General features: G+C 41.6%; 2 protein-coding genes and 1 long non-coding RNA gene across 5 annotated transcripts; 2 read left to right on the forward strand and 1 right to left on the reverse strand.

The window, feature by feature from the left end:
* The first annotated feature begins 19,939 nt into the window (after window positions 1-19,939).
* Window positions 19,940-52,315, forward strand: BBOX1 (gamma-butyrobetaine hydroxylase 1). Of its 3 annotated transcripts, XM_054283660.1 has the most exons (10): window positions 19,940-20,500; window positions 22,304-22,400; window positions 23,766-23,843; window positions 36,018-36,311; window positions 37,977-38,091; window positions 45,380-45,578; window positions 48,949-49,054; window positions 49,947-50,143; window positions 50,849-51,015; window positions 52,155-52,315. In XM_054283660.1, exons 4-10 carry the CDS (start codon window positions 36,090-36,092, stop codon window positions 52,313-52,315), a joined length of 1,167 nt encoding a protein of 388 aa, XP_054139635.1. In that variant the 5' UTR covers window positions 19,940-20,500; window positions 22,304-22,400; window positions 23,766-23,843; window positions 36,018-36,089. The 3 variants fall into 3 exon arrangements, with proteins under 3 accessions (XP_054139635.1, XP_054139634.1, XP_054139636.1); XM_054283659.1 differs by lacking the exons at window positions 19,940-20,500; window positions 22,304-22,400; window positions 23,766-23,843 and having other exon boundaries at window positions 35,628-36,311; XM_054283661.1 differs by lacking the exons at window positions 19,940-20,500; window positions 22,304-22,400; window positions 23,766-23,843; window positions 52,155-52,315 and having other exon boundaries at window positions 35,628-36,311; window positions 50,854-50,946.
* On the forward strand, window positions 26,538-28,519 carry FIBIN (fin bud initiation factor homolog). The gene has a single exon (XM_054283662.1). It carries the CDS (start codon window positions 26,584-26,586, stop codon window positions 27,208-27,210), a length of 627 nt encoding a protein of 208 aa, XP_054139637.1. The 5' UTR covers window positions 26,538-26,583; the 3' UTR covers window positions 27,211-28,519.
* Window positions 40,603-52,247, reverse strand: LOC128941751 (uncharacterized). Its single transcript, XR_008483579.1, has 4 exons — window positions 52,127-52,247; window positions 46,756-46,874; window positions 46,281-46,348; window positions 40,603-44,095 (listed from the first exon to the last, which is right to left on the reverse strand). It is a non-coding gene; the product is annotated as an uncharacterized LOC128941751 (long non-coding RNA).
* Window positions 52,316-71,329: the final 19,014 nt, after the last annotated feature.

A 71,329-nucleotide genomic window follows, 5' to 3' on the forward strand; every position in this document is an offset into this window, starting at 1 on the left:
AACAGAAAAGCAAACCAGGATTTTTTGAAGACTAACTGAAAACCTCTATTACTCTCCACTTCTTCATGCTTACTCTCACATTCACATTTCTTCTTAAAATCTCTGATACTGATACTTTTATGTAGATAGTATTTGCCTCCCCACTGAAATTATTTTCCTTCTTTGCTTCAATCTGTTAAAAATTACCACCAATTACATCTCCCTTCTTGCTAGGCTCCCTACATGTGCCAACTGCTCCTTTACTAATATGTAAATTTAAACTTCTTATTTTCCTGCCAGCTTAATATGGCTGGATTCTGCCCTCAAGACCTTCTGTAATTTTCCGGTTTTTGTCATTACCTTAAATATAATATAAATACCCAAGCCAGCTCTTGACTTCCATTTTTTGGGGGCTGTAGCAGTTAGCTTTGGATGTAAGTGTTTGTTTGGCATGCAGAAGACTTTAAGATGCTGTTTTATGGCATATTAGTTCCATAGGATTGGCAAAATTTGGCATCATCACCTCCACATATCAGTGTTGTACAGAGTGGTACTGCAGTCCCTGAAAACACAGCATGCTCTATTTTTATTATTTGTAGTTTGCCATCCTTAGAGTCTTCCATGGTAGGGAAAGGACAGGCCTTTGTCTTCTTTTGAAGCCTTCACTTAAAAGCACTTTTTTCCCATGACAGCCTCAGACAGGAGGAGGAATGTTCTCTGTAAAGCCCAGCAGTTGCCCAAGAAGCTGCCACCACACAGCAGTAATGAGAGTTATTAAAGTTCAGAACATCAGAAGTGAGTGCTTCCAGTTGCAGAATATGACAGTCCTGGCTCATTGCCACCAGCCTGTGCTCAAGCTGTTTCCATTTTTGCTAACCAGCAAAAGAATAACAGGATGTTTATTCCTCTTTTTTTTAATTTTTTTTTACTTTTTTTTAGCAAGTCCTGCCTATAGGGCTGCATTGAGATTAAGTGCATCATTTTACTTTTTATTCTATAGTTTGCAGGAAAGGGATCTGGTAATAAAAGATGGGAAGGAAGAAAGGACTGAGCAGTTCAGTGTTCACATGGATTAAAGGTTTACTTTGGCAAAGCTCACAAGCACAACATGTACTTGCATCACAGGTGTTTTCCCAAAGCATCTCAGCTGCCTAGACAAGATGTCATGGCAGCAACTCGTGTGTGCTCTTTACTGCTGGAGCAGGGCAAACATTTTGCTTAACCACAGAACAGCTCATGGAAAAAAACCCAAAAAACCCCATGATGCTGTACTCTCAATTGTTCTCAATTACGTAAGTGATTCTTGGGGCCAGGGTTATTCAGATTTAGGCTGTCAGACTTCATTCTGTCACCACAGAAAATGTAATCCTATAGCTCAAGGCAGAGAGAGGAGATCCACAGTGTGCGCTGAGCTTTGAGCAAATTGCTTTTCCCTTGCAGGATGGTGGCTATGCTTCTGCCTCTCTTGTCTTTTTCAGATAGATCTGCTGGTAGCATGGCCTTCTGGGCAGGGGACTTTTTTTGGCCTGCTCTTGGAAAGGTCTGGGTCTGGCTGACCCCTGCAATAGCAATCATAAATAGAAAGATTAGTCAACAATGTGTAAAAGTGAGTACAGTGTGGTAACTGTTGTTGAGGTCTGTCATGCACAAAATCCTTGAATGCAAATTTGTATGGAAATTTGAATTATCATGGGAATACTATCTGTAATCCCTAAAATAATTATAAATGTACTGAGGTAGTGGAATGTAATGAAGTCTCTATATTTTAACTGAAACCAGCACTTTTTGATGTTTCTTGCTCTGGAACCTGGAATCAGAGTCACTCTTCTCTGCTGTTGAGTTGAGCTATTGGTAGATACCTGACACATTAATGATTTTTTTTCTGCATCTATTCCAGAAATTACACCTATCAACAGTACATGCTTCTGTGAGGAGCATGAGAGTTTTGTTTCTGCATGAGAGTTTCTTCTATGAGAGTTTTGTTTGATTAGTGTTGGTGAACTGGTTTAGTGATGCTGGTACAGTTTATCAATTATTTGCAACTTGTAATCTAATGTAATCTAAAGCAGTCCTGCATGAGTAGTGAGACAGTTATTTTCTGTGAAATTTTCACTGCTTTCCTATTTTAATTAATAGGAGTTTCCTGACAAGTGAGAGATAGTTTGGGACATAACCTTTTATGAAACAATGCAGGAAGCCACAAAAATGGCTAATAACCAAGACTGAGAGACAGAATGTTTTTGTAGGAAGTCAGTATTAATATTTTAAAGGGTTTGGAACATTTGTATGTGTTTTTGTTATGTTGTGATCCCCAAAGAGTATATTAGGCAATGAGAAATTAATTACTATCACCATCCTTACTCTTTAGGATATGTTTGTGTACAGCAAACTTACCCAAACCCTATAGAGAGCAACTTTAACCCACACAGTCATAGAAATTTGGACAGGGAGTGGTGGGAAGTTGCTTGTATTTGATGAGAGGTTCAGTTTGCCCCACGGAATTCCATTCTTGTAGAATACAAATTCTTCCAGCAGCTGTGTGTCCCATCCTGTACTAGGTCACAGAGACCTTCGTCAGAGATGTACTCAGGGATCTCTCGGCACAGGGAAGCTGGGATGAATCTAGTCAAGTAACACCAGCAGATCTTGATCATGCTCTGTGGTTGCTGTAAAAAGTAAATGAAAGTTTGACTTGTTTGCCTTTATGAACTTAGAAATTTGTATAATTAATTAGGCCTTTAAACTGCAAAGATATGTGAAATTTTACCCTGTGAAGTTGCCCTACTGCCTTCAGAAAATTATTGTCATTAGAAAAGATGATAGAAGTGCACATAGTTGTGTTATTAGAAACTTCTGCCCTTAATGAATAATGTATGGCAGCCCTGTAGTGGTGTAAAATTTCATGTTGTGACATGTTCAGTGCATTACAGATAACATATCATTTCCACGTCAAGGGAAAACAGTGATTTGATATTAGTTTCAGCCCTTTAAATTCTGACTTGCAACTTAAAGAAATGAAATTTTCTAAGAATGTAAGAATAAATGAGAGACTGGAAATTGCTTCACTTACATGTTGCAGTAATGCAGTAATGTTTTGGGGAATTACAACTTTGTGCCATAGCTCCTTTATTTGAGCAGCAATTCAACAACAGTGTTCAAAGTGGAAGGACTATGATCAGCCATCAGCTTATCTGCTGCTGAGGACTTTGGCATCTTGCCCCTGAGGTTGCTGGCCAAATGTGAGATGATTTCCCATTAGGATGAAGCTGCCTGCCAGATGGATAAGCCCCTACAAACTGAGCTCAGACTTTCTGATGTCTCCCACTTCTGCTTTCACATATCTAAGAGCTGTGGCTGGGACCTTGTCAGGGGATCCATTAATGGGAAGGGAACATAGATAGTGTAACTGGTACTCTGGGAGAAACGTGCAGTGTCTGAATGTCCACTTGGACTCCTGCACAGGATTGCAACACAGGTCATGCAGTATCTGCAAGGCCTTCTGTACTCTTGGGCACTTGATCCCAAATGAATTGCTGTCTAATCTGCAAGAGTATTGAAGCCTTGAAGTATTGTTTTGAAGCCTGGAATATTGTATTGAAGTCTTGCCTATCCTACTCAATATAAGGAACAATAACTTATTCTTAAGGAGTGTTAATACAGTGTCATGCATGCACATACACATGTATAAACATGTACATGCATATGGAATTTGGGGGATTGCTTTAGGTTTCCCAAGTGTTTGTTCATCTCAGCTTTGAAAGCAAGTAGAAGGTGAAAATAAAATCAATCTCCTTCCCTTCTAAAGAAAGTACTTTGTAATCACACACATAAAGACACCTTTTATTTTTTAAAGCTATATCCTGTTTGAAATGAGCATGAAAACCACCTGCAAAATACTAATTTTCTCTTTCCAGGAGAAGAGTTGACACTTCTGGAATTTCAGCCTGTGATCAGGCTATTATAAACCTGAGGCTTAAATTGCAAAGCCACTAGTATGCTTTGATCTGCTGTGAAGCTGTACCATCCTGATGGATGACTAGTAGCTTGCAATGAGGCTTAATATGATACAATTTTTTCTAACATCAGGTGGCATCCCCTCTACATTATTGTATGAAATACAATAGAAGTACCCCAGAGGTCTCACTTTTGGTGTCCTTCTATCTTGAGAGAAAGGAGGGGCAGATTTGAGGAGCTGGGCTGTTGAGGAAGAGTGGTTCTCCCGTCCCTTGGAAATGGCTGGAGAGGGGACAGTCTTGTCCACGAGGCCAGGACTGACATCACTTGTGTGACAGCTCTGAGGCTGTCACTGTTTTCTTACAGATGCTCCTGCCTCTTCTGGCACTGGTCTGTCCACTGAGGGACAAGAGGTTGAGACCAGGATTAAAGCCCCATCCCTTTGCTTCTGGCTGATTGGATCACTGGCAGTCTCAGTGCAATTTAACCACTTTTGGTGCTTGAGACTCAGTTTTATCTTGAGCTGCAAGTTTTCACAGTTTGTGTGCAATTAACTTGTTTGAGAACAAGAATTCCCAAGTGAAACTAATTTTAATAGAAAGTACATTTGGAGTGGGCATTGTGATTTCTGTGCATCCAGGCTCTGAGGCTGTTCCATCAGCATGAGTGATAAATCCTTTCTAAAGGCTAACAAAAATTCAAGGCTCTGTGGGCCACACACAAAAATATGATCTCACATTTTCTGAAGTAGAGTCTTTGTTCATTTTACTTCGGTGGTTGTGTCTTACAAGTTTGTAGAATAACCAAAAACTTCCTTATTTCTGGAAACTGTTTCCAAGTTTGGAGGCAGGTCAAGAAAGGAAGGAATTCCATTTTCTGTGACATCCAAAAATATCTGGAAGTCTGTGTTTATATGAATATCTGTTGTCTCTCTAAATACAATTTTTACCTTTTCTATCAAAAAACTTGTAAGTCCAGAATGGTACCTTGGCAAGACCCCAGGGAGGACTTAACAGTAAAAGAGGATCTGTGGAAAAGTGAAATTTGCTAATAGTGCAGCCCTTGTGTTTAGCTGGTGCTGCACCAAGAGGGAAGAAATCTCCTTCTGTCTCTGAGTGCAGCCCGTAGGACAAGCTGTGGGGCCACAGGGAGACTGCCTTCCTCTTGTGCCAAAGGAATATATATCATTGAAGCAAAGGAAAAGAAAGAATCCTCTTGTTTCAAACTACCTGCACTGCCCCAAAAGAGGAAGGTTTTATGGCTTGCCAAGTGGTATAAACTTTCACCTGAATAGGGAAATTGCATGGATCTCTCTAGTAAGGGAGAAGTTGCTGGAGGGTGGGTGGCTGCAGTAGAGGAAGAACTCTGTTCCTGCATGCCACACAGCAGTACAGTGGAGTTTATCACTTGAAATAATCTGTACTACAAGCTTTTGTCTTGAGATTTCAAAAAGGGTCCCTACTAATGTAACCACATTGAACTAATCTGTGTTATGTTATCTTGAGCTGTGGCTGAATCTGACCCCAGTGTGTTTTGCTTCTAAGTAGGAAAGGCTAGGAATGACTAAGTACACAAGAATTCTTGTGAGTTATATTTAAAATCAAAGATTCTGCTTCTACATAGCAACTTACATGCCTTGTTTTGCAGACATATGGCTCATCCTTCATGTGTCATATCATGAAAAACATGGCTTGTAATTCTGCTGTGAAGCAATATGTTTGTGACTATAAATAAAAATTATATAATTTCTGGTTTTTAATAAAGTAATTGTGAGCTATCAGAATATTTTCCATTTAGGGATGGCTACAGGATGATGTTTTGCATTATATACATGCATATATATGTATAACTGTATGTGGACATGTACATATATATAGGTACATAGCATTCTCAGACATCAAGATGCAGGTGGCTCTTTCTGAATCCCAAGAGCAGAATGCGTGTCTTGAAAAGCAGATTTGAGGAGGAGATGACTGGTACCTAGGCTTTGTAAGGCTGGAAAACTGCACCAGCAGTACAATAAGTTGGAAAAGAAATATCCATAAGGAACAAGTTCTTTAAACCATGGCAGAAGCTCTGTAGCCTTCTTAGTGACATGGATTTTCCACATGCCACCCTGAAGCTGAAATGAGGATGGCTAATGAAACTAATCCTGTTTTCCTGGAAAAGCCTGTTCCAGGACCACTCAATGCTGCTGATACTGGTGTCAGAAGATCATGAAATAGGAAATAGCTGTTTGAGAGCTTAATGAAGTCTCACATGCTGCAGAAGGGCTGCTTTGGAGGCTGTTACGACCCACTGGAATGGGGCATGATCTTTGTTCTAGGTCCTCCTCATGCTGAACATATTATGATATTATGTGTCAAAGAACATAATTATGATATTATTATGATATTATGTGTCAAAGAACTCTGATGCTTCTATTATATATCTGCTTTAGATTCTGCAACCAGACCACTATTTAGACACATAAGGCATTGGTTATCAACCCCTTAAGTTTTAACACTTCTTAAAAGCAGTGGCTAATACACCCTTAGTTTTTACATTACATTTTAATAAGCTCTCAAATCCCACAATTCAAAGTTGCTGGCTAAGAGGCCACACTACAGCACTTCTCAAAGGCGCTGGCGTAAGCCACAACACTGCTTTTCAAAGGTACTGGAACAAACCCAACATACTTCCACAAGCTCCTCTAGCAATAAACTTCAGGATGGAGTCTGGGGTAGGATATGATAGCTGTTCTTTCCACAGGCAAAGCAAGGAAGGATAGAAATAAAGACAGAAGAGAGAGAAAGAGAACAATGAATATCACCAGTCCTTAGATACTACATTGGTCCTGCCACATGGATGGTCCAGAGCTGGGGTAAGAGTTAAAAAGAAAGGGAAGAAAAAGAGCATAAGGGAGCCTGATCCACTTCCTTTTACAGTTACCTTGGTGTATACCTCTGATGCAAACTAGATTTTTCCTGCTGTTTTTTTGCCCGCGTGCAGACAGCCCCTTTGAGCCTTTCTCCAGGAAGCAAGTAGAGGGACAGTGGACTGAGCAGGAGTCCCAAGGGGAGGAGCAGGATGTTGATTCAGAACAGGTCTGCACCCCTCCCTGGGACCCTCTTTTGCAATCACACCTTTCCTGTCCTAACAGAACATTTGAGACAAAGCATGTTTGTGTCTGATCCTTCACGGAGGCTGAAAGGATGGTAAGACACAGTGAGCAAAAAAGGGTTAATAGGCCCTGAGCCTGTCAAAAGACAGCAGAAATCTCACAGGAAAGGTATCTGCTGTATCTCAGCATCCTGAGCCACTCAAGAAACCCCAGAGGATCTTCAGAGATTTGGCAGAAAGGGTTGATAAAATGCAGCAAGGCACATTAGGATTGGAATGCAGTGCTTGGCTCTGGAGATGGGGAAAGGAGTCACAGTAAATATATCTTCAGACACACATTGCCTCTCTCTCTCTTTGTCTAATGATTCAAGCAGTCACTACCCTGGAAGTGGAACATGATCTCAGCATCATGTAAGTTACCTTTCTCCTTTTCTTTTGGGTGAAACATCAAATAGAAAGTGGTTCTGCTGCTCGATTAACAAAAAGTGTTGCCGCCCATGAAAATGAGCTTCAATGTGAGCTACTGATTCTGGTACTGTGGGAGTTACAGGAGGATCCTAAAAAGGTAGGCACCAACAGGACCTAAATTCTGTTTCCAAGGGTCACAACTCAGAGAATTAAATGCAATATGTCCCTCTGAATGAACTACTGAAAAACATGTCAAGACCAAGCTCTAAGGCTGAATTTGATGTCCTTTTCAACCATATTTTAGATAAAATTCTTTGTGTATTTTGGTCATCAAACATTGTCTCCACACTGTCTAAGTGGGCCCAAGGTGAAATCAAGGCACACAAAATCTCAGACTAAAGCAAATCCAGTAGTAGTAGTTCTGTTACTTTTTAAAAAGTCAATCAGTTTAATACTTTTTCTCCACAATGGGCAAAATCTACAGGTGAAATGACATTAGAGTTTAGACTTGCATTATCATTCATATTTTATTTTAAAATCAATTTTTAAAGAATCTTTTAAATCTGTTTGGTTTGGGCAATACATTTAAAACTGTCTGTGCAGAATTGCCTGAAACAAATTGCCATCTGACATTCCATATATTCAGGTTCAATTAAATTGTTTCAACAGCCATCACAAGAAATCAAAAGGAAGCTAAGAAATGGAAAAGAATTCTTCTTCTAGCACTGAGAAATAGCTTGACAAATAACATTTCATTGCAAATTTAAAATACCAACAAAAGCATAAAACCAGAACAATAAAAACAAAGATGATTTTGTTATAATTTCAGTGGATAGTTTTTAACAAATTTGTGATTGATTCCTGTCAGTTTGTAGTAAGAAGTGAGCTGGTATTAGAATCATGGCTTGAGTGATCAAACAAGGACTGGAAAAATTCTTTGGCAGAGATCCATCTACACAGGAACTTGGCCTGCATGCAGAGAAAATACACTGCAGATGTATAAATTACACAGGCTGGAATAGTGCTGATCAAAACCATCCATGCTGGAGTCATGTGGGAAAGAAGGTCTAGACACCATAGATTACTTTGCTTCAACTAAAATCATGCAAACTAGAAATTAGCTAAAACCACATTTGCACAAATACATGTAGAGAAGTTTCTAACCAGCTGTGTTAACTAGATGTTCAAGCAGAACAAGAAAAGAAATTCAGCCAGTTGAATTAATTGGTAAAGCTTGCATACAATTTTAGTTATAGTTACATAGTTTTTTAAACAACCAATTAAGTAAGCTTACCAGAGAGGAAAAATCAGTCCACATTTTATTACAGAAAGTAACTTGCAACCAAAGGTTAATTGCTGCAGTCCTACATTTTCATTGCTGCAAACAAACTTTATCAAAAGAGAATCCAGATTCCTAATTATCAGCACACATGGCCAAATCAAAACAATGTAATTTATTTGATAATTTTAACCAAGGACAGGGCTTTTTTTCCTGAGGAGAAAAACTCAGAGTAGAAAAGGAGCAATGCAGGATTGTTCAATCGTTCTTGGCAAAGATAAGGAACTCTCTCTAGTGCTACTATTCTTTTGGGAAGGCATGAGAAATTGGGGGACTGCTATTGATATGGGTTTATGTAATATATAATGCTGTATTACATATAAATTCCTAATATATTATCACTTTATTTCTGAGATTTGGATTTAACTTCTCTAGCTGCATCCCTTTTGGTGATTGTGGATAGAATCTGGCCACTGCAGATAGTCAGGACACAAGTGCTTTTTGGACCTATGTGCTCAGTCCCAAGCAGAGTACAGATTCCAAAGGTCTAAAGATATTGCCAAGGAAAAAACTGCTCAGGTGATGACATGGACAAGAGAGTGAGCACTAATAAATCTTCTCAAAACTCCTGCAAGATCTTTCTGTGGTCTGGGTTCACCCAGAAAAACACTTACCTGGGCAGTCAGAAGCTGGCTTGTGTTTGAATATTGTCAGAGAACTTTTTATGGACAGTGAGGCTGAAGCAGCTTGGTCAGCTGCCAGTGTGCAACTGCTGTAGATGGGAGTTGTGCCAGCTTTAGCTGCATTACAAGATAGCTATTTAGGAAGTTTACAACTTCTCCAGGTCACATCTGTGTGCTTCCTTCTAGGTCAAGCCATCTCCGCCTACCCTCAGCATGCAGGCATGACAAAGAATACGTGTGTGACACTCAGAGATTCCTTCAGGGTCTCACCTCTTGCCACCAGTGGTGATGCTGCTTACTGCTGCTTCTCCTCTTCTCTAAGCCACCCTTGTCACTTCCTTCTTTCTCAGGCAGCACTTTTTGTGTGTCAGTTCAATTATTTTGACAGCCATTGTGTGCCGTCCCCAGCTGAGCCTCCCAAGCTATCCCTGCAAGCCCTTTCTGCTCTGGGACCTGTCACCCAGCAAGGGATTCACAGCCAACTACTCAGCTGCAGCATCTTCTGAATACATAAAACATCTTCTGTGATATCTTTGTAATCACACTCTTCACGCCTTTCAGAAGCTTTGACTGTAAAATACAGTGGAGCAGGTATTTTCTTTTTGGCCATTTTCCAGCTAAACTGCCTTCCACAAATAGAAATATAACTGTTTACTTGTCTACATGACTTTTTAATTGAGAGGTTTTACTAACCACCATAACGGATGTACCAAATAAATTTTGACCTAAAGTTTGGGAAGAGCTACAGTAATGCCTGTTTTGAGTGGACAATGAATATGCAAGGGGAAAAAAGATGGAAGTAGGTATGTATATATAAGGCATGGCATGGTCTTTCAGAAGGCATCAGAGAAACATTCCTCAGTATTTCCCTATATTTAAAAACCAAAAACCCCACCTACAACAGGATTTTTCTGAAAAGGAGTGACATCTCCCTGTACTGTTACTGGAAGTAAGAACTGGCATCAGTTAAATTAGACATTGTATATATGTGGTATAAATACCTCAGCTGTGATAATGTATGCTGAGGCTGAGGTTTTCCTGAAAAGTTGGCCAAGAAACAAAGTACACTTAAGGAATACGGATAGTGTTTTACTAGGGAAATGCCTAAAATAGTGTGAATCTTTAGTGTAGAATCCTTAAATGAAATGTTTGTTCAACTGGAAATGAAACATTCATGTGAAGGTTTTTTATAGAAGATGCTGACTGTTTTCAGTTGAAGACTGAAGCCAGTTGAGGTCTGAGAACCTAACTTACACAGTATTTTAAAGTGCTCAGTGCAAGAAATCTTAGAGTTGGTTTTATAAGTGAGTGAATTTTTAAGACTAAGTTCAGGTCTCCAAGTCAAGCAGCTGGAAAATAAAAAGGACACAACTGGCAGATACCCTTTTCTGGTTGGTTTTCCAGCCAGCTGTAACTCACCTCCCCTTCCAGTCCCCTGCTACCCCTCCTGTGTGTGCCAGTTCAGGTGGCACTATCCCACCCAGTAGTGTCACAGCATTCAGCAATTTTAACCACTACCATTCATCCCTAGTCTATAGGGATGAATGGCAGTGGTTAAAATTGCTGAATGTCTTTAGTCTATATCAGAATGTCTTTAGTCTATATCCGAATGCCTTTAGTCTATATCAGAAAATCATCAATGTACTTTAAAGTATTAAAGACATATATCAGTCTAGCTAAGTGAGTCAATAAAGACCTAGCTCCCCACTGGTTTTTCCATGTGCCCTGGGACGGCTGCTTTCCTGATGAGCAGCCACTGTGCATCTTCCTGAGTTGTTGAATTGTGCTGGTTAGTTCCTGGGCTTTTCTCTACTCATCCAAATGAATTCAGCAAACACTCGGCCTCAGTGTCCATCCCTGAGCCCTTTTGCTCATAGAAAGCAGCACTGTGTTCTGAGAATCAGCCACTGCACACAATTACTTCCACGATTTGCTCAAACCTAATTTCTGAGTTCTATCAGTCCTTGGCCTGCGGTGATTTACTGGGAGGATATTTAAGAACTCTTTTTCTTTGATGGCTCATTTCCCTCCATTTTATGTCTATTTGCTGTATGTATGTGGACATATATAGTCATTTAGCCTAAATCGTTCTCATATGTTCCTATGAGCTCATAGTGCATTTATAGAAAGTAACTATATTGCTTCTCAGGCTTTATTTTCATAGCCTTAATGCAATGTCTTCCAGTCTGTGTCATAAGACAAATATTTCTTGCTTTGTGGTGGCTTTTTTTAAAATTTGATATTATCTTGCTCAAACGTGAAATTTCTGCTAGCACACTGCAAAGTACATTAGTCCAACTAATACAATCAAACTAATACTTATTTATTTCTATCCCAAATATCTTGGTTGAAATCGAATGGACTCCTTTCAGATTCTTCCACAGCTGTAATAGAGTGATTTAGTTATCCTGTGATCAATTAATATCCAAAGATTTTTCTCCTCTTCTGCCTTTAATTTGTTAGTTCCAAACTCAAGACAGAAATTCTTGCTCTTAGTTCCAGAGCACATATTTTTGCCAAATTTTATCCTGATTCTGCTTGCAAGTTGTAAATTCCTCTTTATCCTCCTTATATTAATTATGTCTTCTTGTTTTAGGGCACCATCATATTTAGTTAGTATCCTCTGGCTCTCTGTGGCAAAATCACTTATGAAAATATTAAATTATGTTGGTTCCAAGAACAGCTCTGTAAGAACTCAATAAGTTATCTTGTTGAAGATGGGTATTTGTATTTTACTACAATAGAAGCACCTGGTGTTCCACCTTAGCAACACTTAAGCATTTCTGGAAGGAGAGGACTTATCTTGGATTATATAATGCTTGCTGATTACTTTACAAGTAAGACTTTTCCCTTAAAATCATTAATAAGTATTTTCTTACAATAACAAATTACAAAATCATAGTGCGGGGGGTTTGAGCAATTTGACTCTTTTGGAACCATAAAGCAAGATTGACATCAGTCATTAAGAAAAACATTATTTGTAGTGGAAATCTGCCATTCTTGTAAGTTAGTTTAGATCCTGCATTTTTCCAGCTCTGTTTAGTGCATGCAAGGGGCTTGTCACAATCATTAAAAATTCACTCTTGATACTTTCATTTGGTTTGAATTTCAGGATTTATGCCAGTTGAAATGTTTAACTTAGCTTAAAATATAAGGAGGAGGAATTAATGAGAATTTAATCTGCTTTCTGGACAATGAAAGTGTGTTCTTTTTCCCCTTTTCATACTGAACTAAAATGCACAGTAAAAGGAAACAGTTTTAACATGTCTTTCTTCACACAGTTTTAAGTTAGCAGTCACCCAACTTATTAGGTGTCACATAAATGAATTTTGCAATAACTGAACTACATCATCTTACAAGAGAGTGGGAGCAGATGATGCTCATCAATGATGTATATTTTGTCTTTATAGACAATTAATAAATCACAAGAAAATAAGGGGTTCTCTTTAGTTTATATCAGAAAATCATCAATGTACTTTAAAATATTAAAGACATTTGTCAGTCTAGCTAAGTGAGTCCATAAAGACCTAGCTCAAAACTAAATTATTATGCCTACCTTTGACAAAAACAGTAATATGTGAGCTACATATTTTGGCTATTTCTAAAGGATGAATTCTTCTTAGCAATCTTTTTTGTTCCAATTCACTATATTCACTATTTAAATCTTGGCTATTATTTTGTTTTCTGGGAAGTCACTATAATGTTTGCATGAACTGTGTCATGTAAATTCAAAGATCTTGTCATGTGAAAGAGGAGATTTTCTCAAACCCTTTGTGTTTGATTAGTCTGTCAGTGCCTTGGGTCAGCTGAGACCCTTGTGCACAACCAAATCTGTTAGACTTCAGTTTTGGGGGCCCTTCACTAAAAAGTCTGGGGAGTCGGAGGGCAGTTCAGGGTCACACGGAGACAGAAGGACCTCCTCCCAAGTCTCCACACCTTTAATTGGTTTGTGGTGCCTCAGGGAAGATTCAGGGTACGAGACACCCCCTCCCAGGTCTCCACAGTCAACTATGTTATCTACTGCTGGCAACTGGTAGCCGCCTTAAAGGACTCACACATGACAATTCATGGAACACTCATTATTAATATAACAGAAAACTGTTAAGGTTAAGGTTTTAAGATTGAAGGTGATAGTATCTGGCTGAAAAAAAAATGTATTCAAAGCAATATACTAACAAAATCTAATTACTAAAAAGCCTAGTCTGAGCTAAGTGAACTGCACACAGACTGCAGTTCTTACCCCACAGGTGTCCCTGTGGTGGAGGAGACATGTTCTACCTGTCAGCTGATGCCAGAACCATCAATTGAGTCTTCCCTATCTTCTGCACTTTTTAATCTTACTACTTTGATACTAATTTTTGTGCTTTGGTACACCTTGAGTTACCAGTGGTATATCACGTTCCATGCGGGCTGGTCGTGCCTTGGAGGTGGGAAACATCTGCATTGCATCTGAAGTAACTTTGGGAATGGGGATGGATGTTTGTGATCTCACCATGGCTGCTGGTTCAACAGCAAGAAATCTTCTTCCTTCCTTATTTGACAGTTGCTATGTGACTAATCAGGTACCAGGTATCACCTAGCATCCCCTTTTGAAAGAATTTTGGCAGAGCCTGAGCTTGGTGTTTCCACTTCGCTCCACCCTCTATTTAGGCCCCCTCAGCATGCACTGTGTGTGGGAAGTTGGGCCTGCTGACCACATTCCATCCTGGGAGTAGCCACAGCAATTTCTCCCTGGAATTTTAAATATTGTTATAACTGTGTCTGTAACTTTCCACCCTGCTCCATCCTCCATTTTCATCTCCCCTCAGCAATGCTGTGGGTATTTTTGTAACTTTTTTTTCTTTAATTTTACCCCTGCTCTGTAAAATGGTAACTAACAACTAACTAATGGTAACATTGCTTTGATGGTAACTAACAACCATTACTGTAACATATTTAGGATTTTCAAATAGTCATTACTGGCACCAAAAGATATCTTTGTAATCCACAACATCTTTGTATTACATTTTCTCCAACTTGTTAGATATTAGGAGGAAATTTTTTGCTGTGAGGATGGTGGCCCACTGGAACAAGTTTCCCAGAGAAGCTGTGGCTGCCACATCCCTGGAAGTGTTCAAGGCAGGTTGGATGGGGCTCTGGTCTAGTGGAAGGTGTCGTGCCCATGGCAGGGCAGTTGGAACTAGATGATCTTTATGGTCCCTTCCAAACCAAACCATTCTGTGGTTCTAAGATTTATAGTGTTCCTAATGTTATTAGAACAGTATTAATCAAAGAATGAAATGCAGTGTAGCAGTCTTATTGTAGAGATGGAAAAATACTTGATAGTTGAGTGATTTGATCTGGCTGCTGTACTTAGTTTAAGTGACACTTCAATTTTTACATTTTAAGATAAAGGACTCTTGTCTTTTAGTCTCCACTGGTTGCATTAAGAAAATTAACAAAGGAAAAGTGGCCCAATCAGAAATTGGAAATATCAGAAATTCATAAGCAAAATGTTCCAGGTATTTTATGGAATATCACAGTAGACCTAAACTAGGGATAAAAATGTTCCATTAATTCTGGGAACTAAGTAAAAACCAGTTTACCTTTGAGGGATGATCTATTAGTAAATTTAGACAGTTTCTTACTATGATTGAGGATTTCATAAAATATTAATTCCTGTGAAATTCTTCATAAAACATTTTGAGGTGTCATTCTTTGACAGCTTTATCCTGCAAAAGCAGGCATGCAGTCAGGTAGTGGAAAGGATTACACACATCAGCCACCACAGCAGCCAGGGACTATCCTTAGGGATCCAAAATTCCCTTCTGAAGGTCCCTGAGACGCCAGGTTTCAAGCTTCCAGGAAATTATGTTTTCCTCAAAGTCTACCTTGAGTGAAATCAAACTAAATTCAACTCTCTTTTTAGCCAAGTGGACACTCAGATGAGTAGTCATTCTTAAACCTGCTGCTAATGAGTTGTGTTTGTTTGCAGTGTCTGGACCTCACCTGGGAATAAGTGCCATAGCATTGGGAAACTGCTCTTATGGGGAGCCACAAATCCCTGTCTTGGGTTCAGTGAAAACATGTTGAAGATGAGGCACTCCAATGAAGCATTTCAGGTCAAATTTCTTCTCTACATTTTGTCTGATTCTGTTCCTGTGTTACATTTGTGTTTGAATTCTGAATCTAGTATAGCACAATGTTATTCTTTACTTGAATTCCACTTACATCATAGAATGGCTCGGGTTAGAAAGAACATTTATAGGTTACAGCATATGAAAACGAGACTCACAAGCTGAGAGCAAAATGAACCAGTTTATTGCAGAGTTAAGGCAGTATTTACACACAGAGTGAGAATCTTTGTTCAGTCCTTTGTACACAACTGGCTGCAGGCCTGTAATGAATCCATTGGCCTGACTGTTAGTTTCCTCAAGGTTTGCAGGCTTTGAAGAAAGAGGATGCCTTTCCTGCTCTCAGATAGCGTGTAATCTACTTTCTCTCATGCTTCCCAGGAATTTTCTGCAGTGCCAGGCTTTGCTATTTCTTTTCACTTCCCCCTTATCTTTTTAAAGGAGTAATAGTTAAGGCTAAGGTAACGATTACTTGTTTTTGTGTGCTTTTAACAGCTCTATTATTTTAAAAAGGACAAGACAGAAGATTAAAAACAATATTATTGCTAGACAACTCAGTCCAATGAAAACCCAAACTCATAAATTTATCCCAGAAAACCAATTTTTTTGATTTAGCCAAGAGAGATCGTTTTTCAGATCTGTCAACATTTTTGTTCCTGCAGAGTTTGTAAAGTTGTGAGTTGATCTTTTAATTGAGTGTGAAGTGGCTGTATATTCTGTTGTAAGGCCTTATCAAGGGCCCCTTGGAGGTGGTTTTTAACTGTCTCCTAATTGTGTTCCATGGCATTCCATGGAAGGGGAGTGACACATAAGGAATTATGGATATCTTCCCAATCACAGTGCAGGGATAGATGAGTTTTTTGGGCCTCAACTCTCTTGCCTACCCTCATAAGAGCACTTTCCAAGGCATCTAATATGGCTGTTATTTCTTTATCAATTTTCTTGTCTTTGTAACTGCTTTGTGATATTAGTTAATTTGTCCCACAGTATGAGAAGTTTGAATGGAATGAGTTAAGGCAGTGACAGCCACAGAGGCTGTGGTTAATATTATTGCAACACAAACAATAGCAAAGATTAACCAACCCAGAAATTTGCAAACTCATTTGGATTTCCTCTTGTACTAGTTGAGCCAATTGTGAGAGACCATCCTGTCCTTCCCAAGACCGAGTCAGATTTACAGGTACCCAAATTTTAAATCATCTTTTAAATAGAAGGACAGAATAGTTACACATATCTCCATAGATTATGCATGAGTTGAAAACAAAAGAATAGTTACACATATCTCCATAGATTATGCATGAGTTGAAAACAAAAGAATCAGCAGATAAAAAACCAAACCATTTCTATATTCTATCAAGAAATCATTAACTAAAGCAAAAACATACAGGTATGCAGTACAAGTCATTAGTAATTGTTCCTCTTGCAGTGTTGAAGTAGCAATTGTAGCATTCTTATCTAATTTTACTTGGTATATCCTATTGCCATAAGCAGGCAAGGACATTTTCCACAACTCTTTGCGCACACGGGACTGATTATTACCTCAATAATATTGAATTAATGATCTGGCTATCCCACCGCCATGCCAAACAATACTGTGGTTTGCCTTTTGGGATGGGGGAATGGTTGTATTGGTCCCATTGTCTTTCAAGATACCATGTGGTCCCCAATCAATTACCCTCCCATACTATAAGAACTGCTGTTGTGGCTGCTGTCCTGTGCATGATGTCCATTCCAAATGCCCTATATTGGAGATGGGTGTAAAATGACATTTGGGGAAATGAGGTGGAGGGCATCCACAGGTTAGTTGGAGGCAGACAGAATGGCTGGCGATGTAGTAGAAGTCAATTTTCTGGCATTGTCTGAGTGTGCATATATCAAATGCAATTGCACAGAAAAGTTAGCGCAAGGTAAAGGTCAAGAGGCATTTGTTTGATTCCATGTTACGCAGATAGGCGATAAATCAGTTACAAAAGTAATGTTAATACTCTATGTATCTACAATATCCTGACCCAGGGAAGGAAGCCAAGTTCCTCCTGCCCATTCTGTTCCATTGGTGCTGATGGGAGGCTCTGGATCCCACCAGGTCAGAGGCTGAAACAGAACAGCAGAGGTTAAATGATGTGGGTCCAGCAGATTGTCCCTTCTGCCATTTGATGGCAGCAGAGCAGTAGAAAGATAAAGAGGTTCATTGTTGTCATCCTTGGCTGGGTTTGATCTATCTTGCTGGAAGCCAGTACGGTCCTGAAGGTAAAGAATCACACCCACAGCCTCTTCCCCAGGCTCACAGTGGAATTGGACCTTTCCATTGATCACTGTGACATCCTTGTGTGTAACTTCTGAGCGAACTCCTTCTCAATCAGCAGTCTGACCCAGAAGCCTTTTATGTGCAGTTAAGTCATCTCTACTGGAGAGATTCAAAAAATTTAAAACATAGGTTGCTTTGTCAGGCTGCTCTTGAGGGAGCATGCCTATCAGATTCCCCCTGTTTTGTTTTTGTAGCATGTTTCTTCATGTGAAATGTGCCCTTTAGACTATTGCTTGCCCTCTTGGGGAATGGGTAATACCTGTGATGTGTTTGATACCCCAAGCATGGAAGAATTATTGTGTTTTAAGAGATGTATGGGGCCCATTGTCTGTTTTTATTTCTGTTGAAGGACACCCATTGTGCCGAAGGCATGGAGCCAATGTCAGGTGGCATCTCTTGATTTCTCACCCTTGTGTGCTGTTGCTACTATGAATCTGGAAAAGGTATCAATAGAAACATGGACATATTTAAAAGTCCCAAAGCTCAATATGTGTGTTACATCTGTTTGCCAAATGTCATTAGGTTTCAACCCTTGAATATTAGATTTGTACCTAATATTTCTGGCAAAGGAGGAGTCTGCTGACATTGTGAGCAACTATTTAGTACATCCTATGCCTGTGGCAAAGTTAAATCGAATTGTTTTGGCGGTGCTTGGGCATTTTGATGGTAAAAGTCATGAGAATGTTTTGCCTGCCCTAACTTTTGTGGTATAGTAACTGTCATTTACATAAAAGTAACTCTCTGAAAAAGATCTGTTGCTTTCTGCAAATGCTGAGGAGTGCTTAGACGTAGAATCAATGTGGTCTTGCACTTAGGGAAATTTGGCCTTTCTGCCTGGGATGGTTTTGGCTAAGGGTGTGTTCTTGCTGCCTTTTGTTTTTAAGAAACAAACGGGTTGTTATTTATTGCTGAGTGAAATGGCAAGCACTATTAATATTGTAGTGCTGACAAAGAAAGCCTTTTCCCAGTTTGCTGTTCATTTTTTCTCTTTCTGTGGAAATTCCTGTTCTTTCCATAAACAGATACAAACAGATTAAACATTTCCTGCAAAATATGACAGTGAGGACAAAGTAGCACTAGTAGAGTTATCTTGCTGATAAAAAGACATATTTTTTTGTATGTCTGCACTGTCAAAGCACAAAATTTCACTGAGACAAGAAGTTTTGTGTCAGGGTGTTTGTCTGGAGCCAATTTTGAGTTGTTCTGTATAAAGAGGAAAGATATTCAGGTGCAAACTGCTGAAGTAGAAGGTTTTTTTATTACTCCTGTCTTCTCAGCTAGACCATATGATGCCATTTTTTTGTGCTGAGAGTCGCAGCTACAAACCTCTTTTGTGTATATGAGTGGCTGTGATGCTGACATGCACTGCCCTGCCCAGGGAGCCAAAGCCCTGTAGGAGATGGGGAGTCTCTTTGGTGGCCTGGATAAGATCAAGGGATCTGCATACACCAAAATTGCTAGAATTTGTTAAGCCTAAGAATAAATCAGAGTTTGGGGATTTATATAGTTAAAGGCTCTCTGAGCCTCCTGATATTCAGCAGACTCACACTATCCTCAGCATTCCAAACACTGCATGCCAAATCTCGAGGCAAAACTGACTTTATGTCCCAGAAACAGCTGACCTTAGAAGCAAAAATGCTCTGCAATCCCTGGCTAGTGGAAGCTGCCACCACTGAGAGACAGGCTGGGAAAACTGAACATGAGCATTCCTCAGTACATTTAGAAAAATTATATGACCTCAACCTGATACTTTTTGTTCATTTGGTTTGTGCTGAATCTTTACTGAAGCTCTCTCCTTTGTAGTTGAGGATTTAAACACAGGATTATGTTGCCTAGAGGGTTTTTTCTTCCCTGATATGTAAAGTGTGACAAGTAGTCCAGTCTTTACCTCTTCCATTTATCCCTGCTTTGTATCCCAGCAGCACTGTCATAAGGAAAATGCCAGCATCTACTAGATCTGGTCAAGTATAGGTGTGAAAATAACTGCAAAAAAAAAAAAAAAAAAAAAAAGAAGAAAGGAAATACTTGTGTTACCACAACCTTGTATGTCTACAGGGAATTTTATTATGCAAGCTAAGCTTGCACAGCTGGCATAATCTCTGGGAGCATGAACAACAGTGGGATTAAAAAACCTGAACAAACTAATATTTGAGCCCAAACATCACGTTCAGAGGCTGTGAGTGACACCCAGTGGGGCTTTCTCATCCAAGGCAACCAAGCTGGAGGAGCTGTAATATTTCCTAAGCCTAAACTAGCCCCCAGACTTTAAAGCTGGCCATAGGTCTTTGCTTTTTGACCATAAATGTGGAAGCAGGCAGGTCATATTCCTGCAGCTCTGAGAAGCATCCCATACACTGTGGTTTAGAGTCAGGGCGAACAACCATGCTGGGGCTCCAGGTCGAGCTGCAGAGGCAAATTTCACCAGCATCTATTGAAGGATCTGCAAAGCCACGAGGAAATAACCTTGAATGCCAATTCCTAAGCAATGCCATTCCAAATAAAAGTCATAAATTGTAGTAGGAGGTAGAAATTCCATATAGACATTCTGCTCCAGCCTCAAGCATGGGAGAATAACACACTGTTCAGGCTGCTGAATGAGCGCTCTGTGTGCACTGAGTCATTAAAAACCTGTGGAATAGTCAACCATGGCTGCACAAAAATAAATATACAGCTGACTGTAAGTAATTCCTTCACCTGCTTTTTCTAGTAGAATTTTATAAAAATGTTTGTTAAAGGGAATGTTGTTTTTTTGTGGTTTTTTTTTTTTAACACAGAGATTTTGGTATATTTGAATTGAAACCATATGTCTGGGTTTATGCTGCTAACATACAATGTCTGACTAGTTTTAAGTTTAATACCCTGTTAAAAACAACTAAATAAAAATCTGAGTGAATGTGTTAGGATACAAAAAGGACATTTTTCAACTCCTAAAAAATAGATCTGTGAATACAAGTGAATTTTGCTATAGAAGCATGGGGTAGGGGTTATTCTTTTTATGCTACAATTGGAAAGATATGGCTGAGAGGAGATTAAACTAGTTAAATCATATGTATTTTTTTACATTTTCCATCTCATCTTACTTTTATCTGCACAGAGGATACTATTACATATATTTGAGTTTTACCTCAGGCAGGAAGGCTAATCCTCTGTGGAGACATGTTTAATAAAACTACATGCATTTGGTTATCCTAAACAGGTAGGCTCCCCCTTTAAATTCATGAGCGAAGACTTTAAAAGATTAGTGAGGAGAGGAAATTTGATGAATAACCAGTATAAACATGTCAGGATCTAGCTTTTATTCAGAAATTCATGCATGATCTTAATATATAAGATTACGTATAAATCAGAAAATACTATCCTTGCAAGGGTGGTAAAACTGGAAATTCTTTAGTGTGTTTAAATTGTTGGGGATTTGACCTGAAAAACAGACCTGGTGAAATCCAGCTTTCAGAAAATTTATGTCCTCAAGATCTTGCCTCAAATGAATACATTAGATCAAAGATCTACAAAACCTGAGAAACTGTATAAATGGATTAATCCCATTGGAGATGACATCAGCATTTCCTCACCAGACTCTTCTACACTTCTTCCAAGGCTTTTATTTAAATTCTTTACTACCTTTGCCTGAGAAGGACATGTCAGATTGTAAGCTTTCCCTACTTTGTGAGACAGGGAGAGAAGGAAAAAGAAACTTTAGGGGTTTTAAAATCTTATTTTACTCCTAACAGGTTAGATGGAAGGAGAAAGTATCTTCTATGAATAATTAGTGAACTATGTTTCTGTAACAACTGCAAAGTATGTGTTTCCACATGCAGTGTTTTCATGCTTACAGAGAACATTAAAAATAACGCAGAAAGGATTGAATCAAACCATCATGTTAAAAGCATGATATGCTGTCTCTGTAACAAGCCACATTTAGAGTAATTGGAAAATTTCTCCATGTGCTGGCCAGCAATGATGTTTTTTAAGTGTTTTCATTTCCAGTGAGGAAGTGTTATTATTTCCACTTCAGGAACCTTGCCGAAGAGATGCTAGCAATATCCCTCTTGGGGTTCAGGGTTTTTCATCAACAGGCAGAAACTCCACTACTAAAATACCAGTACATGTTTATCCTACTTCAACTCTCTTTTAACCTTTTCCCTTCTTAGGAAGCATCCAGATGCATCGCTTCACTTTATAAAAGCAAACTGAGCATAGCCTCAGTTTTCTGCTTTAAGGAAATGATATTTCCATAAAGTAAACCAGCACCCACTACAGAGAAGGGCTGTGGTAAAATCTTTCTCCGTATTTTTTTGCCGAGGCCAAGGTCATTTTGGTGTTGGCTAAAACTGAAGTAGGTTCAATATTAATTGCAAGCTCTTCTGAGACAAACAGCCTGACAGACGTTTTCCATTAGTTGTATTCACATTCAGCCTCATACCCAATCTGTCTATAGCTACTTGTGTTTTTTTAATTTGGTTTTCTGTAATGTTTATCCAAGACAGGCCAGTGCTAATGGACTCAAAGGATTCTGTGCCCAGATATAGATGTGGTTTCAGCCTGACGCTTGTGAAGGAGAAAAGGGTTATCATGACCAGGTAGCTTAAATAAGGTAACATTAAAGTTGTTTTCTCTACAAATTTGTTTTTGAGTTATCTGTTGGTCAGCTGTTCCAATTCTGAATTAAATATGCCTTTTTGAGAAATTCAAAAAATGTTTTCAAATTCAAATTTCAGTGAAACCTCAGACATTCTTCTGGTCCTGGAATACTCAGTATGGTTTGTGCTTCAGCATACTGATTCTGAATTTCTGCTGTATTGCAAAGTTATACTGAATGAATACTAAATGCCTTATAAAAGCTTCATTTCCCAAACCTTTTTTTCACTTTATAGAATTTCTGGTATGTTGTTATGGCAATTTTCCTACAAAAACTCCTGGCATTACTCCTTCATGGACTACTTCACACCTCCCCCTCACTGGATGCCATTTGAGCATTTAGCACTGCACCCTCCAATTAGAAATTACATACACATACTTTTTAGTCCTGTTTTAAAACAAGGTTTCTTTATGTAAAGGCATAGTACTGTTCATAGCAGGAAAACAGAAGCCAGTAGTCAGAAAACATTTATACTCTGAAGCCTGTGGGGCCTTTAGGACCATATAACATATTTCTGTTCTCTGAATAAACAGCCGTTTACAGCTGAAATATTCTGATGTTGCAAAGTTTACCATGATCTACAACAGAAATAGCAACTACATGTGAGCCAAAAACCAAAGATGAAGCATAGCTTGCAGAAGAAATTGTATACAACTGAAATCACCTGAAATCCAGTGCTGAGCTGTGCATTTGCCATCAGTTTATAGGCAATTTCTGGGCTGGAGGCTGATTTTGGTGCTGCATAAGCAGGTTATGCAGAGTAAATTCTGCAGTTCTTTATGTTATTCTAAACTTTGTTTAAAATGTTGTTCAGTGGAAAAACAGTGGCTTTACCACAGCAGAGTATATAATGCCAAGTATTTGTAAGACAACAGTACCAGTATGCTGCTTTATTTTTTGCTTCCTGTACTTTTTCCTCATTTATACAGAAGGAACTTTTAAATGCTTGAGCAGGCGTGGAGGATAAAATACTGAAATCAAGCAGTCTTTTGACAATGCCAGGATTTAAATGAGGGCCTTCATGGGAGCGTGCCACAAGGAAGATCTGTTTCTTGGATGCATCCCAAAAGCTCCCCATATATCTGATGTCATGCAGCAATCCCTATGGACTCCTAGCAGAAAATGCAACATCCAACAGGAAAGTGCTTGCTCATTTCCCCGGTTCTCTGCATCCCAGGTTTCTGGTACTTCTGATCAATTTCCTTCTGTCTTCCTTCAGTTTTATTGTCCTCTAAACTTCCAGCTATTGCCAGAAATTACTTTAGAAAGTTCTACACCGACTGATTTTTTTTTGTTTTTCCTTCAGCCTTTGCTGTGGTGTGCCTGCTGCTGTTAACTGTGATGAAGATTTCAGACCCTTCAACTCAAGTCTTCATAGAGAAAGGTAATTGTTACTTTCAGTACATGTCTTTCAGAAAAAAAACCAACCTGATTTTCCTTTGTACCATTTCATGGTTTCGTGGACAGCTTAAGGGTATTCATATTAGATTATATCATTGCAGTCTTGAGACTTTTGTCCTTTAGGTGTGATTTTGGAATGGATGGTGGCTACTCATTCACAGTCTTGTTCTGTCAGTGTGAGTCTTCATCTTTTCCACCATTTGATGATGTTAAAACTTAGTATTCTGTTCCTTTGTAATCCTGACCCATAATAGGTATTGCCTTATATCAGGCTGTTGTGTATCTTTCATCAAGTTCCAGTTTTTCCAAACCTATGCCCACTGAGTAACTAAGACTGCAGATCTTGAATTGCAGAATTCCTTAAAAAATAGACATTCCAAGTCTGCTTTCCATTGGGGTAAGACTATTTGGATATAAAATTTAAATTAAACCTGGATAATGTGAGCCCGATTGAAAACAGCAGTGGCAGGCAGCAGCTGTAGCCAGGAACAGCATATACTCAGTCTCTAAATGTACAAAGAGACGACACAGTCACTAAAGTTAGGGGTTTTTTTACTCTCTGTGGCACTGCTGAAAGCATAACCATGCTGACAAAGCCATAGCTGGGTGATTTACAGTCCAGTACTTCCATGAGGAGACATCAAAATGGAAGTCCACTAGAACCCAAGTATGAGCCAAACCAGCTGGCTGTCAGTTATACCAGCCTGGGTGGAAATGGATGGAGACTATGTACAATGATCGGCAAAGAACAGGAATGCAAACAAAACATTAGGTGAAACAAGAGCACCCTGGGAATAGAAATTGTTTCAAGGAGCCCCTGTTGGCTAACAGAGACCAAGGACAAATACCAAACAGCCTCAGTTGAATAAGCTTTAAACATTTTATAGAAAGCTGAAGGACTTAGTCTAATCCAACCTATTTATGTGAGTGTTTTGTGAACTTAATTACAAATTTAAAATGTTTCCAAATGAGTGGAGTGCTTCTGTTACAATAGCTTGTCTAGCTGGGCTTCGCACCAGCTGCCTAGACACTGAAAATATTTCTCATCTTGAGGTGTTTGTGATTTCAAAGGACTCCAGAACTTGCAGAGACTACCTTAAATCAATTAAGTAGATGAAGGCTTCAGTTATTGCTCTTGCTGTCTCTGGTTAGTTTTTTGTTGGTTGTCTGACTGGTTGGTTTATTTTTTGCTTTTGTCTCTTGGTGTAAATCTTATGACCATCTGAGCTTATGTGAAGTGCTGCAGTAGGCTCCGAAGTCAATACTCAGGCACACTGATATCACAGGTTACCATGGAGTATTTATTAAAGGCCACACAGAGGTGAAAGCTTGCTCTCAGTAACTTTGTGTCTTACATTAAAGGGCCTGGCCTTGTAGTTAAGTTTATCCCTGAGCTCCCAAGAACCTACCAGACACATGGGAATAGGTGCCTTCCCTCAAGGAACAGTCAGCAAAGAAGGGAGCAGCTTGTGGAGCTCAGTACACTTGAAATTAAGATGAGGAGCTGGTCTCTACAGCTGTTATTTGCTTCACATGTGCCCAGAGACAGGATAGCTTGTGGTTACAGAAGAAGCTGATGTGAGGGAAGGGGATCAAGACAGCGTTTGAATTATAGGTGTCTAAAATGAATGGCAGCGTAAGAAATTGTAGACCCAAAGGCCCCTGAGCCCCATAAGCCTTTAATCTACAATGCCCAGAATAATAGTGAAAAAAAAGCTGGTCTGGCTTATTTTCCCAACTAAATTAACTGTAAGCACCATAGTTATTTACAACATGCAGAAAGTGTCAAGATGACAGTTAAAGTACTTACTTTATAGAGGCAACATAAATATTGTTGCTTGTAAATCTCTCCCAATCCAGACTGCAGGATTTGGTATAATCTTTGCCAGGTGGTGATTTTTTTCCATGAAAGAGGAAAAATGATATGAAAGGAGTAGGTAACTTTACAGACCCTTTCTTTTTGTGATCCCACCTTGATTTAACAACTCAAAAATGGTAAAGACAGATTTCTAGAAGTCACGTGTACAGTTCAGCTGTGCCACAATTCTGCTACTAGATTCACCCAAAATACTGTTTAATGAAAACAAACGCTTCTTACAAAGTCAGCCCCATAAGATGCACTGTAATGGGGTTTTACTTGAACACATCAGACATCTTGTTTAAGAGCATATTTGTGTTTCATTTTCCCATCTTACCCTATCAAGCTTTATTGTTTTACAGTTTCTACTTGATCCTGCATCTTTTTCCCATCCAAGTTTTTTATCAATTACCAACTATGTGCCTGAGCAACTTGGAGAAGTTCTTCTGTCGCAAGTCGTGCATTTGAGGCGCTGCATAGATCAGGCTGTCAGCAAAGCCGTCGTTTCTAACGGGAAGAAGAGTGGAGGTCAGGTTTACGGAGTTTTCTGTTGAGAGCAGAGCAGTGTACGTGTCTCGCTCCCTCCCTGCCCGTGCGGCAGCCCCGGGGGCGGTGCTCGCGGGCCCTGCGGCCGCTGCCCGGGGCGGGGGTGGACCGGCCCTGTCGGGCTCGGCGCGGGGCCGCTTCCCCCTCGGCGGGGCCGCGGCTCTTAAGGGCGGCGCGGTGAGGCCGGCCCCAGAGCGCCGCCAGCCCTCCGGCCGCGCTGCAGTGCTCGGCCCGCATTGCAGCCCAGGCGAGGCCGGCAGCGGCGAGGCGGGGAGCCCCATGCGGCACGGGCGGCCCTAAGCTGCGCGCCGGCCGCAGCATGTCGCTCCCTGTGCGCTTGGCGTGGCTGCTGGGGCTCTGCAGCCTCTGCCGCGGGTACTTCGAGGGGCCACTGTACCCCGAGATGTCCAACGGGAGCCTGCACCACTACTTCGTCCCTGACGGGGACTACGAGGAGAACGACGACCCCGAGCGGTGCCAGCTGCTGTTCCGGGTGAGCGAGCAGCGGCGGTGCGGCGCGGCGGCGGCGCCGGGCGGCGGGCTCACCCTGCGCGAGGAGCTGACGGTGCTGGGCCGGCAGGTGGAGGACGCGGGCCGGGTGCTGGAGAGCATCGGCAGGAGCATCTCCTACGACCTGGACGGGGAGGAGAGCTACGGCGCCTACCTGCGCCGCGAGTCCGCCCAGATCAGCGACGCCTACTCCAGCTCGGACCGCTCGCTGAGCGAGCTGGAGGGCAAATTCCGGCAGGGCCAGGAGCAGGGCGGCCGGGAGGAGTCCCGCCTGGGCGACAGCTTCCTGGGGCTGCTGCTGCACGCCCGCGCCCTGCTCCGCGAGACCCGCCACGTCTCCAGCGGGCTGCGCGACAAGTACGACCTGCTGGCGCTGACGGTGCGCAGCCACGGCGCCCGCCTCAGCCGCCTCAAGAACGACTATCTCCGCGTCTGAGCCCCCCTCAGCCGCCTCAAGAACGACTGTCTCCGCGTCTGAGCCGCCCTCAGCCGCCTCAAGAACGACTGTCTCCGCGTCTGAGCCCCCCTCAGCCGCCTCAAGAACGACTGTCTCCGCGCCTGAGCCTCCCGGTTGCTGGGGTCACCGCCGTCCCGACCGCCCGTCCCCCGCAATGCACGGCCCTGGCGCCCGCCTGGAAGGAGCACCTCCTTGGACAAACCCTAGAATTATGAAGCTCGGAAAAGACCTCCGAGTTCATCAAGTCCAACCTTTGACTGAATACCACCACGCCTACTAAACCACAAGTGCCGCATTTGCTCGTTTTTGAAGGCTTCCAGGGACAGTAACGGAAAATACATTCTTCTTCATGGAAAAAAAAACCCTTATTTATTTTACCTTCCAAACAAATAGCACAATTGTATAAACCAGGAGGTTCGAGGTATGTTTAAGTTAATGTCCGAGGTATGTTTAAGTTAATATCCCATATTCAAAAAAGCTACCTTCTGTTATATCATTCACCTTTGGTTGCAATTGAAGTAAGCTCTCTCATGTCTGATTCCCTGTTTTTTGTTTTTTGTATCACCTGCCCTGCTGTGGCTCACCTGCCCTAAGTGTAGTTGAAGTGAGGTGCTGGCCAGCTCCTTCCAGACTCCTGTGTAGCAAATTCTTAAATTGCTTTTGTTGTTAGTCCTTCAGGGTGACAGCTCTCGCCCTCTGTTAAGTTCCTTTCTAATGCTATGTATTATATGCTCCTTAAATGTTGTTCCACTACGTAAAGCTGTGATTTTCATTTGTGTTTGGAAAGATGGGAACTATTCTGGCAGGATTGGTACTTCCAGGCTTGCTTATCTGTGACTCTAAGCTATCATAACCCTGAGAAGCAGCCAAAAATGCTTATGTCAGATCCTGAGAATGCTGGTAGAGATTTTTATAGCAAAAAGAATGAGCCCTAGCACTGGTTAGAGTTTTGGATCCCAGATTTGAGAGCCAGGAGCATGTTTCTAAAGCTGACTAAAAGGTTTTGTCTGTGCAAACACATTGACTTTTCTTGTTGGTGCCTTTTTACTTTTGCTAGCTAAGTTATTAATATAACTTCGTGGTCCTAGACAATAGCAAAAGTGTCTGGTAGGAAGGAGGGTGGGGTTTTTAGACTCGTTGCTGTTTAACTGACAATTTTGGGTAATATGGCTGTTAGGTTACAGATACTGCAGGCAGAATACCTGTTGGGATGAAAAGAGTTTATGGGTTGTTGTAATAAATATTTGAAAACAATGTTAAAATACATTTTTGTTATTAGTTTCTGAGACATTCTGTTGGATGTATCTTTTCAGCAAAACATTGGAAGTTTGTAGCCCTTGCCAAGTGAAATAACTTGCTTTTTAGTAAAAACAAATAAAAATGTACAGACCCATGAAGTAATCAAGTTTCATTAAAAGCAACAATACAAAAGGCCTTGTGGGCCAGACTTCTTTGAGTTTTTAAGCCTTTTTAAGCACCCATGGAAGAGAAGCTGATGTACTTCTGAGGTCTGTTCCTGTTAACCCTGCTCCCATTTAGTTATACTTCAGTCTGCAAGCCATTCAGTGGGTAAGTTACTCAGCATTGCAGTGGCTCAACATAAGTCAGCTTGGACTAGAGTGCTGAAGGCACCAGGAAAGTCTCATGAAGGTAGGTGCTTACAGAACCAGACAGCTCATTTTGCTGAAGGCAGTGAAATGTAGCCTACTGGCAAGATACTTCACATGTCATTTTGCATTTTTAAGTCCTCAGGATCTTTAAAGATTTGCTGGGAAAAAAAACCCAAAAAACCATTTTATTGGTTGACTGGTGGAACCACTCAATGTTATTTTTCTGTTCTCAAGTTAGAAACTTTGTGACAAGTTCTAGCTCTTAAAAATTCATTTATCGGTGATACTTTCCTTGCCATTAGAGATGGATGGCACAACAGAAGAGTGAGCCAAGTCACTGAGTCTTGTGTGCTCACTCTCTTAGCAAAACATAAGAGCATTTCTGAGCTGGACCAAGCTCCAGAAGTGCTGAGGCCAGTCTCCCCCAAAGATGTCATGCAGTTTCATTTGTGCCCAGAGGCTTCTTAAAGGAAGTTTCAGTCTGTGTTTTACCCACTTTGAGTCATTTGTTATAACATGAAGTAAATAAACATCAGCGTTTGTTATAACATCAAACTGTTTATTACAACATCAGTAAATAAACAAAAATGGCATGACAGTGCTATTTTTTAGGCATATGAGAGCAGTATTCAAATCCTAATAAAAAGCAGTAGTAGCATAAAACCGCTTCTTGAATATTCTTTAAGCAGCTTGACTGTTCTGTTTGCAGTAGCAAATGTTTGGTCAAGCTGAAACTATTCCAATGTGTGCAACATACCAAAAGAGTAAATGTTTGCAGAATGCTTACTTTGCAAAGCAGGAGATGTGTGGGTACTTACAGAATAACTCATTCGACCCAATGCCCTGTAAATTGTCATCTAATGAAACAAGGCTGTGGTACTTTATAGTCCACACTAATGTTTCATATCATACATGAATACTTGACATTCTTTTATGTTTCAGTAAAACAAAAACATTTTTCTGTTTTAAATATGGCAGAATTCTGATTTTATTTAAGTAGCATTGATTTCAGAAGGCTTTAAATGGTCCTTTCTAGGAGAAAATGAAGATATCTGAGTCTGGTCTATGTATAAGTTTAATACAAATGGTCCATTTTATGTGGATTTAAAGAAGCCAATACAAAAATCTTTTAGGAAATTTAAATCTACTAGAGTTTGATTTACATAATTTTGGCTGACTAAAGCAAACGTGTACATTAAATATATCATTTTTTGAGTCAGAGCTGATATATTAAATGTTTTTTATAGAGCTGCCTGCAAGAACTGAGTGCTTAGTGATATTCAACTGTTTAAAGTTTTAAATTCAATTTTTTTATTTAAAAACTATGAAAACTATATTGCAATACTCTTTGCAATCTTATAAATGTCTTGCTTTTGCTTTTTATCTAATAAAACTTATTTGTTTGGGAGGTACGAAGATGCCCTGGATCTGGATCTGGATCTTCATGCAGCCTATTTTAAATAGTAAAGGCCCTTTTATCATTGAAAATGTGGTAATTATCTTTAAGCAGAGAGCTTTAAAAGGATGATTGTAGCAGCAGTAATCCCCATTATGTTCTTATGTTATGTTAAAATATATTGGTACTAGATTTTTTCTTTTTCAGAATGCAGAAGTTCCAGCTAAAATTGAGGTGACAGCAGGGCTTTTTTGTAGTTTTCTAAAGATTTTCAAAACATGTATTATTTCTGAATTTATTAAAGAGTTGATGGTGCTGAAGAGCAAATGCCTTTTCTGGGGAAAAAAAAAGTGCTGCAGCTGGAACAATCATAGAGAGCTCACTTAATATTTAGGTTTTTCATCAAGGGGAGCAGGCTGCCCAGAGAAGGTGTGGATGCTCCATCCATGAAAGTTCTCAAGGCCAGGCTAGGAGGAGCTCTGAGCAGCCTGGTCTGGTAGAGGATGTCTCTGCCCATGGCAAATGGATTGGAATGAGATGATCTTTAAGGCCCCTTCCAACTCAAAGTGTTCTATGATCAGTCAGAGCAAGCCACTAAGGGACCCACCTGCACTTCTCTCCAGGTAGCTCACTTTTGAAAGCAGTGCTCTGATGTGGGCATTCTCACATCTACTGATACACAGAGAACAGAAGAAGCTCAGAGCATGCACAAAACCATTAACAAAAGCTTGAGAAGGAAATTGTGTTGCCTTGTGCCAAGTGAATGGGTGGGGATTCGGAGGGGAGTGTGCAAGCTGGATTTCAAAACTGCGATGTTCAGTTTCACAGGTTGACTTACCCGGGACCATCATCACAAAGAGAAGTTAAGGGAAACTTTCAAAACCTCAGTAAGCCTTTAAAAAACCTTATGTGTGCCAAGCTGGGGTGTATGAATTGTCTGAAGCTAAATTGTTGCTCCTATAGGTTGTCATGTACTAAGATGCAGATTGGCAAGATGTAAACCTCATAAGCAAAAAATATACCTGGCTTAGTCACTAGAAACAACCTTGTGAGCTACAGAGCTCTGGTCATAATCTTGTCTAGGAAATGTGTATTTTGTGGAGAAATTCTTTGGATGTGTCTATTACTGTTGGTGTGACTGTTTGTTTAGATGGCCTTCATGTTGCTTTACCAGTTTCTTGCTCATGCTTCTTGAATATCAATTTTGCGACTATTAAAGAAATTTTCAGGTAACGCTGAAGTGTTGTGAGTGAAGTGCATTTCACAGCCACTATTCCTGAAGTATGCCTGTGGATTCAAAGTCTGTAATTTTTCTGTCTTTTAAAATGTATTTTTACTTGCAGTTCATTGGGGAAATTGTTTTTTCATTACCTAGATCTTTTTTTGGTGAACCATTAGCAAAACATAGTTCAATTTGTGGGTCTGCATTTCATTCCTATAATATGTGAAACTGGCAAAAAAACCTGACTGTGCTTCTTTAAAAAGCTGTTATTAGAACATATGTGTAAAAAAAAAAAAAGACTAAAACTGCCTGTTTTATCTTCTTCATTGAGTTGTCATCCTGCCTACAGGATCAATTTATCACTGGAAAAGGCAGAATTTAATGACTACATCTGTAACAAGGAAAACACATGGTCTCCATAACCATTACATTTTTAATGATGTGTCTTGGACCGAGCCATTCCTCTTGAAAACTACCTTACCTTGGGGAGGTACTGCTGGCAGTCTCCAGCATGCCATTAACATTTTTTCATAAGAAAAGACAATGCCAAGAGTATCGTGTTTTCTCAGATGACAACCTTACTTTGACTGCAGACACTCCTTGTAGGTGCTTAGAAACTGTTTAGTAGTCATTGTATGTGTCTAAACTCTCTTGGAGGGTCGGGGAGGAAAGTCATTGGGGAGGGTTGGCTTAGGAAAGAGATTCATTATCCAGTGAAGCGGATAATGTGAATATTGTTAAGAGTGTGATGACAAAAAAAGATATATACTTGCGTGATATTTTCCATACATTTTTCCACTCTGCAATTTTTTCCTTGTGACAGGGAAACCATAGAGTAGTTTTAGTGTTATAATAGAAATTTACTATTATTAATGCTAATAGTTTGGTATTATATATTTGGTATATAGTGTAAATACTATTATGTACACTAAAAATTTGGATATACTCCGAACTGCAAGATGGTTTTTTTCTGTGTACTTGTTATCTCTTCTTAGTTTTGTGTTAGGTTTTAATACACGAAAATCAGTTCAGTGGACTTTTAGTTTCACAGCTGGATTTATCTAAGACCTTTTTATGCCTTTTTTGGGGTAATGATTAAGAATTATTTCTTTTACACTTTCTGTGTGGACAGTTTTTTGGTTAATGAAGAGCAGTTAATTTTTCTAAGCAGCAGACTTTGTCCTTTCTTAATATTATTTTGTTTCTAATTTACTGTAATTTATCTGAGATTTGTATTAAAGTAATGCACTTTTTACTCAGGATTCAAACAGAGGTACAACAAAATGCAAGCTAATTCATAATTCATAACTGGATCTGCATATAAATTAGGATGCTAATAAATTTGTGACTTTAAATCGTCATCTAATCTACCAGATGTAGATTACATCTGGTGTTTAAAAGCCCAGGTTCTTTTGTTCTTTCCACACACCACCACCACTCCCTCTCCCTCCCAGGAGGCTGAAGTGGTTTTCAGGCAGTGTCTCCACTGCAGAGCTGTGCAGCCATGAAGGAAGGTGGGTACACAGGGCTCTGTGCCTTCACAGGGCATATTTGCTGTTGGCTTGTGAGGTAACAGCATCAGACAAATGTTTTTGTGCAGACACTGGCACATGTGGGCACAGAGTTTGTGGTGATTGGGAGTGGAACTGTGGCTGATTCCCAGTGGCTTCAGCTGTGCAGGACAGGTGAGCAGCACTGACAGCAATGAGCCATGGAGTGCCCAGGTGTGCCAACCAGCCATACAGGGAACAGAGGGCACACAGGTGCAGTGCATGTAAGATGAAGAATATAAAAGGCTGGATTAAAGAACTAGATGGGTAGATGTCTGCAGCCTTCTGAAAAGGTATGGTGTGGCAGTGGGGGTTTCTGAAAAGGTGTGGTGTGGCAGTGGGGGTTTGAAGATGTTTAGTCTCTCCCTGCCTGTTGTGGGGGCTGAGGAATCAGCCAGCAAAGGAGTGGTTGCTCTCCCCTGGAGAGCCAAGCCTTGAATGAGGCACATCTCAGTTAGGGTGAGGAACCCTTCCCGCCCATGATCCTTCGCAGTTCTATGTTAATTGTTGTACCTCATTGGTTTTTCCCTTGTCACTCCTCCAAGTTACGTGTATCCCATTCATTACTAGTTTCTCCCCGCTCTCCAGTTCCCTATATAAACCCCTATTTTTCCCTGTGAAACTGGAGCTGCTGTCCCTGGCTCCCTTCACAGAGGGCCCTGCTCTAATAAAGGTCTCCACTCTGTGGAACGTGCCACACAGTGCTCGAGTCTCTTTTCTCTTGTCACCGCCGCTGGGCTGAGAGCTGAGAATCACTCTGCTGCTGGGATTGTGAAGACCCAAGGTCCTGTGTAGCCTAGTTCTAAACTGCAGCAAAGGAAAAATATTCTGCAGTTTAGAACTAGGCTACACAGGACCCTTGTATTCTGGTCCTGTGTAGCCTAGTTCTAAACTGCAGCAAAGGAAAAACCATCTGATAACTCCAGTAGGCCTTTGTGAGTCAAAATACTGAAGACCAGGACATTTTTTGTGCACAAATTCAGCTGGCAAGACTTTGGTCCTGGTAGCATCAATATGTTGCCCTGTGAACTTAAGAACAAAACAAGAAGATACTTAATAAATATGCAATATTTGACATTGATAAAGTCATTAAAATACATATGTAATGACTTATTGATTCAGGGAGCGTCCCCTGAATTTTTCTGAATATGCAAAAACATTAGACCAGAGCTTTTCTAATTCTAGCATCTGTACACCATCGTTCTGCAGGACAGTATGCAGCTGGGTTTAAATAAAAGAGTATATCCATAGAAAGGCTGTGAAAGGAGAGAGGAACTCTCACAGAACCCTGTTGCTAAAGTCATGTTTACAAAGCTTTTCCTTGCAGGGAGGTGGATTCCATGTTTTCTATTCCACAGTATCTACAGCAGGAATTCTGGTGTATGTACTTTCATACTTTGGATTTTGAACACGGTTAGTAGCAGCTCTGGCTTTTGGTTTGTGGAATTGGTTTTGAGGTGTCTTTCTGTGAGAGACTGAAACATTATGGCTAAGGGCTCAAGCATTGTTATGAAGGAATTTGCCCTTTATGGCAAAACTGCGCAATGAAACTGTAACCACCAAAGCCCACCCCTTCCTGAATGTGCCTTCTGGCTGGAACTTTGGACTGAGAGTTCAGCTGCCTAAGGGAACATGAGATAACAGTGACAGTACCTCAGGGCTAGGGAGAAGTAAACAAGGCTGGGGAAGAAAAGGTATCCACAAGAAAGCCAGATCCAGCATCTGTCCTGAAAATGAGCTCTGGCTGTGTCCAGGGTGGGGGAGGCCACAGACTCACCTGTTGAGGCCAGGTTTGCCCTCTCCCCAACCAAGGGGAGAGGAGGTTTCAGGGCTGTTGTACCATCTTTGGTCAGAGGGCATGGCAACGAAAGACAGCCAAGATGACAGATCATCAAATTGAAGGGATTTTTGAATAGATATGTCTGACTATACCCTCTGTCAGTAACATATTGTCAAAAATGCCTATTTTATGATTGGCTTTTTGCAAATATTGAATATTATATGTGTTATGTTAGAAGGTTATGCTGAATTAGTTTTCTTAAGTAATGTGTTAAATATGGTTTTAGGTTATAACATAATGTTAAAATAGAAACTATGTATGTGGGATATTTTTTTAAAGACAGGAATGAGGTACTTGCACCAGATAGCAGCCACAGGACACCTAAATCTTTCAGAGAAAGAGAATTTATTACTCCATTATCAGAATAAACAAACTTCTTCCTGCCTCACTCAGCCCTAAAGACGCCATTAGGATTAGGAGGAAAAAGTTGACCCTGACCAGAGAGAATCCTGTGTTTGAATGGAATTTATGCATCATGTATGATGTATGAATATGCAACAGGCTGTTGCTTTTAAGGGTTAATCCTCTGTTAACGGGTGTCCATTTTCAGGCTTATTTTGCCCAGAAAAAGGTACATGGATATCCATAACTATTTGTTTCTATTGTCTCATGTCGTCCTAATCCAAATTGTCCAAATAATTATTACTCTAATTATATTGCTATTTTTATAACCATTTTATTGTTATTAAACTGTTAACATTTTAAAAAAAAAATTTAAAAACATGTCTTTTTAAAAACTTTTTTTTTTTTTAATTGTGTTTTTCACAATATAATGAATATTCCTGTAGTCTAGGTAGTTGGAAGGGAAGGGAAGGGGGAATCGATGTAACACTGTACTTGTGCTGTTCTTGCTTCTTCAGTAATAAGCTGCTCTTGGTGATGCTTTAGGATCTCCGTGACTGAGTTCCCTCTGATGTTTTTGCTATAGGACGCAAAAGGTAGAACCCAATATACAATACAATACAATACTTTTTATAACTCTGCCATATGCTTCTCCATCACCAGCTGTTGAAAATACAGACATTTCTCATGCATTTAATCGCACTTACACTTTTTCCTCTCTTTATTCTTTAAGTAAACGGCTTGAAACTCTGAAAAACAAATGGCAACTGGTTTCAGGAGCTCCATGACTTCCCTCTGACGTCTCCCTGTGACGTTTTGGCTACAGAGTCCAGAAAGCGGAGGAGGCGGCAGCGCTGCGGAGCGGAGTCCCGGTGTCTCGGAGTCCCGGCGTCTGAGCATGAGCGCGGCCGTGCGGACGGTGCGGGCTGCGGGCGGGGGCCGCTCGGTGTGCGTGCAGTGGGAGGACGGGAGCGAGAGCAGCTACCCGAGCGTGTGGCTGCGGGACAGCTGCCAGTGCCCGCTCTGCTTCCTGCCCTCCGCCGGGGCGCGCAGGCTGCGCCTCGAGGACCTGGATGTGGACGTCGTGGCCAAGCAGGTTGCTCTGGCAGATAGCAAAAAGGTATTTGAAGCAAGCCGTCGTTCACCTTCTCGTGAAAGTTGTCAAACGATGCTTATTAATTTAAATTCGAGACAATTGCAAGTCGCACTCTAATGACAGGTTGCTTGTTTGCGCGCCTTAGCAGGTATTTGCAAAGCTTTCAGGAAGAATCGCGTTTTGGGGAATTCGGATCTTTCCACCTTCATGTGAAACTTCACTGTATGGATTTTATGCAGAGGCTGCATAAACTCAAGCTTCAGCTTTTATAATATAATAATGCTTTTCAAAATTCTGCCATATCCTTCTTCATCACTAGTTGTTGAAAATTCAGACATTTCTTGCACATTTAATCACACTTACACTTCTTCCTCTCTTAATTTTTTAAGTAAATGGCTTGAAAATATGAAAAAATAATGGTAAGACGATGAATGACTTTAATTTATAACAAAAATATCAGCTTTATTAGGAAACTTTCGATGCAAAATAACCTTTATCTTGACTGAACGCTCGAACCAAAGTTAAAGCCAATATTCAGAATTGGACTAATGTCTGTATCCCTGTCTACTTATCTACATTAACATTTCTTCCTGCAAAATAGAAGGTTATCAGGCAAGAGAGGATAGGAGCTGCCCTCCTTATGAATGTCAACCTTTCCTGATATATAAAATCCTAGCATATGATTTAGATTTTTTTAATGTTTTATTAAAAACAGTTCGTGGCTCCTTCGGCAAACTGATTTCCTTGGTTTTATACTTAAAGATATTTTAAACATATTGGAAATGCAGCAGTCAGCCCTGTGTCAGATGTGGCAGCCTCGCTGCAGGGGCAGTTTGCAGAGGCTGGCTCATGTGTGAGTAGCTCAGCCACAGGATAAGGGTCCCTGGTGAGGAATTCTGGACTCCCAAGTTGATTGTACACAAAATTAATGCCATGTAAATTCAGTATTTGATCAGGCAAATTAGGAATTGTCTGCTTCCACTTAAATTCAGAAACTGATAAAAGCACAGCATTAATACTAAAATGATACTGACAGTGTTTTACCATCATGTGAATGAGCAGAGTCATGTGAATTGGGAATTGATACCTATTCATCCACCTTAAAAATTCAGCTAGGGGTCTGTGCTGGACTGAGCTCTTTCAGTTCATGACAAGCAAAGCCATATGCTTTCTATCCATGTTTTTTTTCAGGAATTTGAAAAACTCAACACTTTTTAAAAATTTATTTGATAGAGGGAAGACTTCAAAAGTAGGAGGTGGACTTCTCTCCTAGAAAAAGGTCCTTGTCTGTCTTGTTCTTTTTCTTTTCTCACGACCTGTCAGTGTTTTGCAAGAAATTTTTGCTCTTCTGAGCTGGGGTGAGGTGCTCTCCCCAGTGATACGTGCCAGTTTTTACAATTCGCTTCTTTCTGTTAAGTGCAGCTCCCACAGTGGAAACAGTCCACACAAACCAGCAAATTAGGTCATGGGTTGAAATGAAAATTAACATTTATAAGAAGTAGCAGAATGTGAATGGTGTTTCAGTTGGGTTTTCATTACTTGTTTGCTATCATGCTTCAGGAGAAGTTTAACTCTGATATTATTGATCTAAGTATTACAACTTCTGCTGTTTCTAAGGAATTTTGTTGTTCTAGATGATGTTTTTCAAAAATTTTTTTTCTAAATTCACCTTTTCCTTTGTGTTGAAAGATCTCTATTACATGGCCTGATGAACACACAAGTGAATATGAAGCTGAGTGGTTGAAAAAACGATGCTTCTCTGAAGAAGCCAGAGCTGAAATGCGAGTAGATTTATTTTTGCCAGGTAGGAATTAAATCCATGTCTGCCATGCTTGTGACAAATGCAAGGGGTTTGACACTGACAGTCCTGGTTGAGGTGCCTGTCTGAGGACCAGGTCTACCCAGCTGAAGCTGTGGGAACAACCCTTGGTGCCCAGTGCCAGGCTGTGCATGTGTGACAGGGACCTGTGGTTATCTTTTCCCTCTTCTACCTTCCATACCTGGGAGAAGTGCAACTACTTGGGCTGCACTTACTTTCCTAAAAGCCTTCTCTTTCCAGAAAGTGTTAGTAGGTCTCATAAATGAGCCATGGACCACTAGTGGTCTGTGGCTATGCAAGTGTCTGAGTGCTATTTCAAATATTTAAATTTTTTCTAAAAAGAAAGTTTATTTGGAACTTCAAGGGAGTTACAACTGAAATATTTTTTCCCCTTTTTCATGGCCTTCTTGTTAAAAAGTAACTGTATAGCCTGGCAGTGTGTAGTGCTGAAGTTCAGGTTGTGTTTGCTTTGCTTCCCGTGCGTGTTTTAGTAGTAGACTGTCTTTTGATCACAAAGTATTTTGTTCAACTGTCTTTGTGACATTTACCCTGTACAGATCACTTACCCTTTAAAGTGGATAATTATAGAGCCACGAGGTTTGGCATGATGCATTTCATCAGTCAGAAATTTGACAGCATTTCAGACTGAGCATGGAGGTGTGAAAGCTTGGAGGATGCCTGCGATTGCTCTTGATGGTGTTCCTGTGAGATCTGCTCTTGCAGAAAGCTGTGCATCTGTGTTCAGTGTTAATACAGTATCTGTTAAAATAGGACATTACTGGTTTAAAAGATAAGAAATATCTCCATTCATTTCAATGGATGTGTAATAAACTCTTCGTAGTTCAGAATGGATCTATTTCCCCTGATAATATAAATGTTTCTACTTTACTTTTGGCAAAAATAAACGGTTGTGTTTAGTATTTTGAAGAGTTTGGCATGCTTCCAGAGTGAATATGGTGAAGATGCAGACCTCATTCAGGGAAACTAGACTTGATTTTTCAGATGGCAAGAACTTTTATTTGTGAAAATGAATGTCCTATGAAAGTTAGCAGGATGTTTTGTAGTCTTCAAAGGGATCGATGTAAATTCCTTTATTTAGTACCCATGCAAAATAATCTAGATCTCAGGTTGTGTTCATTGGCAAAGGTATTAATTACTGAGATTTCAATATTTCAGATGTAATGCTACATTTTTCACCTATTATGAAGTCTTAACTGACTGTGATTTGCCTTCACATGCATGCAACATCACATGGTTGGTCGGAAGAAATTGTGTATAAATGTTACACCAATTAACTGGCTTTATATTAGTGGTGTCATTAATCTTCCTCATGCTCCCAGACAATGATAATAATGAGCTCCCTAGCTCGTTATGATTGACACCTTCTTGCAGTTTTCCCCAGGTTTCAGTTGCAAAAAAAGGCTGTGAGTTTGCTTGCTGGCTGTTTAAGATCTGTTTTTCATTGTATATTTTGGTAAGTTTAGAACACACTTCCTTGTGGTGATGCACACTGCAAATCACATGCCCTTAAGCAGCTAACCATAGCCCAGGAGTATAATGTTACAGACAGTGCTATGAAATGCCAGCCCTGCATGCTGCTTCAACAAAGAGAAATGCAAGCTTGCCAGACTGCTGTAGTTAAAGGTTAACCTTCCTTCACTGCTGACATTCAGAGCTGTGGCTGGTTTTTTGTGGTTTTTTTTTCTTTTGCAAGGGGTTATTTGCTTTTAGTGCTGCTTTTTTTAAAAAAATATTTTTCTATCATGGTTTCTGATTCAAGAAACATAGATGTCAGACATTGTGTCAAGCCCAAAAAGAAGAGTAGGTCAGATTTTCAGTGCATGATGAAGTAACTATAAATAGCTCTATGGCAGTATGTCAAGATTTCTTTTTTAAAACATTGCCAGATCCTATCCATGCAATGTGCAAAATCAAAATCTGCTATTTGTGTATATCAAGGCTCATTTCAGCCCCACTTACAAGATGCTCCCAAAAGAACAGCCAAAGAGCCACATTCTACTTCTAGAGCTGTGGTGTCTCAAAGATACTCTTTTTTTCTTTCTGTTTACTGGAGTTCTACACAGCAGATGTCGCAGGAATGATTTACCATGTCTGTAATTCAGATGCTGGGGTTAGTAGAGGGTGCTTGTGAGAGACACAGAGTAAGCCAGTATCCAGTATCTAACTCCATTGTGTTTGCTGAGGCTCATTTTCCAGCATGCTGGTATTCCAACAATAGGATGGGGCTGGGGGGTTCAGGAGGTGGGGGTGGAAATTAGATAACATCACAATCATATTTTCATGTTGGGTGAAAGAGAAGATTCTGCAGAGCTAGTCTGTAGTGGTACCTAATATTTTTAATATTAAATTAGGTTAATGTTTAAACAGCAATTTAAAGGTTTCAAATGATGATAATTCTTTAAAATGTGATAATATGGTACTGAATGTTTACATCCAGCTCCATAAAAGTTTGAATCAGGGTGCTAACAGTATCAATGCTGTTTTCAGTTTCTCTGCTAGGTCCTGAGAGATGATAATTTTAGGAGGATGAAGTTAAAAGTAGTTTTTTACTTTAAAAGTTTGGTCATTTGAATTTATCCTGCAGTAATAACTAATAAGGGCTTAATGACAAGTTAGGCTGCCATATACATAATTTACGATACAGCAAAAATACACTTGGCTTTCAACAAACATTAAAATACATGCTGTAGGCAAAATAATTTTAGATGAAGTAATTTACTCTAGTGGTGTCTAGACTTTCTTTTATTACTCCAGAAAATTTGATCAGCATTGTCCCAAGTTGTGTAGTAAATGCTGGATAATTCCAAGTGTTGATGCATGCACACCATCTGCAGGTACTGAACAAAGGGCATCTTCTCATTTTATGCAAACTCTAATGTAGTTAGGACTAACCTGGTATGATCAAGAAATGGGATTTTTGTTTTTCCTTTCTTTCCCCCCCCCAAATTATTGTTCTGAAATTATTGAAAGAGGCATTAATTCTTTCAAAAGATTTTCATTCTTCCCGTTTTGAAAAGCACATAGATCTGGGGATTTAGTAGTCATAATATAAATTATCAATAAAGATACAAAATTATTTTATAGGACTTGTTTTTTATCCTGTATGAGTTGTTCAGTTACATTTGCAGAGGGACCTGGGCAGATTGGATAGATGGGCTGAATCCAGCAAGGTGAGGTTCATCCAAACCACAACAACCCCTACAGCACTACAGGCTGGGGACAGAGTGACAGGACAACAGCCAGGCAGAAATGGACCTGGGAATGCTGACTTGTGGCAGACTGAATGTGAGCCAGCAGTGTAGCCAGGTGGCCAAGAAAGCCAATGGCTCCTGGCCTGGATCAGGAATGGTGTGTCCAGCAGGAGCAGGGAGGTCATTGTTCCCCTGTTGGGCAGCACCTGGAGTGCTGTGTCCAATTTTGGGCCCTCACTTTAGGAAGGACGTTGAGATGTTGGAGCATGTCCAGAGAAGGGCAGCAAGGCTGGAGACGGGTTGGAACGCAAGTCCTGTGAGGAGCAGCTCAGCTGTGTCGCCTGGAGAAAAAGGGGCTCAGGGGTGACCCCATCACTCCCCACAGCTCCCTGAAAGGAGGTTGGTCCAGTGAGGGTCGGGCTCTGCTCCCAGACAACCAGCCACAGAACAAAAGCACACAGACTAAAGATGCACCAGGAAGGTTCAGGCTGGACATCAGGAAGAATTTCTTCACAGAAAGGGAGATTGGGCATTGGGATGGGTGGCCCAGGGAGGCGGTGGAGTCACTGTGCTGGAGATGTCTAAGAAAGGCTAGATGTGGCACTCGGTGCCCTGGTTTAGTTGACAAGATGGTGCCAGGTCATGGGGTGGACTTGATGATCACAAAGGTCTTTCCCAACCTAGCTGACTGTGATTTGCAAACATAAAGATTTTTAATTTGCCAACTGCAGCTGTGCTGTACAAGTGAGACCTAAGGCTGTCCAGACACTAATGACTCATCTTTATCTTTCTTACCCCTTCAGCTTTCAGAGCATATGTTCTACTACTTCTACTATAGTACAATGGAAACTGTATTTACTGCCTTAGCAGGGGGAAGAAATTGTTCTATGATGACATGATAAAACAATGAAGTGCTTGATTGGGATCCACAAGGAAATACTGCCAAAGAGTACAGTCCCTGTGCAGTCCAGTGCAGCTCCTTGATAGATTTTCAGGCTGAAGAGATTTTGTGAATAAAAATGGGTAGAAAGTTCCTGTTGTTTGGTATGTGGAAGAATAACATGCCATGGGGAGCATACAGTTTCCTAAGACTTTCAGGAAGTCTTTTTAAAAAACACTTTTAAGTGGAAGAACCTGCATACCACAAGATCTTTTTTCCATTCTCCTTTGCTTTCCTGTCCCTTTTCCAATTAATTATGGACCTGGTAATCTGTCAAATTGTAAATATTGGACAACATAGAGCATTTTCTTCTGGAGCCAAGGTGTAAATGCTGCTTCTTTTAGCATAGATCTATGACTTGTCTCTCACCTATTGCTGTTGCGCTCACCTGACTATGATGCTCTCTGGGACCAGTCAGGAGAATTCCTTCACTGTTTTTCGTACAAATATGAATTGTTTAAAAGCTGTTCATGTGTATACCATAAGTGTGAGAAATTAGACCTCAGAACTATTGCAGCTACTAGAAGGATCAAAATTGGCACTAATGTATTTAAATTAAGCTCTAAGAGCTCTTTGAAAAAACCCCACAATTACTAATATGTAAAGCATAAAGATTAAAAAGTCTGCTGGAGATCCTGTGCTAAAATTAATCATTTTCTTTGGGATAATTAGTATTAAATGGTGTGGTCACATTCATATTACCACTTGGAGCTATATGCAATGTTCCAACCTCTGGTGTATTTACCATGGTGTCATTATGGAGTACACTGGCAAATGTGAAGAGGAAAAGGCTGCTCCTGCAGTAGCTCAAAGGCCAAGCTCTTGACTGCATCAGCATGTCAGGAGGGGCTGGAAACTTGGAGCCTTTCTTCTCTGAAATTTGAGGTGGATTTACATGCATTTGTGTACCAGCTTGCACCTTTAAAAAGAAAGACAAACCTAAACCATTAAGGGTGCTGGCTACACTTGTCACTGGAAGGGAATTTATATAACAAAAGTGAAGCTTTGGGGAAAAGAGTTTATGGCTTTGCACGGCAGGATTGAACTGTATTTAATCTCTAGCTTTTTTGTTTTGTTGGTGTTTGGCAACTATTTTTGTTTGTTATTGTTTTTAAAATGCAAAGTGGTGAAGCATTAAAGAAAAAAAAAGCTCCTCAGTTTTAGTAGCTGTTTTAGGAGTATCAGTGTAGAGTTCAGTTTTGTTGACACTTTGCAATTTCCACCTTTAGCAGTACCATAGAGGTTAAATATCTCTTCAGTCAGCAGGCATATTATGGTTATAGTATTATTCCCAAATACATTTCAGAGTCTGGCAAAGGCTAAATTCCCAGAAAAATTATTTCTTTTCAAGTTAAGTGACAAGAGAAGCATTTTGAATTTAGCTTTTACCTCCCTTTGGCTCCACAGCTTGAATCTGAGGCCAGAGGACAGGCACCAGTGCTGCAGGTCTGCTTGGGTGGAGGATGGAGGGTGGTGGTTCCACAGGGCAGCTGTAGGGGTTGGCAGGTTTGTCATGCCAAAATCCAAGGCAATCCCAGCCTGCTATGCTGAGCATGTGCTGTTCTGCAGTGCTGTGACAAAGCACAGGTCTGTAACAAAAGCCAAACCCACTGGAAAACCCAACACCACAGGCCATGCTCTGCTCCAGAAGGATCATCTCATATCAGGTGAAACTTCTAGCAAGAGCAATTGGGAACTTGAACAAGAGCACACTACAGTCCATGTACCTTGGAAGCCTAGGACTCCTGGAGCTGCAGTTCAATTCTAGGTGCATGTATTTATTTTCCAAAGTGAAGAAAATATGTTGATATATTCCTTGAAATTCTACTTCTTGTTTCTGGAAAATTAGGAAAATATTTATTAGCAAGTCAGTAAGAAAACTAGGATGGAAAAGATGAAACTTAAAATGTTCTATTAGTTTTCACATAGTTATTCACCTGCTCTGTCTTTCAAAGGATATTCTTATACAACATACTTAAGTCTATTTAAGTTTCTTAACTTCTAATAGAGTAAAGTGAAAATATTCATACTTTATTTTTTCACCATCTTTCAAACATGTGAAAAGATGTATATTAAGTTAAACACAGTGGATCAGTGAGTAACTGACCATGGAGTGGTATCAAAAAGGAATTTAATGATGTGAGATTATATGTCTCCTCAAGATTTGCATTTTTTTATTTCGCAGACATGTGTTACAAAATTGAACAGCTTGTTGAATCATACTGCTGCTTCTCTGAAAATCAGGTAGACCATAAAAGATGGTCTTTGTGGATAGCTTATTCCTGGCCATATGTGTTCTGATTCTTGGACCATCTCTAAGTAGCCTTAGCCAGATGAAAGAAGAACACTACTGGTTAAAAAATATTTAAACTCTGTAGTGTCTGAGTTAATTTTTTTTTAAGAGCATATTGTATTTTGTGCTTCCTACCTATATCTAGAAAGAGGTAAAAAAGAAGCCCAAACCTGATCTTCACATTTGTTTGAACTATAGGATGTCCTTCAGTCACAAAGTAAAATTACCCAAAGTTCTCAATTCTGAAAGCTCCTTGGAATTTGTAGTTTTTATTTGTCCTGTCCACGAAGAGACGTTGGAATAAATGGAGATACAGGCGTTTCATAAGTCATGCCACCTGCATAATTTTACAAATGTTTATGTGGTCTCATTTTTTAGTGTGTGATCTCTGTGATTGATGATTGGGCAAGTTATCTGAATATTAGCTAAAACACCAAGTAAGGCAGTTATGATTTAAACAAAACAATTATTCTAGATAAAATCTTTTCATGCTTTATAATACACTCTTCTAAGAATAGCAGCTTCAGATTAAATATATAATAGCAAGGAAAAACAATTATTTTTTTACTGTAAGAATAAAAGCCCTGATTCAATATTTTAGAGAATGCTTGACTTAAACCAGTAATGTTTCAAGTTTTGCAAAAAACTAGAATCAATGCTAACTTTACGCAAAACAAAAAAAGTAAGAATGAGCATCTTTGTCCTTTTTAGCCATTCCTGTGCACTATCTTTGAATGTGTGTGTATGTTTGTGCATACAAGCCAGTAAACGGAAGAGTTTTGATACTAAAACAGCTAAGAGCTTGTTTCTCTATTTCTTCCCTTTCAGAACATCAGTACTGGGACTCAGACCTTCAACTTCCCAAAATACCTTTTGAAGAGATCATGTACAATGATGAAAGTGCATACAGGTGGTTGTGCACCCTAAAGAAAGTAGGAATTGTTCTACTGACAGGAGCTGCTACACGGCAGGGAGAATTGATTAGACTTGGCCACAGGATTGGGTTCCTGCGTCTCACATTTTATGGGTGAGTTTGTTTTATAAAATCTTTGTTTTGCCAGTGTTGTAATCACCTCTAATGCTCTTAGTCTAAGCTTGTTATATCTCTTTTGAGGATTTATATGCTAAAGCAAGGTGTATGTTTTTTTCTCTATATTTTAGAAAATTTGGCATCAAGTTCATATACTTTAAAAGATAATTGCTCTGCTGTTACAGGTAGGGTATGTAGAGAAGAGCAGAAATAACACTAACTGCAAAGAGAAGGAAAAGTGCCTAAAAACAAATGCTGTTGAATATAGGGTAACAGTGAGACAGACTTACTTATCTATGCCATGAAACAAAACCAGAAATCCCTAATTCAGTCCTGTTCTGAACAGAGGAAGTTATCTGTTCTGAAACTTTTATTTAGTCTGATTTTGAGTTATGGCTATAGGTAAGACTTAGATGATGGTATCATGGCCTACCTCACCAAGAAAATGGCCTGAGTGCCCATTTTCCTGCTTTCAACAGACCCTGCTCTGGAAAGCCATAGCCAATCCCAACAAGCAGAGTTCAGCTTCAAGGCGCACAAGCAGGCACTTGGAAATTATCTTTTTGATGCCAAGAACCAGCAAACTGAAGCTCTACCTCTGCAAATGAGCAGACAAACCATGGTGGCAACTCAGATCTTGCTGAGCTGAATCAGTAACCTCTATCTAACTAAGAAAAAGGGTTTGTAGCTAGTACTTACCATAATTTTCCTCTCCAAAACAGAAGTTCAGTTCTTGCTGGCTTCCAGTCCTGGGGTGGCTTTTACAACTGTAATAAAGTAATAACTTTGGGTCATTATTTCCCTGGTGTTTTACTGGGAGCCAAATACATGGCCTACAAAATATGAGAAATAAAAGGATAAACTTGGAGTTGGCAAGCCTGCCAAATTAAACATTACCGCAACAGAACCCTGAACTTTAAACTGTAATGTAACAGCAATGAATACAATTCTAACACATGAAAGAAAAAAGCCTTTCTTTATGTCTAGATGTCTGCTTGGTGTGACCTCCCTAAAATGTCATTACAGTAAAAAGTGGAAACATTCTCTATATCAGCCATATAACAACACCAAGAGTTTCCACTTTTTAAATTAACTTTTTTCTTTCCATTATGGAGACCCAACTGCATTAATGAAGTCTCCAGTCATACTGCTATTTGTTTCTCCAACTTCTCACCTTGTGAGACCTTGTGTTCCTCCTCTGTTCTGAAGCCTTGTCCAGTGCTTGATGTGGTGTGAAGGCCTTCCTTCAGGGCTCCAGCACTGCCATGGAAACAGCCAATCCATCAGTGTCACCTGGAGGTCCTCAGTAGCAAGAGAAGGACACGTGTCCCAAATCTCATATGTATAAGACATACACTTTTAATGAAGTGTAAGATCAAATGATTCAAATGTGTCTTCAGTTCCTAGTGCTGCACTTTGGCAGGACTAAGGAGGTGACAGTCAGCCTGGTTTTCTACTGATGAAGGCTGAACCCATGTTGCTATCTAATGCAAAAAAATTGCTACACCTGCTTGGTGCCAATCTTCCTACTCTATCAAACAGCCTGAACAATGGGCTTTGAAATCTGACCCTAATTATTAAACCACAAACCATTCCAACCCACTTTGCTCTCCTTAAGGTCCCAGAGTCCTCTAACATAACCTTACTACCTGTGCCCCCAACATGGCCAAGATGCTTCAGCTCAGATGAGACTTAGACAAAGTGAGGTTGATTTTTCCCTATTCAATGCTGAGCTCCCCATTAGCCTCTTTGACTTCAAGTCAGTAACTTGGGCTTTGACCAAAGCTCACTGTGTGGAAGGAAAGCTCCTGGAGAGCAGCTTCCCTTTCAAATCCTGACAATACAAAAGCAATGACTGCTTTTACAAAAGCTTCTGATGATTCCAAAAAATGTTACCACTCCAGGAATTTTATATATTTTATCTAAATAAGGCAGTGTTAAATTGTTTTAGAACCATCAAGTGACACCAAAGCTTATGAATTTAAAGATGGAGCAAATCTAGCTGCCTTCAGCACTAATTGCAGGAATTATAAAAAGGGGCTATTTTTTGGTTGTCAGACTGTGGAAATGTGGTTGAAATTGTCACGCTTGAGTACTGAGGTCATGTGCTGTTACTCAAGTAATGTACTGATGAATATGTGCCATACCAAATAATAAAAACTATTTCTCCTAGTCAGTTAAACACATTTGCAAATACTCAAGAGGGTTTTCCTTCTGGAAATTGTAGAAATCTAATTTTAGCATTTTTCATAATTTCTATACTAAATACCACTCCTAGAACAAAAGTATTATATGCTATATAAAAATAATTTTATCTGCATGATCTTTAACCTATTTTCTTTTTAAACTGTTATTAAGAAGTAAAAGTAGGCACACACCATCTGGAACATATTTTGTCTATAGTATTCCACAAGGGAAAATGAGTTTCACAATTTCTTTTTGGTCACTGATGTGCGTGCAATTATATCATCTCTGTATTGTAAATTACACTTTGCCAGACAAACATCTGGATCTATAACATGCATCTGCTGAGGATTGTCTTCCATCACATGAGCTTTGTATAAACAAAACCTGTGGTTCTAGGTCTCAAATTCTCCTGCATGGTGTGTCACTCAAAACACATTTTGTCTGGGCAGCAGCATGAGGCATTCATGTTATTGTCATATAGCTGTGACTTACTTTTTTCACTGCAGTTGTCAGAAAACTTTTTACTGAATTGTGCCATATTCCAAGAGATTAACTATGTAATAAAATAAACAGAGCTAGTTCTCAAAAAGGATGTCATAGAAAGGGAAGAAGTTTCAAAGTCTTTCGTCAAGACATTTTTCTCCAGAAGCAAATTTTCAGCTTACGGGAAAGATCCCCCTGTAAAGGATATTCTATATTTTCTAAGATTATGAAGCCTTAAAAATAACTTCTGGGGAAAATTACACGGCCTTTACAAGTTCTGCATTTCATTGATAATGTGCTCCATGTGGCAAAGTGAAAGGTTGATAAAAAGAAATGGGCCAGCTTCTACTCACTTATTTCTAAAGCATCATTACTAGGATGATTTCTACTGGCAGAAGCCTCTTGGTTAGTGTCTTCAGCTGGCTTTTTCCACCACTGGAAAGCCATCCTTCTTCCAGGTACTGCTCTGATGCCAGATGTCCCTTGACACACTGAAGTTTTATCTAGGACTGCTGAAATAAGCCTCTGTTGGGGTGGAGGGACACTGCTAAATCTTTATTTCCTTATAATGTTAGAATATTTTCATGTCCAAAGATGAAGTGACTGTTGTGCTGTGATTTCACAGTTTCAATGTGTCCTGTCTGGCATGCAGGTTGGATGTTCTAATTTGTTTTCTCTTTTCCCTTTCATTATAAAGACCAACTTGGCAAGTGCAAGACAAAGCAGATGCTAACAATGTAGCATACACAACTGAGAGACTCTGTTTTCACACTGATTACCCTGCTCTGCAGCATCCACCTGGGGTAAATTGAGTTTACTGGCTTTTTCATTCCACAAAAGGAGAAAGGGAAATGTTCTTGTAGTGTGAAAAATGGTTGGTGATCAGTGGCTCTGAATTTTGTCTTAAAAGAGCAATGTAAAAATATCGATATATTATACTGCAAATGCTGATCTATATACACATGGCATACAATTTATATGGTATGATATAAATTCAGCATGTCTCCCATATATCCCATAATTTTAAAATTAAATTCACAAAGTATTGAAAATATTGCCATATGAGAAAACTTTCAGGTCCTTTATATGCTGTGAGTACTGCTCTCATTATTTCACAAAAGTTAGTGTCTAAATGCTATAGTCAGATTGTGACATTTTAGGACTCATCTCTTCAGCTCAGGAGGGTAACAGAGAAAGAATGAAGATTAAGATCGTATATTCTGTTTTCTGTGAATTGGTAAAAGATAAATACTTTTTTGCCCTTTCATAACAGACAAAAAATCAGGGCCCTTCTGTAAAACTGGACAACCACAGAAAAGATGTTTTCACCCCGTTACTGTCATATCAAAGTGTAATCCACATAACTCACATCATTCCAGAGAACTGGAAAGTAGTAGGAAGAGAAAGAGGGACTCAAAGGAAAGAAGCAAGACCTCTTTGCCACTGACTCACAGGTTGCAAGCATTAGAGGATATCCCAATGGGATGGATTTATGAACACACTATTTTAATTTTCTGTCTTTGTGATACTGGTGGCAGAGTGTTGTGAGCTGCAGTAAATGAGAGCTCAGTCTGTCACTGGGAAAAAAACCAAACAACCAGAGTAAAAGAACCACAGATGTGAGAGAACTGATACTAATAAACTGTTAAATATGCAAGCCAATTATTTTTTTAAAGAGCTGTTAATTCCTTCCAGGTTCAGTTTCTTCATTGTATAAAGCAAACAGCTGCAGGAGGTGAAAGTGAAGTTGTAGATGGATTTCATGTATGCAACAAGCTGAAGAAACAAAATCCTGAGGCATATCAGATCCTGTCCTCTACTGCTGTAGACTATACTGATGTTGGGGTGGATTACTGTGATTTTGCTGTGCACTGTAAACAAAGGATTATAGAGTGAGTAGTTTCAACAACACCTAAAAAGAAAATCCCTGTTGTCATCTGGTGGATGATGTGTTGGTAAGAGAAGGTCTGCTCCTGCCACCTTGTGGGAAAACACTGGTTTAACTTGGTCTGTAGTTCTAGGTTTGGGTGGAGTTTTTTTGGTTGATTGGTTGGGATCTTTAGTCTGGTTTTTTGGGGAAATGTGTGACTTGTACTGTGCATTGTGCCACTTAGTTGGTTTTGCCACAAACAAACAAGAAGTGGTGGTAATTAGAGTTACTCCTAGGCACAAGCACCGGTGAGCAAACAGCCAAATGCCCGCCAATGTACATGTATATGTCATGCCAAGGAGAGGTCATAATTTGAAACATTTAGGTTAAGAATTATATACTATCAGAAGATGAAATGTAAATGTTCATATTCTTTCCTGATTAAAAAAAAAGTTGATGATTTATTAAAGAAAGTCTACAATTAAAGAGTGTATAATATAGATCTTTGAGCAAATTAAGTGTCTACACTTTTTCCTGGTTATCCCTTTTCCTAGTTAGTCTTAATTAGCAAAATCCAATCCAATATCAATCTGAATTTTACTATAGAAACATACTGATATTCCAGCAGGAGAATGCAGTTATTGTTTAATCATCTTGAACTGTTTCAGTAAAAACAGAATACATTCCTTTTTCTTTTCCTTTTTTTCCCCTTTTCTTTGTTTTATAGCACAGATTCTAGAGGTCAAGCAATTCGCATCAATTTTAACAATGCAACAAGAGACACAGTGTTTGATATACCAGCTGAAAAAGTGAGGCCATTTTATGCAGCTCTAAAGGAATTTAATGATTTATTGAACAGTGCAGAACACAAGTTTACTTTCAAGATGAAACCAGGTCAGTAAGTTCCTTCTCCTCACAACAATTTTTCACATGTTTTTCCTGACAATCAAAATACTTGAACACTGCTAGCACTAGTACTGGGAGGAACTTCAAGTCTTTCAATCATCTATTTTATTTCATACTGCTTTCTTGCATTCATCTCATAGATTTCTTTTGCCATTGTTACACTATAAAGAAGAAAAAAGTGGCAGGGGAGAATAGTTTACCTATAGATTAGTCAAATATATCTCTAAACTAAATACAAAACAGCATTTTATGCTACATAGGATATTAGAAATTGATGTTTCAATAGCACCATAGATTGGCAGTCCTATGTGTAATGTCTTGTGTGGCCTTAATCTCTGTTCTTTCATTCCTCAGCATTAGAATAAATATATGAATCTCTCAAGAGATATTACAAAAGTAAATTCATCTTTGTATCTGACTGCCTCATATACTATGGTACTTGTGTCTAAAATGTTTGTGAGGAAATTAATCTCTCTCCTTTGGAAACACACAATAAAATAATATGTAAGATCACATTAATGGAAAAACAAAGCGCCTTACATTACATTAGTGGCATCCATTTTGTTGATTAATGCAAATGGTGGTATGGGGAATGAGGAGAAGATAAAAAAGACTATGAGTTTATTTAATTCAAGATTTACCATAATGGAGACACACAAGGGAGAAAAATTAAATTGGTATTCTAGCGTTATTTATGCAATTTCCTAACTCTGTGTTTTGACTTTGTTCTCATGAAATTCTCTTAACAGGGATAGCATATATCTGTATAGTACAGCTTGTACTAGACTGGTCAAATAAAATGTATCCTAGTGGTTTTCACACATTTTATTTATTTCACCCCTATGGATTTGCATTCTCCTCAGGGCTTGATTTTCTCAGTATGCACTCCTCTAGCAGTCTGCTTTTTAACTCCTCATTATACAAGAAATGAAAGAGGTCTCAAAAGGGAACTGGCCTCTCTGGTTGAGAAAGTTAAAATTACTGTGTTGTTGCTGTGCATCTCCAGCTGGGCTACTTAAAATTATTGGTCACTAACTGTTGATATGAATCTGCCTCTGTGTCTTTTGAAGGAATCAACTCTAACATTCCAACTACTGACCTTTGTCTTTGGTGCAATCTCTTTACAGGAGACGTACTGACATTTGATAACTGGCGTGTGCTCCACGGTCGCCAAGGCTACCCATCCTGTCCAGAAGTGACACGTCACCTGGAAGGTGCCTATGCAGACTGGGATGTAGTATTGTCAAGGCTCCAGCTCCTTAGGAAAAGGGTCCTGAAGAGGGATTGAGCTTTCTACTAACTAGAATGAGCAAAACGTAGATTATCTAACCTCAATCACAACAGCAATATTTTAAAAAATGAGTCTTCTTTTCAGAAACTGACATCATTTTTGACAAGGGCTTGTCATAGAACCTAGGTAACAGCTTTAAACTGACAGAAGGGAAGTTTTGGTTAGATATGAGGGAGACATTCTTTACAGTGAGGGTGCTGAGGCACTGCAGCAGGTTGCTTGGAGAAACTATGGCTGCCCAGTCCCTGGAAGTGTTCAAGGCCAGGCTGGGTGGGGCTTGCAGCAACCTGGGATAGTGAAAAGTATCCTTGCTTAGTGGATGGAATGAGATGGTCTTTAAGGTCCCTTTCAACCTACACCATTCTATGAGTCTGTCATAAATATATTTTTGGTTTCTATAAGCTGAGAAACATTTTGTTCATATCATTATGTTCATATAAATTTTGTTCAAAATTTAAGATTCATCTGTGCCCTGGTCTTTGAATCTAGGAAATACATTCCTATGTCTGTAAGTTTATGTGCTTTTATAAAAGCAGTGTGCAAAGTGGCTTGAAAGATTATCACTTCACTGGACTGACTGCAGATCACAATGCCTTCCTTTGTTTCTACATATCTAACTGCCCTCCCAAAAAGGCTTGAAAGGTAAAAGGAAAATAGTATCATTAACTAAATTTTGTTATGAACGGGCACCTTTCTTTATTTTCCAGCTTGCATTCTTTATTGCATAGATCATAACTAAAATTCACTATCAAAAAAAAAAAACCCAAAAGACTGCCATGATGCCATTTTTAAATACACACCTTTCTAGGTAGGACTCTGCTGTAATACATGATGTCATTGAACAGAGGCTGTATTCTCTATATCCCCCTCTACATGTTTTCATTATCACAGCCACAAATAATTTTTCTTACACACCCAAGTCCATAAGCTCAGAAATCATAAACCCACCAAAGAATGCATCATATTAACGTTCCTCTGCATTAGGAAGATAAATCATTCTCAGTGTAGAGGTCACAAACAGGATCAGAAATCCTAATGTAGAGGCCACGTACAGACCTAAGGTCTCTACAGCAGATTTTTGAGTAAAGTCAAAAGGAGGAATGCTGATGGTGCTTGGTGGCTAGAAATTACAAAGCAGAAGTGGCTATTGACTTTTCATGTGACAGAAATTTGGCAACTAAACCCAAGTCTTTAGGAATTTTCCTCTACTCAACTGTGATTTTTATTCAGAATCCAATCTAGAAATTACTGCAGCCAAAGTAGTGGAGTTCTTTCCCTACATTCAAATGGCAAATGGAAAAAGAAAGAATTTTAAAGTACTTGTTTTCATACTCAACAACATGTCCACTGAGTTTATTTTTCACTGTTTTTATAGCTGCAGAGTTAACAGGATGCCTCTCACCATGCTGAGAGCTGGACAAAATAGTTACTCTTCCACCCCCAGATCCTTCTGTTCAACTCTGTATTTTCAAGCTGTCCCTTCCAAGTCAAATAAATCCTAGTCTCTTTTTGGAAGGGTAACACAATAGAACCACAACTACAGAATTAAATAACCAAAGAATTAAAATAAGGCCAGGTTAGATGGAGCTTTGAGCAACCTGATTTAGTGGACGGTCGTGGGGGGATAGAATGTAAGAAAATAAAGATAGTGCAAAAGGTAATCTCACCTCTGAGGATTGCAGTTAGGATTGCAGTTGTACTAATTACCAAAGATTAGGAACAAGCCTGCCCTTAACAGGCCACAGCTGTGTCCAGTGAGGATGAGTGCTATAAAAGAGTGGGTTAGGTACTTGAGAAAAGAGTTGGAGTTTGTTGGCTGTGCTGTGAAGAGAGTTGGAGTCAGTGCTGTGAGGAGCTACCCATGAGAGACCCCAAGAAGGTATGGAACTTCTGCAATATGATGACAACAGACAGTTTCCCTGCCAATGGAACTGGATGGTTTTTAAGGTCCCTTCCAACCCAGTCCACTCTATTATTCTGTGACCTAAAATCAGCTTGCAAACACTTCCATAGCTCCTGCTCATCATTTAAGAACAGATATCAGCTGAATAATCAGATAAAACTCAATTAGGCCTTTTTGTCATAGAGCTGTTTGAATGTAGTCCTCTTTATTAAATAGCGAAATGTTATTGTCCTCATTATTAAATAGCGTTTAATTAAATTTAAATAGTGTTTAATATTGTCCTCATTATTAAATATTGTCCTCTTTATTAAATAGCGAAAAGTTATGACCTCATTAAATAGTCTAACAAAATTGGGGTTTAGGGGTAATTAAATCTCTCGGTGCCTTCTTTAATAATTAATTCTGGAAACATGAGGAAAATTTTTTCTTTTTATTTTTGCAATAAAAGAGGGAAAAGCTGAGGAAAGATTAATACCTACATTCATAATGCTCTGCAATAACTGTGTTATTTTCCATATAAAAATGGAGTGAATGTTGCAATTTATAACTGTTAAGACATCTTGTGCTTTATATTAGTCATTAATAGGGAAGAGATATTTTCCACTTGTATTCTATATTTTTCTGCACACTTTAATTCAAATTTCTTTTTATTAAAAGCTTTTATGGAACTTATTGCTGGTTTGGGCTTGTATCTAATCTCACACATAACATCTTACACATGGATAAAAAGTCATTCTTGTTAGTTACAAATATTGTAACTATTATTAGACCTGGATCCATTTACATTTGTCCTGTATACTTAACATACATTTCAAATATAACTAAACCCATTGCTTTGAGCAGAATGGAGTACAAATAATGGTAAAAACTGTTCATCAGTGGAAACATGAAGTCCTGCACAAGAAAAAAAATAAAATTCCTGTAATGCCTCCATGAGCACAATATTCAATTAAACTGGAAAACGGTCAGACTACCCACACAAACTGAATGCAAATCAAAACTTATGCTTGTGCCTGAAAACCCTCTGCTCAATTTCTAGAATCCAGGTACTGTCTATATCAGAGATTTTAGCTCTGAATTCCTTTGCGTAATAGTTTAGTCGTACTGGAAAAAGAGAGTATTTCTGTAACTATCTGCAAAGTAGATCTCCTGATGACTATTGATACCTGGTTAGGTATCAATAGAGGAAGCCTAAATGTTGTTTTTTTAGTCCCTCTCTTTTCCACAAGCACACAGAAGATGACATTGCAATGGTGAAGAGAGCTCTGGCTTCTGCGGCAGCTGCAGTACACCTACACGCTGGTCACCCAGCGTGGGTACCTCAGCCTTCACAGACTGAAAGGTCTTTGCCATTTTAGAGCAGCAAGAAAAGAATCAGCTGGCAATAAGTGTTTGCAAGACAACACTGAAGAAGCTTTTGGACTTTATCCAGAGGGTGGTACAGGACGTGATTTCACTCAGCTGTTGTAATCCAGAAGTTCTAATGCTGTCTGTGTTGGCTTTGTGCTGTTTGTGATACATCAACTAAGCAGGCTGTGGTCAGCAGCTGGCTACAACCAGCACAGGTGAAGAAACAGAAAAAAATACAAACCCATTTTACTATTTAAAAATGCCTTTTCTCTTTCATCCTAGCTTTCTACTCCTCCTACTGCATTTTGTAGCAATGGATATTGTAACCAAACCCAAGGCACTGTTTTCATGTATACTTTTTAAAATCTTCCTTTCTATAACAGATTTCCAGATATTGTTTAAGGTTTACTGAAAGTAAATAGCACTTGGGCAGATCTGTACACTCACATCTCTGTAGATCACTTCAGCACAAGTTCAACTCACTTCAACAAGGGCAAATAAACATGTTCTCCCCTTCAATTTTACCCGCACGAATAGCAGAAAAGAAGGGGTTTTCCTCAAATTATGGTAAAAAGGGGATTTTTTAACCTCAATTTAAACCCTTTAAAAAGAGGGACAGCAGGGCTGCCTCCTCAATTTAAACTTTAAGATAATGAAAACTGGGGGCTACCCGCACATTATGACAACAATATTTTTCCCCTTCCCCTTAAAATAGAACGCAGGATTCCCTGAATACCTGTGATACCCCTAACACCCTGGAAAAGGCAGGTTCTCCTTCAAGTAATACACATAAAACCACAGGTGAAGGGGGATCCCCCCCCACCAGTTCAAAAACAGACAATAATGGGAAAGAACTCACTTCCCTCAAATTGAGTTTCTTTTGTCCTCATAACCTCTATTTTTCCAAGGGGCACTGGGCAGACCCAAGCTGGCACCAGTGCCGACTCAGGCTGGTTTGAGAGTGCCAAGTGGCTCCTGTAGTCTGCCATCAGGAACCTGGTCTGGTGAGGTTTGTTTCCTTGGGAAAAGGGCTGGTGTTTGGTGTTCAGGGGCTCTGGTGTTAACTGGCTGGCCATCTGCTGAGGTTCTGAAATCCAGGTCACCTCTGCTCCATCCCTGACTTCTCCCACCACCCACTGCAGCAGCATGAGGGAGCCTGAACATGGTGTTTGGGTGACACACAGACACTGCAGGCTGAGGTGTAAAGATGGGGGGCTTGACAGGTGGAGAGCTGACTCTGAGGGTTAAGGGTGCAAAGGACACAGGGTACCAGGTAGGGTTCGGGTACAGGTGCAACCCCAATGGTGGGACAGCCCCAGAACCTCCCAACAGGTGCAGGCAGTTACCCCAATGAATAGGCTGAGATGATGTTAGGAGGCCAGAGTTACAGGTAAGGGTTGAACAGTTTTTTATGGGGTTTTTTCAGGGATTTTTAAGGATATTTAAGGGGGGGAGGTTTTTGCAGGAGTTTTTTAGGAATTCTCTGGGTATGTTTAGGATACCTTTAGGGCTTTTAAAATAATTTTTTAGGGTGTTTTAAGGGCTGTCTTACTACTAATTGGAATTGGTGGTGGTGGTTTTGGGTGTTCTTGGGGCTTTTTTAGGACTACTTAAAAGTTTTTAGGGCTTTTTGAGGACTATTAAGGGATATGGAGAACTTTTTCAGGGCTAGAGTATTTCTAGAGTTTTTGAGGGAATTTTTAGGCTTTTTTAGGGTCTTTTCAGAGCATTTTAAAGATTTTAGGGGTAATCTCAGCTCTTTTAGAACTATTTAGAGATTTTTTTAAAGGTTCTTTGGGGATTTTTAGGGGTGTTTTAGGAGCGTTTTAAAAGTAGGGTATTTTTAGTGCGTTCTGAGGCTATTTTTAAATTTTTGTGGGGTATGTAGGACACTTTGAAAACTAGGGCTTTGTTAGGGAATTGATAGGTTTTTTTAGGGCCCTTTAAAGGCATTACAGAGGCTGAGGAGCACTATGGGAGCTTGAGGGTGGCAGAGGCTGAGAGCTGAGGGAGGAGCAGGGAAGGGGACAGTGGGTGACACACAGAGATGCTGAGGGTGGCAGGGGCAGCTGGAGGTGACACTGAGAAGCTGGGGGCTGAGGAGCAAAGGAGAGGGATTAAGGGTGACACACAGGAGCTGAGGGGCAGATGAGAGGGGCCTTGAGGGGCATAGAGGGGGCTTGAGGGTGACAGACAGACCCTGAGGGGCAGAGGGAGGGCTTGAGGGGTAAAGGGAGAGGGCTTGAGGGCTGGACAGTCAAGTGGAGATCAGGCCTACAGGGCGCAGCTTAGGAGGCAAGTTAGGGGCAGGGGCACCACCCCTCAGCCCAGCCCTAACCTCACCATAACTAGCCCCCCTAACAACAGCGTTTTCCCCCAACAGCAGCACAACACAACAACCCTAAGAGCAAGACCAGAGCAGAACCCTCCCGGTGGGACAGGACAGCAACCCTCACACCAGGACAATGAGAGAACTCAGAGGACAAGATCCACTGCAAAAAGGTAGTGAAGACCTCTGAGGGTTAGAGAGAAACAGGTGGGGCTTGGAGGCTGAGCAGGTTTTTTTCAGAACTTTTCCACAACTTGTAAGGATATATTGGGGATTGTTGAAGGCTTCTTAGGATGCTTTTGGCTTTGCATTAGCCTAAGACAGTATTTATTGCCTAGGGTTAGGGTTACACCTAAGGTTCCAGCCAGAGTTGGGGTTAAGAAAGCAAAAAGCCCAGAGCTTCAGGCACACTGCAGCATGCCAAGGACAGCACAAGACTGTGACGACATGCCTTCCTCCACAACTTTCACAGCAATACACAGGATGGTTCCCAGACCCAAGCTGGCACCAGTGCGAACTCGGGCTTGTTTGACAGCGCCAAGTGGCTACTGCAATATGCCATGAGCGGCCTGGGCTGGTGAGGTTTCTTTGTCAGGGAAAGTGGCCAGCATTTTTGTCTGGGAGCCTGTGGCCGGGAGTGGCCGGCTGGCTCCTGAAATTCCGCAATATGCAGGATGGTTCCCAGACCCAAGATGGCACCAGTGCCAAGTCGGTCTGTTCTGACAGTGCCAAGTGTCTCCTGCAATCTGCCATCAAGAACTGGGGCAGGTGAGTTTAGTTTTCCGGGAAAAGGGCCAGGGTTTGTATTCAGGGACCTGTGGCTAGGAGGGGGCGGCTGGCTTCTGAAAATCCTTGATACGCAGGATGGTTCCTATTACAGCAGCCTGATGAGGGTCTTCAGGGTTAGAGAGAGACGAGAATCTTGGTTCATGATCAGAAGGCTGGATTTATTGATATATAATGCATTATTACTATACTAAAAGGAATAAAGAGAGAAGTTGCAGAGGCTTGCTAAGCTAAGAATAGAATAGAATCTAAAAACAGAGTTCTCTGTCACTGTGTTCAAGAGAGCTTGCCCTGTGATTGACCCTTAATTGTACACATGGAACATGGGCCAATCACAGGTGCGCCCTATTGCATTCCACAGCAGCTGATAATCATTGTTTACATTCTCTTTCTGGGGCCTTAGCTTCCCAGAAGATGAACAAATCCCAAAGAAAGGATTTCTATGAAAAATGTCTGTGACAGGTTCCTAGACCCAAGCTGTCACCTGTGCCAAGTCAGGCTGCTTTGACAGTGCCGAGTGGCTCCTGCAATCTGCCATCAAGGACTGGGTCAGGTGAGTTTTGTTTGCCTGGGAAAAGAGCTGAGGATTGTTTTCAGGACACATGGCTGGAGAGGCTAGCTCACTACATAAATTCAGCAATACGCAGGATGGTTCCCAGACCTAAGCTGCAATCAGGGCCAAGTCGGGCTGGTTTGACAGTGCTAAGTGGCTCCTGCAATCAGCCATTGAGATCCGCGGCAGCTGAGTTTCCTGCTCAAAGGAAAATGGCCGAAGTTTGAGTTCAGGGGCCAGTGGCTGAGAATGGCCGTCTGGTTCCTCAAGTTACACCATACGCAGGATGGTTCCAAGACGCAAGCTGGCACCAGTTGCAAGTCGGGCAGGTTTGACAGTGCCAAGTGGCTTCTGCAATCACCATCAAGATCCTGGCAGGTGAGCTTTTTTTCCCAGGAAAAAGTAGTGAGGATTTTATTCTGGGGCCTGTGGCCGGGAGTGGCCGCGTGTCTCCTGAAATTTCGAAATACGCAGGACGGTTCCCAGACCCAAGCTTGCATCAGTGCCAAGTCAAGCTGGTATGCCAGTCCCAAGAGGCTCCTGTAATCTGCCATCAAGAAGCAGAGATGGTGGGCTTAGATCGCCAGGAAAAAGGAGCAAGGGTTTTATTCAGGGGCCGGTGGCCACATTTCCTAGCTATCTCCAGAAATTCCGCAATACGCAGGATGGTTTCCAGACTCAAGCTGGCATCAGTGTCCACTTGGGCTGGTTTGACAGTGCCTAGTGGTTAATGCTATCGGCCATCAAGATCCAGGGCAGGTGAGTTTTCCTATCAAAGGGAAATGGCGGAGGTTTGAGTTCAGGAGCCTGTGGCTGAGGGTGGCCAGCTAGTTCCTGAAATTCTGCAATACGCAGGATGGTTCCCAGACCCAAGCTGAGAGAAGTTGAAACTCGGGCTGGTTTGACAGTGCCAAAGTAGCTCCTGCAATCAGCAATCAAGAACCAGGGATAGTGTGGTTTTTTTGCCAGTAAAAAGGAGAGAGGATTTTATTCTGAGGACGGTGGCTGTGAGTGGCTGGCTGGCACCTGAAATTCCGCGACACGCAGGCTGGTTCCCAGACCCAACCTGGCACCAGGGCCAAGACGGACTGGTTTGCCAGTGTCAAGTGGCTCCTGCAATCTGCCATCAAGAGCCAGGGCAGGTGAGTTTCCTTTTCAAAGAGAATTGGCGGAGGTTTCATTTCAGGGGCCTGTGGCCTAGAACGCCCGGCTGGCTCCTGACGTTGCGCAATACGCAGAATGGTTTCCAGACCCAAGCTGGCACCAGTGCTAAGCCGTGCTGGATTTGCAGTGCCAAGTGGCGCTTGCCATCTGCCATCAAATCCAGGGATGGTGACTTTTCTTTTCAAAGGAAAATGGCTGAAGTTTGAGTTCAGGGGCCTTTGGCTGAGAGTGGCCGGCTGGCTCCTGAAATTCCGCAATATGCAGGATGGTTCCCAGACTCAAACTGGAACTGTTGGAGAATTTTGCTCAGACATGGCTTATAGAGTTTTGTTCAGACATGCCATAATCATATACAGCTGATTGAAAAGTAAAAGGCAGCTGTAAGCAGCAAATTCTCAAAGCCTGGTCCTGTAAACAACAAAATTCTCAGGCACGTTTCTGTAAACAGCAGAAGCTCTCAGGTTGTTTTTTAATAACAAGTAAATATCTTGTCCTTGGATAGTTATGGGAAAGCAGAGTGACAAACATAGAGGCCTTGAGAGCCGTTCATAACAGAATAAGAAAAACAAGTCTTAGTCTCAATAACAAACCACAGGTATTGAAAACAAAAGGAGGGGTTGCTGTGTAATCTGTAACCAATGATGAGCTCGGGTTTGCAATATGTATGAACTTAATTAACACGGTTATAAAATGTGCATGTTGGATCAATAAACTGCAGTTCGATGCTGATCAGAGGATGGGTCGTCTCCCTTCGCTTCTACAAATGGTGACACCTGATCGTGATACAGCAACGCACCACGAAGGAGCGAAGACACGGGTCAGGTCCAAGCAGCCCGGGCGGCAGTAAACGCAACAAAAGACTGAGATGCGTCGTGCCTTGGGTGTCGTACAGGCGAGCCCGACTGATATGTGCTGCACGGACCTTGATGAGACTGCAATCAGCGCTGACAATTTTAGGTATGGAAAGGCAAGCAGCATATTTACAAAAAAGGCAGGTTAAGGGGATAGATTTGCAAAAGGATTTACCAGGACTTTGGACTTATGGCTATGGTAGGGGAGTTTTTATTAACCCCCATACGGTTTACGAGTTAACAGAGTGGCATAAACTCGATGATTTATTATGGGAGGCTAATTTAGAGAGTGATAAAACTGCCAAGAAGTTAAGTAAGCTATGGCGGGTAGTGCACAATAGACTGCTTCAGCATGTCTCTGAGTGCAAGGCAGCTGCCGCGGCTCACGGCGCCTGCGGGGCTGTGCCGCTCCGAACTCGGCATGGGCGCTGCGCCATGGAGAGCAGCCGCAGCGAGTGACCGCCTGAAATGCTACACTGTAGCGGAGGCAGCTGCGGGGGGAGCGGAGCCACCGCGGGGGGAGCGATCCGCGCTGCGACGGGTGCAGCGCACGCAGTGATTCAGCCTGCCGGCAAGTCTCGCAAAACAAGGAGCCCAGCGCGGGGGGGGTCGCCCGCTCCGACACAAGCGGCACGGGATCAGAGCGCTTTTCCAGCACCAGCGTTTTTCCTTCCGCCCCGTGGCCGGCAAAAAGCTTCAGTTTTAGACCTAACAGCCGTAATAAATGTGACTCTTGTCAACAAAAGAAGGGATCCCTACTGCAATTAAGAAACCAGTGATAATAAACAAGCGACACCAAGGAGCATTACTATCCAGACGCTCCTCACCTAAGTTGAAAAGACCTTTTGTTCTTCCTGGCAGAGACTGTGAAACAGAAATCAGCGTACTGAATGTGTGAGTCAAATTTCGGCCGATTTGGCTTAGCATCCGTTATGCTGTCAGAATCACCTGCATTAACATGGACTTTGAACATCAGAAGCCCAGATAACTCAGTCGGTAGAACATCAAACTCTGAAATTGTATTTTGAAAAATTTAAAAATGTTAAAGATGTGTTGAAGTGATTGTATGGGTGAGATGTTATGAGTGTGCTTTTTGGTATAAAAATGCTGCAGCAAACACGTGAAAAAAGTTGTTTTAGCTTAGTATTTTAGAATCAGGCCTGTAAGTAAGTTATAGTAAATGCTACATTCTATTTCTATAGTAAGTTTTATCCGTTGCTAAGTAGTTTAAGTTAAATTGTCTATTAAGTGCCATTAAATGTTAAATACTGTTAAGGTTAAGTTTTGTTAAGTTTATCTCCTGTTAGGTTTAAGTGCTGTTCAGTTTAATTTTTGTTAAGTTTAAGTGTTATTAAGTTTAAATAAAGTTAGATTTTGTTAAGTTTAAACTATATTAGGTTTAAGTTATGTAGAATTTAAAATCAGTTAAGTTCTGTTAAAGTTAGGTTCTGTTAAATTTAAGTGATTTCACATGTAAGTTCTGTTGATTTGAAAATCTGTTAAGTTTAAGTTCTATTAAGGTTAAGTTTTGTTAGTTAAGGTCTGTTAAACTTAAGTTCTGCTAAGATAAGTTCTGTTGAGTTTAATTTCTGTTAAGTGATGCTAAGTTCTGTTAAGTTTAAATATTTTAAGTGCTTTAAGTTTAAGTGCTGTTAAGTTTGAGAGATGTTAGATAGATTTATGCTAGATGTTTATTTTATGATCTGCATTTGCTGGGACTATATGTTATGATGCATACTACTTTCCCGCCACTCCAAATTAACAAAGTACTGAGAATCGCTCAGCAGGTGCCATTTGAGCCAAATGACTAAGGGATTACAGACTGTAAAAGAACAAGAGAGGGGGGAAATGGTTTTGAATCCACCAGACGACTTACCTTGCTGACTTTGAACTTTTCTGAGAGACCCAAGAAGAAGGGTGGAAGTGGAATTTCAAGGACAGAAGGGATAATTTTCAGGCTTGTTGGACACTGGGGTCGATTCCAGCATTATTAGCCCTAGCTGTTCGCCTCCTCTCCGGGTTCACATGAATGAAAACAGCTAACAGCCTTCTTTTCTTAGTCCAATTACCACCTACCCTGCAATGCCTGATAAGGCAGGACATTATGGCTCAGGTGGGGGTGGTTTTAACCCTTTGGGGTAAAAGCCATTGCTCAGACCGTGACTGGAGAACCTTAGATATACTAAGTGTGCTTTTAAATGCTTTTACTTATTTTACCTTGTATTTTTGGTTGTATACAAGATATGGTCAGTAGAATAATAGAAAAACCCTAGCAGACTAACCTCCTTGTGCATAAAAGAAAAAAGGGGGAATTTGTTGGAGAATTTTGCTCAGACATGGCTTATAGAGTTTTGTTCAGACATGCCATAATCATATACAGCTGATTGAAAAGTAAAGGGCACCTGTAAGCAGCAAATTCTCAAAGCCTGGTCCTGTAAACAACAAAATTCTCAGGCACGTTTCTGTAAACAGCAGAAGTTCTCAGGTTGTTTTTTAATAACAAGTAAATATCTTGTCCTTGGATAGTTATGGGAAAGCAGAGTGACAAACATAGAGGCCTTGAGAACCGTTCATAACAGAATAAGAAAAACAAGTCTTAGTCTCAATAACAAACCACAGGTATTGAAAACAAAAGGAGGGGTTGCTGTGTAAGCTGTAACCAATGATGAGCTTGGGTTTTGCAATATGTATGAACTTAAATAACACGGTTATAAAATGTGCATGTTGGATCAATAAACTGCAGTTCGATGATGATCAGAGGATGGGTCGTCTCCCTTCACTTCTATATCGAACCAGTGCCAAGTCCAGCTGGTATGGCAGTGCCAAGAGGCTCCTGCAATCTGTCATCAAGAACCGGGGCAGGTGAGTTTCATTTGCCAGGGGAAAGAGCCGAGGTTTGTGTTCAGGGCCTATGGTCAGAGTGGCCAGCTGGCTCCGGAAATTCTGCAATGTGCAGGATGGTTCCCAGACTTCAGCTGGCAATACTTCCAACTCAGGCTGGTTTGGCAGTGCCAAGAGGCTCCTGCAATCAGCCATGAAAAACCAGGGGTGGTGAGTTTAGCTTGCCATAGAAAATGGGCCAGCATTTTTATTTGGCTGCCTGTGGCTGGAGCAGCTGTCTGACTCCTGAAATTCCACAATACGCAGGATGGTTCCCAGACCCAAAATGGCACCAATGCCAAGTTGGGCTGGTTTGACAGTGCCAAGTGGCTCCTGCAATCAGCCATTGAGATCCAGGACAGGTGGGTTTTGTTTGCCAGGGAAAAGAGCCGAGGATTGTGTTCAGGGCACATGGCTGGAGAGGCCGGCTCGCTACATAAATTCAGTAATACGCAGGATGCTTTCCAGGACAAAGCTGCAACTACTGCCAAGTTGCACTTCCTTGCCGGTGCCAAGTGGCTCCTGCAATTGCCCATCAAGGTCCGCGGCTGTTGAGTCTCCTGCTCAAAGGAAAAAGTAGTGAGGATTTTATTCTGGGGCCTGTGGCCGGGAGTGGCCGCGTGTCTCCTGAAATTTCGAAATACGCAGGACGGTTCCCAGACCCAAGCTTGCATCAGTGCCAAGTCAAGCTGGTATGCCAGTCCCAAGAGGCTCCTGTAATCTGCCATCAAGAAGCAGAGATGGTGGGCTTAGATCGCCAGGAAAAAGGAGCAAGGGTTTTATTCAGGGGCCGGTGGCCACATTTCCTAGCTATCTCCAGAAATTCCGCAATACGCAGGATGGTTTCCAGACTCAAGCTGGCATCAGTGTCCACTTGGGCTGGTTTGACAGTGCCTAGTGGTTAATGCTATCGGCCATCAGGATCCAGGGCAGGTGAGTTTTCCTATCAAAGGGAAATGGCGGAGGTTTGAGTTCAGGAGCCTGTGGCTGAGGGTGGCCAGCTAGTTCCTGAAATTCTGCAATATGCAGGATGGTTCCCAGACCCAAGCTGAGAGAAGTTGAAATTCGGGCTGGTTTGACAGCGCCTAGTAGCTCCTGCAATCTGCCATCAGGAACCAGGATTGGTGTGGTTTTTTTGCCAGTAAAAAGGAGAGAGGATTTTATTCTGAGGCCTATGGCTGTGAGTGGCCGGCTGGCTCCTGAAATCCTGCAATACGCAGGATGGTTCCCAGATGCAAGCTGGAACCAGTGCCATGTCCAGCTGGTTTGCCAGTGCCAAGTGGCTCCTGCAATCAGCCATCGAGAACCGGGACAGTTGAATTATTTTCCAGGAAAAAGAAGGTGAAGTTTTTTGTCAGGGGCCTGTGGCTGAGAGTGGCCGCATCTCTGCTGAAATTTCATAATATGCAGGAACCTTCCCAGACCCAAGCTAGCACTTGTGCCAAGTCGGGCTGGTTAGATGATGCCAAGTTACTCCTGCAATCTGCCATCAAGATCGGGGTCAGGTGAGTTTTCTGACCAAAGGAACATGGCTGAGGTTTGGGTTCAGGGGCCTGTGGCCATTGTGGCCAGCTGGCTCCTTAAATTGCGCAATATGCCAGATGGTTTCTAGACCCAAGCTGGCACCTGTGCCACGTTGGGCTGGTTTGACAGTGCCGAGTGGCTCCTGCAATCACCCATCAAGATCCAGGACAGGTGAGTTCCGTTTACCAGGGAAAAGAGTCGAGGTTTGTGTTCGGGACCTATGGCTGGAGTGCCCAGCTAGCTACATAAATTCAGCAATATGCAGGATGGTTCCCAGACCTAAGCTTCAACCCGGGCCAAGCTGGGCAGGTTTGGCAGTGTTAAGTGCCTCATGGAATCAGCCATCAAGATCCGGGAAGGTGAGTTTCCTGCTCGAAGGAAAACGGCCGAGGTTTGAGTTCAGGAGCCGGTGGCTGAGGGTGGCCGGCTGGTTCCTGAAATTTTATAATACGCAGGATGGTTCCCAGACCCAAGCTGGCACCAGTGCCAAGTTGGGCAGGTTTGACAGTAGATCTTGCAATCAGCTATCAAGAACCAGGGATGGTGAGGGTTTTTTGCCAGGAAAAAGGAGGGAGATTTTATTTTGGACATCTGTGGCTGAAGTGGCCAGCTGGCTCCTGAAATTCCGCATTAGGCAGGAGGTTTCCCAGACCCAAGCTGGCAACAGTGCCCAGTCGGGCTGTTTTTAAAGTGCCAAGTGGCTCCTGCAATCTCACATCATGAACTGGGGCGGGGGAGTTTTGTTTGCCGGGGAAAAGGAGGCGAAGATTTTATTCAGGGGCCTATGGTTGGAGCGGCCATCTGGCTGCTGAAATTCCGCAATACGCAGGATGGTTTCCAGACTCAAGCTGGCATCAGTGCCAACTCGGGCTGCTTTGACAGTGCCAAGTGGCTCCTGCCATCTGCCATCAAGGACCAGGGTTGGTGAGATTTATTTGCCAGGGTAATTGGGCCAGCATTTCTGGTTTGTGGCCTATGGCTTAGAGTGGCTGGCAGGGTCTTGGAATTCCACAATACGCAGGATGGTTTTAGCACCCAAGATGGGACCAGTGCCAAGTTGGGCTGGTTTGACAGTGCCAAGTGGCTCCTGCAATCTGCCATCAAGGACCAGGGATGGTGAGTTTTGTTTGCCAGGAAAAAGGAGCGAGGTTTTTATTCTAGGGCCTGTGTCCGGAGGGGCCGGCTGGGTCCTGATATTCCACAATACGCAGGATGGTTCCCAGACACAATCTGGAACCAGGGCCGCGTCCGGCTGGTTTGACAGTGCCAAGTGGCTCCTGCAATCTGCCATCAAGAACCAGGGCAGGTGAGTCTCCTTTTCAAAGAGAAGTGGCGGAAGTTTCAGTTCAGGGGCCTGTTGCCTAGAACGCCCGGCTGGCTCCTGACGTTGCACAATACGCAGGATCGTTTCTAGACCCAAGCTGGCGCCAGTGCCAAGCCGTGCTGGATTTGCAGTGCCAAGTGGCGTCTGCCATCTGCCATCAAATCCAGGGATGGTGACTTTTCTTTTCAAAGGAAAATGGTTGAGGTTTGAGTTCAGGGGCCTTTGGCTGAGAGTGGCCGGCTGGCTCCTGAATTTCCACAATACACAAGATTGTTCCCAGACCCAAGCTGGCACCAGAGCCAACTCAGGCTGGTTTTACAGTGCTAAGTGGCTCCTGCAATAGGCTATCAAGATAGGGGCAGGTGAGATATTTTTCCAAAGAAAAATGGCCGAAGATTGAGTTCAGGGGTCTGTGGCTGAAGTCATCGGCTGAATGCTGAAATTCCAAAATATGCAGGGTGGATCCCAGACCCAAGCTGGCATCAGTGCCAATTCAGGTATGTTTGGCATTCGCAAGAGGCGCCTGCAATCTTCCATAGACAACCGGGGCAGGTGAGTTTTCTTTTTACGGGAAAAGGTCCGTGGTTTGAGTTCATGAAAATGTGTCTGGAGTGGTCGACACAATGATGAAATTCCGCAATACACAGGATGGTTCCCAGACCCAAGCTGGAATGAGTGCCAAGTTGGGCTGGTTTGACAATGCCAAGTGGCTACTGAAATCTGCCATTGAAAAGGAGGGGAGGTGAGTTTTGTCTTTTAGGAAAATAGAGCAAGATTTATGTTGGGGGACCACAGCCTGGAGTGGACCTCTGGCTCCTGAAATTCCGCAATATGCCACATGGTTCGCAGACCCAAGCAGGCACCAGTGCCAAATCAGGCTAGTTTGACAGTGCCACGTGGCTCCTGCAATCTCCCATTGAGAACAGGGGCTGGTGAGTTTTTTTTGACAGCAAAAAAGATCAAGAATTTTCCAATGGGGCCACTGCCGGGAGTGGACGGCTGGCTCCTGAAATTCCACAATACGCAGGATGATTCCCAGACCCAAGCTGGCACCAGTTGCAACTCAGGCTGGTTTGACAGTGCCAAGTGGGTCCTGCAATCTGCCATTCAGAGCAGGGGCTGGTGAGTTTGACTGCAAATAAGAGTGAGGTTATTCTTCGGGGGCCTGTGGCCAGAGTGGCCGGATGGCTCCTGAAATACCAAAATTCGCAGGATGCTTCCCAGACCCAAGCTGGCACTAGTTGCAAATCAGGCTGGTTTGACAGTGCCAAGTGGCTCCTGCAATCAGCTGTCAAGATCTGGGGTCAGGTGAGTTTTCTTTCCACAGGAAAATTGGCGTGGTTTGAGTTCAGGGACCTGTGGCTCAGAGTGGTCGGCTGGCTCCTGCAATTCCAAAATACGGAGGATGCTTCCCACACCAAAGCTGTCACCAGTTGCAACTTGGGCTGGTTTGACAGTGCCAAGTGGCTCCTGCAATCGACCATCAAGACCCATGGCAGGTGAGTTTTCTTTTCAAAGGAGAATGGCGGAGGTTTGAGTTCAGGTTCCTGTGGCCAGGAGTGGGTGGCTGGCTCCTGAAATTGCACATTACGCAGGATGGTTCCCAGACCCAAGCTGGAACCAGTATCAAGTCGGGCTGGTTTGACAGTGAAAAGTGGCTCCTGCAACATGCCATCAAGAACTGGAGCAGGTGAATTTTGCTTGCCAGAAAATAAGTGCGAGGTTTTTATTCATGAGCCTGTTGTTCGAGTGGCCGGCTGGCACCTGAAAATCCGCAATACGCAGGATGGTTCCCAGACCGAAGCTGGCACCATTGCCAAGTCTGGGTGTTTTGACAGTGCCAAGTGGCTCCTGATATCTGCCATCAAGACCTGGGGCAGGTGAGTTTTGTTTGCCAGGAAAACAGAGCGAGGATTTTATTCGGGGACCTGTGGCCGGAACATGCGGCTCCCTCCTGAAATTCCACAATACGCAGGGTGGTCCCCCGAACCAAGCTGGCACCAGTTGCAGCTTGAGCTGGTTTCACAGTGCCAACTGGTTCCTGCAATCTGCCATCAAGAACCAGGGCAGGTTACTTTGGTTTACCAGGAAAAAGGACCGAGGCTTTTTTTTGCAGGCCTGTGACTGGAGTGGACAGCTGAATCCTGAAATTCCACAATACACAGGATGGTTCCCAGACCCAAGCTGGCACCAGTTGCAACTCGGGCTGGTTTGACAGTGCAAAGTGGCTCCTGCAATTGACCATCAAGATCCGTGGCATGTGAGTTTTCTTTTCAAAGGAACATGGTGGAGATTGGAGTTCAGGGACCTGTGACTCAGAGTGGCCGAATGGCTCCTGAAATTCTAATATATACAAGATGGTTCCCAGACCCAAGCTGGCACCAGTGCAAAGTCTGTCTGGTTAACAGTGCCATGTGTCTCCTGCAATCTAGAATGATGAACTGGGGCAGGTGAGTTTTGTTTCCCAGGAAAAAGGAGCGAGGTTTTTATTCAGAGGCCTGTGGCTGGAGTGGCCGTCTGGCTCCTGAAATTCCGCAATACACAGGATGGTTCCCAGACCCAAGCTTGCACCAGATGCAACTCGGGCTGGTTTGAAAGTTCAAAGTGGCTCCTGATATCTTTCATCGAGGTCTGGGGCAGGTGAGTTTTCTTTTCAAACAAAAATAGCCGATGTTTTATTTGGGGGCCTGAGGCTGAGAATGGCCAGCCGACTCCCGAAATTCCGCGTTACACAGGATGGTACCCAGACCCAAGCTGGCACCAGTGTCAGGTTTGGCTGGTTTGAAAGTACCAAGTGGCTTGTGCAGTCTGCCATCAAGAACCTGGACAGGTGACCTTTGTTTGCCAGAAAAAAGGAGTGAGGTTTTTATTCGGGGGCCTGTGGCCGGAGGGGCCGGCTGGCTCCTGTAATTCCACTATACGCAAGAGGGTGCCCAGACCCAAGCATGCACCAGTTGCAACTCAGGCTGGTTTGACAGTGCCAAGTGGGTCCTGCAATCGCCCATCAATTACCGGGGCAGGTGAGTTTTCTTTTCAAAGCCAAAGGGCCGAGGTTTAGTTCAGGGGCCTGTAGTTGAGAGTGGCTGGCTGGCTCTTGAAATTCTGCATTATGCAGGATGGTTCCAAGACCCAAGCTGCCACCAGCGTCATGTTGGGCTGGTATGACAGTGCCAAGTGGCTCCTGCAATCTGCCATCAATAACTGGGGCAGGTGAGTCTTGTTGGCAGGAAAAAGGAGTGAGGTCTTCATTCGGGGACCAGTCGCTGGCAGTGGCCGGCTGGCTCCTGAAATTCTGCATTATGCAGGATGGTTCCCAGGCCAAAGCTGCCACCATTTGCAACACGGACTGGTTTGACAGTGCCAAGTGGCTCCTGGAATCTGCCATCAAGGTCCGGGGCAGATGAGTCTTTTTCCAGGAAAAAGGAGCGAGGTCTTCATTCGGGGGCCAGTCGCTGGCAGTGGCCGGCTGGCTCCTGAAATTCCGCATTATGCAGGACGGTTCCCAGACTGAAGCTGCCACCATTTGCAACATGGACTGGATTGACAGTGGCAAGTGGCTCCTGCAATCAGCCATCAAGAACCAGGAAAGTGAGTTTAGTTTGCCAGGGCAAAGAGCCAAGGTTTGTGTTCAGGGCCTATGGTTGGAGTGGCTGTCCGTCACCTTAAATCCCACATTATGCAGAATGGTTCCCAGACCCAAGCATGCACCAGTGCCAAGTCGGGCTGGTTTCACACTGCCAAGTGGGTCCTGCAATCACCCGTGGAAATCCGGGGCAGGTGAGTCTTGTTGGCAGGAAAAAGGAGCAAGGTCTTCATTTGGGGGCTAGCTGCTTGCGGTGGCCAGCTGGCTCCTGAAATTCCGCATTATGCAGGATGGTTCCCAGGCTGAAGCTGCCACCATTTGCAGCACAGACTGGTTTGACAGTACTGTCGGAGGAAGGAGACCCAGACACCAATTGGTTCATGCAAGTCCAATTTATTGATCGAATACGGCGGGTTAAATACAGTTCTTAATAAGCTTCATACATATTGCAAAAGTTGAGCTCAGGATTGGTTAGTTACATATCAGCAACTACACCTACTTCTACATTCTTGTGCTTATTCTTCTGTTACATTCTGCAGATATTCAGGACTAATCTCACCTCCCTTTCCTCATGTTGCAGCAAGGTCATCTGGCATTCTTGCCTGTCAGCAGTCACTGAAGCAGAGACTGCTGACCTCCCTCTTTCAGCTTAACCAGTGGCATTATGTCAGTATGGCCTTTCTCAGCTAACCAACTCTTAATAAAATCCTCCACATTTCCCCCGTTTTCTTCTTGAGCAAGAAGACTAGTCTGCATTTTTGCTA

The sequence above is a fragment of the Melozone crissalis genome, unplaced genomic scaffold, assembly GCF_028551555.1.
Source record: "Melozone crissalis strain CALT ecotype California unplaced genomic scaffold, PUWL_Pcris_2 ptg000038l_1, whole genome shotgun sequence".
In the NCBI taxonomy this organism is placed as follows: Eukaryota; Metazoa; Chordata; class Aves; order Passeriformes; family Passerellidae; genus Melozone; species Melozone crissalis.

Bases quoted from the DNA above. Each gene is read 5' to 3' on its own strand.
- BBOX1 (XM_054283660.1), top strand. From the start codon at position 36,090: ATGAGCGCGGCCGTGCGGACGGTGCGGGCTGCGGGCGGGGGCCGCTCG. The intron at 45,579-48,948 runs GTGAGTTTGTTT...TTCATTATAAAG, and splicing joins CTGCGTCTCACATTTTATGG to ACCAACTTGGCAAGTGCAAG. The intron at 51,016-52,154 runs GTCAGTAAGTTC...ATCTCTTTACAG, and splicing joins TACTTTCAAGATGAAACCAG to GAGACGTACTGACATTTGAT.
- FIBIN (XM_054283662.1), top strand. From the start codon at position 26,584: ATGTCGCTCCCTGTGCGCTTGGCGTGGCTGCTGGGGCTCTGCAGCCTC.